Raw genomic sequence first — 72,089 nt, 5'->3', positions numbered from 1 at the left:
TTTTTGATCTAGTTTTCTAGCTATCTTTGCATCTTGGATTGGTTCTGTTGAATGATCAGCAGCTGGGAATTGTTTCTTTTATCTTTGGTTTTGATTCTGGTCTTGGGCTTGTTGACAAAGTTTCAGATTTGCTAGTTCTATTTGTGTGTGTGTATATATATATATATAGAACTCAGAGGCATGTTTGAGTTGTGGGTTTTGAATTTTTATTGGCATTATTAGGTGTGTGGTTACTTTGGGTTGGATGGGAGTTTGAGAAGTACCTAGTTTGGATTGAAAAATTGGAGTGGAGATATTATAGTTTTGAGGAGCTCTTTTGCATTATTATCTTCAGTTTTCAGTGATTGAACAGTTTGTGCATTCAAGATTTTCAATAATAAGACACTTGGAAATTGGCAAATCAATCAAAATGATTTTTGCAGGTTATATTATCCTGTTTGGTTGTTTCTTTGTGTGATGCTCTGATTTTGTTTGTTTGTTTGATTGTGCCCCCATCAATGACTTTGTTTGTTTGATGCTCTGATTTTCTCTCTGATTTATTTGTTGGTTCAGATATTCTTCTTAAAATGACAGGAATGATAAAGAAGTCTGGATGGTCAGCTGCTAAGCCAGTTGCATTCTACTGGCAACCACTGCATCATTATATTATTGCACATGTTTTGTTTGAACATCTTTTTTTGAACTGTATGTCATTAATTAAACCATGCCTTCATTTCAGATTTGGCTGATGCAGTCATTGAAGCACTTCCAACAGTTTGTATGATTACTCTGCTGGAGTTCATTGGCTATATATAAAAAGAGAAAGCAGAAGCTGATGCCGAAAAGAGAAAGCAGAAGCAACAAATATATCTGTTTTAATATAATTAGTGTAGAAAATGAATCAGAACGGTTTGTATGATTCAGTTAAGTATAAAAAGTACGTATTCAGAGAAATTTGTAATATTATTGTTAGAGTTGAAATTAAATTCTAGCTTGAATTTCTATTTCCATCTTATTCCATTGAAGTTCTACAGTTATATTTTGAACTGATAAAACTCAGGTGCTCTTTTGGTTTTGATCAATGTTGAGCAGGTTTTCCAATTGTTCGTATTTTGGTATGCCTTAGAGAATAATAAGCAACACACACATAACAAACATAAGCCATGATAACAAAATCAAACAACATATATCTTAATATCAAACAACACATATGCCCTGATAAGCCATGATAACAAACTTAAGCAACACAAAAACCTTATAACATAAGCCATGATACTCTGCAGCAGGGTCAAGAATAATAACATTACAAAATCAAACAACATGGACACTTTCCCTTACTATAAAATCAAACACAAAAATATCTCTCCATCAAACATAAGCAACACAAACAACTGAACATGAACACAAATTTTTTTGTTTTTCCTCCACGAACATGAATACAAATACGAACACAAACATTAAATCTTAATAACAAACATAAGCAACACAAACAACTAAACATGAACATGAACACAATTTTTTTTGTTTTTCCTCCACGAACATGAACACAAATACGAACACAAAAATTAATCCTTGAGTTATATAAGCAACTTGCATCACCATACGATTCCCTAAAAATTTAAAATGGATAATACATGAGAAATTCACAACACCAAAAATCTTAATCAGTAAGTATTGAGCAAAAATGTAAATTGTACCCCAGTGCAACTCACCTCAGAAATCATTGGGATGGCTTGTAAAACCTAGAGAAGAACTATGATGCTTGTCCAGATTGATCGATATAGAATTTGAATTCACCTAAGAAAAGAGATTATAGTTCAATTAAATCATCATTTGAAATTAAATGATTGAAAATCGTAATTTGGACATTAATGACAGTTAAAAGAGAATTACCACGCTCTCTTGTGTGCAATGATCATTGGGCGCAAATTGTTGAGATGATGCATCTCCCTTTGTTTGTGCCTTCTGCCAATAATAACACGGGTGTCATACACTAAAAAATAAGTTCATCGAAAACAAAAACTAAACAAGTAATGATTATGATACTACTTAAAAATACATTTTTTTTGTTTCTAATTATTATTTCTTCAACTTTCGACTTCTTCCTCTTTGATGGTGGACGACCCTTTCTCCGCACCTTCAAAGGAGTGAGAAATTGTTGGTGTGGCACAATAGTCGCCTCCGACAACGTAGGTGTAAAATTTTCCTTGCAAGTTGTGTTGTCATTCAACTTCTCAATTGCCTCATCCACATATTTCATCAACAAGTTGTATTTGTCATTTGACTCCGCTCCAAGGTCTGCGTCTTTAGAAAAATGAGAGCACAATTTATTGTACCGCAGTTTCTCCTCACTTGTTTGTGGGTCATCGTAACAGTTTTGTACATATATATGCATGCGTTTGATGTCTTTCCTCCATCGTGGTAAAATATACCTAGAAGGAATGTCTTTCATATTCTTTTCAATAAGCACCTTGCAAATGTGCCTACAAATAATCCCCTTGAACTCAAACAACTGACACGAGCATTTAATGTCAAATTCAGCCATTCATTTTTCTCAATTTTATAGTCCGCCATCATCTTCAAGTATGTGTCTTCAAACTCTTGAGAATCAACTGCTTCATACGTGATATGTTTCAAAATCTTCTTGATTGCTTTGTATTCATTTAAACCTCCAAGATTCTCGGGAACCTTCTTCATGATATGCCAAAGGCAAAGGCGATGATGTGAATTTGGAAAAACCAATCGAACTGCACCTTGAATAGCCATACACTGATCTGTAATAATTGCTTTAGGAGCCTTGCCTGACATACACTCTAGCCAAGTTTTGAAGAGCCAAACATATGTTTCTGTATCCTCTCTGGACAGTAAACCACACCCAAACAATACCGTCTGCCCATGATGATTTACACCGACAAACGGAGCAAATGGCATGTCATACTTATTCGTCAAGTATGTTGTATCAAAGGAAATTACATCACCAAAAGCTTCATAAGCCGCTATAGACCTCGCATCCGCCCAGAATACATTTTTCATACGACCTTCTTCATCCATGTCAATCAAATGGAAAAATTTTGTATTTCTTTGTTGCATGCGAGAAAAATATTTTCCAAGTGCCACGGCATCTCCAACGCCAAGCCTAAATTGCCTTGCTTTCGCAATATAATTCCTACAATCTTTTTCAATGCATGTTAAATTTTCATAACCCCCACTTTCAACTGCTAGGGAATGAAAATTTTTGCTCAAACTTATTCCTGCTTGGTAGTTTAATTCAAGCATTCTTTTGACATATGCATCAATTATTGCACTTTTGGAAACGAGCTTTTTGTGGGCTAAGTGCATGATTGTGCTCCAAATTAACACTAGAAATGGTAAATCGTCCATCATTGCCAACAATGACATTAATCTTTGCCGAACAATTTACTTTGGCGGATAGTCTTGGGTTGAAGGAATTTTTAGAAGTAGATATTCTTTTGCCACCTCTTGCACATGCTAGCGTGTAATATTTCAATTTTCCATCATCATCTAATCTCGTGCTTTTTTTGGTGATGCCAAACCCTTCACGCCGCGCATATTGAACATAGAAATTATAAACTTCTTCTTCAGAATCAAGGATCATACCGGCCCCCGGCAGAATATTTTCAACTAAATCCTTTTCTACCGGTTTTTCTTTGGCATGTATTTCATAACTTGAACATCCAACTTCTACATTATCTTTTTCTTGCTCACACCCAAGTACCACTTCTTCCATGTTCTTGCTTTAGGTATATGTCTAAAAACAAATTATACAAATATTTAGAAAGCATGAAGCAAAGCAATGGTTTCTAATCCTAAATAACTCCAAAACCAAAAAAATCAAGATGATGCCTAAATAACTCCAAAAATAATTCATATATATTGCCAACAAAGAAAAAAAATCCATTCATAACTATAGTGCAATGGAGTGGATTATTTAGCCATAAGAATCCGTCATAAGTAACACAAACAAAAATAATCCACAATTAATTAAATGTGTAAACTATTAATTTTGAAAATAAAGATAAATTCAATTTAATTTTATCCCAGTGCTAATAGAATTAAGTATGGATTATTTTTTTAAAATTTTTTTTTAATCTCAATTCTATGGCGGGATTTGAACAAATCAAGTAGGAAATTACGGCCAGGAGTTGAGGAGGAAGCCGTAGCCGGGACGGGGCCGGGAAACGGCGGCCGGGACGGGGGCCGGGAGCGGGGGAGGGAAGCGGCGGCCGGGACGGGGCCGGGGATCGGGGAGCAGGCAGGGGGCCGGGAACGGGGGAGACGAACTGGGGCCGGGAGCGGGGGAGACAAACGGCGGCCGGGAGCGGGAGACCGACGGCGGCCGGGAGCAAGGAGACAGACGGCGGCCGGGAGCAAGGAGACAGACGGCGGCCGGGAGCGGGGGAGACCAAGATCGGCCGGGAGTATACACCCAAACGAGAGAGAGAGAGAGAGAGAGAGAGAGAGAGAGAGAGAAACGAGACAGAGAAGAGAGATCACGTGTGGCTCTCTTCTCTTTTTAATTTTTTTTAAATTTAAAAAAAAATACACGTCACCAGCCACATCATTCGTGTGGCTGGTTTCGTGTGGGGTTTTCGTTCTATGTAGCATTACTCTAATTGGAAATATCATGTTGCCATATAGTCAATACTGACTGATTACTAATTATATAAAATTACGTAATCAAAGATTAAACCAATATTTATATAAAAAATCATTTAATCTAATTTTAATTTAAATACAAATTATATATATATATATATCTCAGAAGCAATTTATACATTAAACATATTCTCAAAAAATCTTGAAACTAACATATTGTGTAATACGTGGCTTCATTATCGAAAAGCTCGAGCTTGTCTTTTCTCTTCTTAGGTGATATAAGACTAGTTTTGATTTTGTAGTGAGCTTGAGATAGTACAAAGTGCAATTAATCTGATACTATATCAAACCCCTTACTCTTTAACTTTGTTATGTTACTCTTCTCCAAATTTCATGTACAAGGCCATCAAATTTTCTAAGCAATCTTTATGTTTTCTGCAGAAATATTATTGAGCACACCTATAGAGATATGATCATATCTCACAAGTTACATAGCTAAAAATTCTGAAATTTTGCAGAGTCAAAGATAAAATAGTCCTCTATAACTTTCTTATATAAATATAAATCTAAACTAACAACTATGAAATTGATCAAAACCGGCTCAAGGTCTGAACAGAGATCCTGTCCGTGCCACCTGCATCTAAAAATTTATAATTTACAGAATACTACTCCAAAAATTTTGAAATTTGTCAGCAAGCTAAACAAGACCTCAATCTACAATTTTTCTTTTCTGGTCCCTTCCATATTCTGTCTCCAGATCTTCCAAATAAATTAGGGATCTCTACTATGCTAACAGAAAATTTCAGAATTTTATCCTCAAATTAAAATCAAATCAATTCTCACCAAACCCTAACCCTAACTAGTAGCACGTCACAAACAAGCATAAGAAAGAGCAAAAACAAAAATAACTCAGAACCTTACTTAAAAAATAACAGTAAAATGAAATCCGTGACGACATGACCCTTCTCCCATCCTAGCCACCGACACCACCAGCAAATAGGGAGAGGAAGAGATGAGGCAAGTCTCTCTCTCACCCTTTTTTTTAACAATGATCTTAAACCGAAGAAGGTGAAGAGTCGGCTAGGGTTTCAAAACTAAAAAAAATGAGGTGAAGAGACGGCTAGGATTTTAAAACTAGAAAACAAAAACCAACGGCTAGGATTGAAAGTAAAACCAACGGCTAGGATTAAAAATAAAAGCAATGGCTAGGATTTGATTGAGGGGCGGGGCTCACATTTATATAAAACACTTTATATGAACACCTACTACTTAGTGCAATAGATTGTTATTTGAATGACGAATAAATAAATTCATAGCTGAATTCTTGTGTTAACAATACTATGCAAATACTGTAGAAATAATATAACATTAATATTCATTGGGTCTCATGTGGAAGAATATCATTTCTCTTTACTAAAATTGCATGGTAAGTAGTTTTATTAGCTCGGTTTAATTTTTAAAAATCTTTTGGGCATGCACGTAATAAGACTCTAATCGTTATATGTGACGTTTGGCAAAATTAATGAATTTTAAGAGGTCAATAAACTACAATATTTAGTACATTATTATATTTATTTATTTCCTAATAACCTTTTTGTGGGGTGACACTTGCCGTGTATGTCAAAAGAGAAAAAAAAAACCCTCTTTATATGCATAATATATCATAGTCTAGTGTGTACAGTATGTGTAATATATCATAGTCTAGTGTGTGTACAATATGTGTAGTGGTGTATTTAATTACTAATTCATTACACGGAATACTTATTTTTTTTAATATATTATTAACGCCTGAGTAATAAAATTATGGTTTAATTACCGTACAAGTCCCTATAATTGTGTACTTTCTGTCTTTTTAGTCCTTCTAATACTTTTAAGTACAATTAAGTCCTTATATTTAGTCAAGTTGGGTCGTTCTAGTCCATTGCCAATATTTTTAGGTATAATTAAGTCCTTGTAATTTACACTTGCCCATCTATACCGCTGACTAGAATGACCCAACTCGACTAAATATGAGGACTTAATTGTATCTAAAATAATTGCAAGGACTAAAAGGGTAGCAAGTACACAATTACAGGGACCTATATAGTAATTAAACCGAAAATTATTAATTCATCCCCATCCTTATTTAACGGAAAATAATAAAAGCCAAGAAAGAAACCAGCTAACAATGCCAATCTCATCGTTTTGACATGTAACTGACCTTTGGACCACCCAAACAAACTGCAAGTTGGCAACTGGCACATTCACTACATAACAAACGATTTAAAGAAGACACCAATCAGTGGTTTCCCTCGGGAGAAGCTAGCATCTGCTTGACCAATCTCTGAAAGTTAATGAAAGAAGATCCCCCATGACATGTTGCTTTCTCTGCAAGTGTCTTCCACTCCAAAACCTTCGTCTTCATCTCTTTCCCCTTCTCACCATCCACCAATTCTCTAATCAAAAGCTCAACTTCATCTCTCTTAACATTATTATCAATCTCCGTACCAATCCCCCATTCACCACACAAGTATTTGCAATTAGTCTGCTGTTCAGCAAAAAATGGCCAACAAATCACTGGCACACCTCCACACATTGTCTCCATAGTTGAGTTCCAACCACAGTGTGTTAGAAACCCTCCGACTGATGGATGCTTTAACACATCCTCTTGTGAACACCAACTTGCTAACATGCTCCTTTCTTTGGTTTTCATCAAAAACTCTTCTGGTAGCACTGCATTGTCACCTCTAACAAGATCAGGCCTTATGATCCACAAGAACTCTTTGTTACTGTTACACAAACCCCACGCAAACTCCACCAATTGCTGGCTTGTCATCACTGTAATACTGCCAAAGTTCACATACACAACTGACCCTTTCTCCTTCCCTTCCAACCACTCCAAGCATTTCTTCTCCTCTACCCACAAGTTTGAATCCATGGCAGCCAATGGACTATCTTGAGGAATCAAGAGTTTGGACATCAAACACAGTGGACCAATAGTATACACTGGAGGAACGTTGGCCATGCTTGACATTGCATCAAGTACTTCATGCTCTAGGTCTGAGAACGTGTTGAGAATTATCCCTTTTGCCATGCAAACTCTAGAAGTCTCATGCAGTGCAAAGTTTATCATTATGTCCTCTCTGTTAGTTGTTCTAATGAAGCTAGGGAAGTCCCTTAAACGCATGTTCTTCATCCCTGGAATCCACTCCACTGGTGTTTCCAGATATCCATTGCTGATATCCTCCATAGCTACAAACATCACACAGTACTAGCTAATATAAGAGTATATTTTTATTTTTACATTTTGAAAAGAAACCAAATTGGACAGACGGACAATAATGGTATAAAACAGAGGAATGAAATGCCTTGGAATAAATGAAAAAAAAGGATAAAAAGCAGAGTACATACATTTAAGAGGAGCCAAGGACTTGGCAATGAGAAGGTGATAGTGAAGATAACACATGAAGCCACAAGCACTTGTAGTCCAGAACAAGAACTCAGGGATGCCCAACTCCACAGCAGCATCAAGAGTGAAGCTCATGACGCCGTCGGCGATGATGCATGTAACCGGAGGGACGCCAGAATCGGTACGTGGATGCATGAGATCAATAAGAAGTTGGCGAAAGAATGGCAAGCAAGTGGTCATGGTGGAGTGGCACAAAGAAGGGATGTCTTGGGTGGCCTCAAAATGGGAAGGAGGGAGACCATCAGGGATGGTCTTGTATTGGAAGTCATGGAGACCATCAAGAGAAGACGGACCTCTGGAATTGAGGAGACGTTTGTGATTGTATTCAGAGTTGATGAAAGTAATGTGAAAGCCATTGGAGTGGAGGAGCTTGGCAAGCTTGAGCATGGGGGTTATGTGGCCTTGTGCTGGATAAGGGATGCACACGGCATGAGGTTTCTTCTCATGTTCATCTTGTCCTGCAATGGATCCCATCTTTCTTCTTCTCTTCTTCTTCTTCTTCTTCTTCTTTCTCTCTTAGATTTGGTGGTTAACGTAGGCATTTAATTAATGCATCATCTTGGGATTTGACATATACGTGTAGCATGATGGGGTGCTCAATAATTGATTATCTTTTTGTTTGGTCAAATTGCTGCTAGAATATTCGTGGCTACAGTGTTTTTTTATAAAATAAATAATTTATAATAATAAATTATAATAAAACTCTGGAGCATTGAAAAAAATGCCTAGGGCATGAAAAGAGAGGGATTAAAATATTGATTAAAATATTACAATTTTTTAATTATTTCTCAAATTACGTATTTAAGTAATTATTTACGGAAATGCGTTTTTTATATATTTTTTATTATTTTTTTAAATTAACGGTTCACTGTATTTTTTTTAATATTAAAATTTTTTTTTAAAAAAAAGGCCCTATTATTTTTTTAATATTAAATTTTTATTTTTTAAAAAACTGCGGATCCAGGTAGGTTTTTAAATTAAAAAAATTTTACATCCGACCCCTTATAATTTTTATTAATTTTTTTTATAACTTATTTTTTTCTCACTTCTATTAAGTTATTTCTACTTTCATTAATTGTAACCGACTGTTCATAATTTAAATAAATAATTTTAATATTTTTTTCATAATAAGAGGTTGTTGGGATGAATTATTGGTGACATGTGGCACCTATCCCATTTATGAGAGTCATTGGATAAAATCTATCTTAGCCATCCATTTGTTAGGTTAGGAAATAATTAAAAAAATTATAATATTTTAATCAATTAGCCGATAGAGAATTTAATGCTAGTGAGGCAAAAAAATAAAAAAAAACTTATCAAATAAATATAAACAAATTAGTAATTAAAGAATAAAAAAATTTCAAAAAAAAATTATATCTCGGAGCACAATGTTGGAAAAATTATACGCCCTCCGTACTTCTAACTTTTTATATTTTAAAAGTTTTTTATATTTATTTTACTTATTTATTTAAAAATTTATGAAGCATTAATTTTTTTTAAAAATTTATGTTTTATATTTAATTTATTTTACAGTTTTATTCAACTACATATTTTAAATAAAAATAATATTAAAAAATTAATATAAATTTTAGATTATTAATTAATTTTATCTAATTTTTATAATCTATATGATTTAGTTAAAATGGACAAGTCTATATGATTTAGTTAAAATGGATAAGCTAAAAGATTTGGATGGAGTAAATAAAAACGGATAAAATCCTTCTATTAATGGGCAGCTTGTTTTGGTTGATAGAGATTTTGGTTATGTCCTTTAGGTCAAATCCAATTAATTTTAATTAGTTTGTGAGTATATCAAAATTTAAGGAATATAATATGTGATAATATAATTTAAAGAAAGCATAAATGTTGGTGGATGATGTTAAAAGATTAGGGCTGCAGATACTGAAAAGTAATTAATACTCATTGGCTAGAATAATTTGTATGTATGTCTATATATATATATATGCATCACTTAGGTAGTGTTTGGATAGTGGGATATAATATTTCATGGATAAAATATCTATGGATGAGAATATCCATGTTTAAGTGTTTGGAAGGAGAGATTTAATAATAAGGATAAAGATTGTTTAGTGTTTGATTAGACGGATTTTAATAGATGCCCCTCTTCTTTGTTGAGTTGTTAGTTAAATATTAATAGTACATAACAAAGGGCTTTTAATATAAAAAAACAAAAGAAGGTACATGCATGGAGACATTATAATTGGATTCGACATATGAGACCTGACCAAAATCTCACGGTCTCTATTTTTAAAATTACTTTTAAAAATATTAGAAGCCGACAACGTTGAAAACAATAATAGTGTTGCTTTTAATTCTTTTAATATGTTTCAATTTTACAGTTGCGGTATATCAATTATCAACCTCCCTTTCGCTGCTGGCACCTATTTATTTGGTCATCTCAGCTCTTCGTTCAATTATCTGACCTCTTTAAATTCTCTCTTTCATTATGGCTCGCTACCCCCTTCATTTTCTCTTCTCCCCTACTTGCACAGTGAGTGGACGTGGAGCTCCAACAGTCAAAGATATGAGGCCTTCTGATTAGCTGGGATCTTTATTTGGTGTGACTTGCCAACTTGTGAAATCGGGGGCTCATGGAGTTGCCGGGGAATCAAATAGAGAGAGAGAGAGAGAGTCAACGTTCCAAATCGGATGCCAAATTGCAAATGAGGCTTTTATGAGACGGTGCAGCAGGAATTAAAAAAATAATTGCTTCAGCCCCAATATTTTTAAAACCTTATTTATAAATTTTTTGATTATAATTTTAAAAAATTTATAATTTAAATGTACCTTCAATAATTATTGTAATATAGAAATATTTTAATATAATATTTAATCAATGTTATATAAACTTAGCTAATTTTTAAAATTTAAAATAATATAATAAGATATTAAATATTTTTATTTTAATACTTAATCAGTCTTATATTTTCTCTAACAAACTTTTTAAAATTCTGTTATTATCCTCCGTCTTAATGTATTTGATTCTCCAAAATTAATATAATATTTATTTTTTTCATTACAAATGAGAGCTTTAATAGTTTTTATATTGTTATTATTTTTTTATATTTTTACTTCACAAATTTTAAATATATTCTTTCATCATAAGTTTAGTAGCATGTAAAAAGATAAACAACTCTGTCTCCTCTGTGTGAGCCGCACATTGACCGCATACTACTACAGTAACATTGCTGCAATAATTCTGTTATAGTAACCTCTGCGTAAATGATACTCCGATGTTCTGAAACAATAACAACAAATAAAAAGCGTAAATTGTATCAGAGTCATATAATAACAACAAATAAAAAGCGTAAATTGCATCAGAGTCATATATTTTATGCAGCATAAAATATATATAATAAAAGTGATGTATTTAGACACATATCAAATCCTCAAACTTTAGCAATTGTATAATCCAAGATTAATTAGATCCTCTGTAGTGCACACTTAGGGTTAAGCAAATTCCCAATAGCAAACATCAGCTATACCTATTATTCCTCTTCAATATCTTCACAATTTGTTACTATACATTGATCTGTTTACATATAATATAATTCATCAAGGCATATACAATGATTTCATTTATATCAAATAAATTCATCACAGTCATCGTGATCTTCCACAATTTCCATTTATCCAGAAAAGCATATATTCTAACAATTCCAAATTCTACCATCACAATTCAAAATTGTTTATATATAAAAAAATTAAATTTAATTAAATACATGTCCTAATTTAAATCAAAATCAAAACTATAAAATATTCAAATCCCTAGAACAACCGAGATCAATGATCTCGAGGTGATCTAAAAATATTCACATCTCTGGATCAGCTAAGAGTACCGATCTCGAGGCGATCTAAAAATATTCAAATCTCAAAATCAGAGAAGAGCACCGATCTCGGGGAGGTCTAAAATATTTTAAGTTCAAGATCAACTGAGAGCACAAATCTCGAGGTAATCTAAAATATCAAAAATCCCAAGATCAGCTGAGAGCACATATCTCGAGGCAATCTAAAATCCTAAAATCAACCAAGAGCACAGATCTCGAGGTGATCTAAAATATCAAAATCTCAAGATCAACCAAGAGCACATATCTCGAGGCGGTCTAAATTATTCAAATTTCAAAATCAGCCAAGAGCATAGATCTCGAGGCAGTCCAAATTATTCAAATTTCAATATCAGCCAAGAGCACAGATTCGAGGCGATCTACAATATTCAAAATTCTTAGGATCAGCTGAGATCGCATATCTCAAAGCATCACATCTATAATGACATTCATGATTTGATGAAAGTGCTTCAGGCATACAGCCTGATATTTTAGTTCTGTTAAACTCGCAAAGATTCATTGTGATGTAACCATTGCATTTATTTTGCTATTTGCTGCAACATTAGTCAAGCAGTTGAAAGAAATGAAAACCTTAAAATTATAAAGAAGGCAGCACTGGTTGTACCTATTTGTTATTCCACCATATCTCTCATTCAACTGTATCTTAAAGCAAAAGTCAGCCAAGCATCATAGGAGAAAGATTATATTATATTCTTCATTGCAAAACATAGGGATTCCATTGAAGTATGATCTACATGTATTGATATATTAAAAGAGCAGTTTATGTGAGTATCTACATGGCATGAACCTCATTAATGGCTCGTAATGAATGCACAACTTCAAGGGACCCACATCATGCTAAAAAATGAGATTTGATATAAAAAATAATAGTTTGCATGCATACTCACGTGCATATATATAAAAACAAAAGTGGGTTCCATCATGAAAAATATGCATGAATGACGAGCATGGATTGTGATGTTATTCCTCTAAAAATTAAATCATATCATTCTTTATGAATATATACAAATTCAAGGCAGCAATTAGATATATATCTCAAAACGGCAGCGGTAACAAGGCACAAGCAGCGGCAACAATGATATATGATATATATAAGTTATATGTTCATATATGAATAATGTAATAAATATATATATACATATATAATAAATAATAAAATTCATAATTCACAAATTTTCTTACCTTTACTTATACTCAAACCTTTAATCGGAGGTTCCCAAGATTTTAATCTGGGGTAATTAATAATATAGGCTTGCCTCTATTAGGAATGGAAGAGCCCACAAAACATAAAATAAATAACATTTGTGATTCGATATATTACCTGGTGTCTCTTCATCGACACGATGCCAGGGTAGATATTTTTGATCCCAATAAAAATCACAACAAGGTATTCCAAATAGCTTAAGACAACATGTCCCAAGTCATTCTCATCGCATCTATAGTTTAAAGTAACCAAATTACGCCATTTCAATTCAACCAAACTTTGATTTAAAATACGATAAAACCATGACAGTAGTTTCATCAAACATTCAAATATTCGATTAGAACTATGCATTCAACATAACCCACTCACAACTTAGAAGACTGGATTTTTTTCCCAAATGTGCTATTCCTCTATGATGAGTGTACAATGTTCATGTATTTCATATCAATTTGTACACTCAATTGGTATGTATTAAAACTATATTGTGGAATTTGATGCTAAATATAGTATGTTGTGCATTAATAGGCTTAGGGCAGTGCTTAAAGATGAGAAACAACCAAAAGAAGCATTTCAAACTTCAAACGATAAAGTTGAAGCTCTCTCGGTATCATTAAAACAAGGATAAGGTAAACTGGGTGGTTTATGGGCAACTTACGGTCGTCCTTAGGACCATAAGTCAATTCCAGAAGACCTTATGGGTATAGGGGTGTAAACGAGCTGAGCCGAGCCGAGTATCACCGGGCTCGAGCTCGGCTCGAGTATATTATTTGAAGGCTCGAGCTCGGCTCGAGCTCGTTCGAGTCATGGTTTTTGTGCTCGAGCTCGGCTCGCTGAAAAGCTCAATAGCTCGAGCTCGGCTCGTTTAAGCTCGACAAGGTAAAAGCTTTTGCAAAACTGGCAAAACAAACACATGCACAATAGATAATAAACTAGATACTAGAGTTATTACAATTGCAAGTGTTTGGTCTACTCATTATCTTTCGCAAAAATAAACATCAAAGCTCCCATACAAAAAACAGGTCTCATATAATTGAAAAACAAACGAATCAGCTACAACCACTAGAGTAATTGTCCTTACTTTATTGATCCACTCAAATTAGACAAGCTTCCTGAATGAACCTACAAAAAAGAATTAAGGCCACAGTAAACTAGAACAATAGAACCAAAATAAAATTCCATACAACACTAGCTTTAGATACAATAGAAATAGCCTTTGTTGTTCAGTTTTATACAAAACTCAGGGACAGTGGTGTTTGGAGTGAGTGAATACCAAACCATGCAGTTATTTCCCAGTAAATCCCATGCCAAGAAGAACAGATGGATTGAAAACAAAGGACTGAAGGAGACCATCATGTGCAGATTGCTCAAATATACCGCCAGCTCTCAAACTGAGTTTGTATAACAGAATTTCAGCATTGGTTGAATTTGCATAGATGTATTCTGCAAACCAGGAAAGAGGATGGGCTCAGACATTTGCTCTGAAAACAACTACCATAAACAAACCCTTCGCTACATGATCAATAGTTTTTTGAAGGTTGGAGATGTTATCCAACATAAAGACCGATTGCAACATGGTTAATCAAGGAACTCGACTCACTAAACTTGAATGCAGAACACCCACATCGACCTCATTAAAGATAATTGCGGGATAATTCTAGATATCTCTTACGTCAATCATCATCGGACCCTACAATCGGGTCCCTTAAGATCTTCAATTTTTGCAAACAACTCATCTCTGTTTTTCTGCAAATGCAACAAGCATAAATGATTTTAGTATACAAACCATAAAAGGATGAACAAGATCAAATATTGAGCACACTAGGTTTATCAAACCTTGAATATCAGATACCAATAGCTAAACCAGATTGTGAAGCCAAGTCCAACAATTTCCATGATTTTTTTGGGGAACCGGTTCGAGAAATTTACTAAAGAATCGGATATTCGGAAAAAAACAATAAGGATAATTTGTCCTAAAAAGCTTCATGGAGCTCAATAATAATAAAAGAACAAACCAAAGGCACAACATCCAGGGCCCTACCAATTCCTGATGAAATCCACAAAGCAGCTATAGCACCAACTCCATAAATGGCAATGCTGTATGTGTCTTCAGTGTCCAACTAAATCAAATATGCAAAAAACCAAATCAGCGATGGACTAAGGTGCATTATAAGCATCATCAAGGGAATACTAGAATTACAACCAACAATACATTGCACATAAATTTTACAGGACAGGCGTAAAAACAAATAATTAAAAAGACACCACGCAGAAGAACATGGCTGGCATGCTGTAAAATATGCTTGCACTTACATAACCATCTCTACAAGGCTCACTGTTGTTCCTCAAGAGATGGAACCGACCAGTCATGGAAAATGACGACCATCTACCACATCAATTATCTAAGTGAGAAGATGTGCAACACTTTCAGAATAATAAAGCTCTTACTGGTTTCAAGCAATCAGGCATATACATAATGGATAAGAATGGGAGAGAGAACCATTAGTTAACAAAGAGGCCAAACTACCAAAGCGAGCATGCCAACTCTAAACTAAGATAACTAGATAGTACAGGTTACCATCTTATTCATGTATCTACCGACTACCATGCAAAGAAAACTGACATATAACCAGGAAAACCAAAACAAACAAAAAACCAAAACAGATCTATCACATTCATTGATAAATTCATAGAAAAACTAAAGCCATCTCTAATCAATCAAAAGATCTATCAAATACCAAGCGAATAAATCAAACGAGAGGATAAAAAAGAACCAAAATTTACCTGAAAAAACTTGGAAAATCTCAGAGGCTGCCATTGCACTTCATGATGTTCACATTCCATATCCTCTACTTTAAGAACAATGTTTGATAGGATCATAGGAAGAGTAATACAACATTTCCAAATAAATTTCCAAGATCCAAATACAAATAACACAAATAACATATCCATAATTAAATAATCCAAATCAAACACAAGTTTCATCATAATTGAAAATACAACAAAAAGTTTCATAAATCAAAGATTGAACCACCACTCCAAGCATTTTCCAAAAAAGATCAAAGATTGATAGGAAGAGCAATTTCCTCTGCTTTCTTCTCTTTCTACAATAAGAAAGTAAGCATTATTAAAAGAAACTTGATATGTGTTAGTAGTGTTACTTATTATGTATGTATGTATTATATAAATCAAGTAAAAACAAAACACTTAATAAACATACCTTATTCTTTTTCTTCACACAATGAAGACAACGCAACCAATCACCTCCACAAATTAAACCTTGTACAATATCAGTAGACAATAAAGCACGATATTAATCAATAACCCGTTCGCCGGCACTAAAAGTGCTTTCAGAAGCTACAGTAGTTATAGGTATAGCAAGAACATCTCTAGCCATCTTAGACAAAACACGATACTTTAAGGTATTTGCCTTCCACCACTCCAAAGCGTCAAACTTGCGAGAATCTCCATCACAAATAAAGCACCCTTCTTCGAGATAAATATCCAAATCAGATTTTTGGGGAGTAATAGTTTCAACTGTCTTCACAAATGCTTGAAATTGAGACCATCCTGAAGAAGAACCACTTGCACTACTTGTACTACTTGTACAACCAATTGATGTAGTTTCAGCACTATTCTCAGAACCAATGGATTGATACTCAACAAGATATTCATTGTAAAGCTCATACAAACAATTTTTCACATCAAGAATATGAGTTTGTGCTTCCAAAGAATGATACATTCTAGGAAATGAAAACTCAATGGCTCTCATTTTGCACCTAGGATCCAAAATAGCACCAATTGGCATCAACAAATTGCATTCGCCCCAATATTTGTCAAACTTGATTTTCATTCTTGTAACCATGTCAAAAATGAATTTATCTCCATCTCCACTCTCTTGATATTTTCTATCTAACACTTCTTTCACACGAAAAACTTCATTTAGAAACAAGTTTGAAGTAGGATACTCACTTCCAGAAATAATATTGGTAGTGGAATTGAACACTTCAAGAATTTCACACACCTTTTCTGCCTTTTCCCAATCTTCATTGCTTGGACAACAATCATAGGTGATATCACGATCTTTGTATCTTGGGAAAACATCTTTAAACTTCAATGCAACTGATAGCATCTCATAAGTTGAATTCCACCTTGTTTTGCAATCAAGCACCAACTTCCTATAAGGTAATTGCAACTGTTGTACAATCTCAGAAAACATAATTAGCCTCCCTTCAGATTGCTTAATATGAACCACACTATCACGGATATTTTCAATGACACTTTCAATCTTTGAAAGACCAAATTGAACCATTATGTTCAAAATGTGAGCCGTACATCGAACATGAAACATTCGTCCACCACAAAGCAACTTCTTATGTCTTGCAAAAGTGTCTTTCAAATTTCTAATAGCAACATCATTCTTTGAAGCATTATCCACCGAGATTGTGAACACCTTACCTTCAATTCCCCATTCTTTACAACATTTATAAATAGCATCAGCAATGTCAATGCCACGAAGAGGAGGAGCAAGATGCACAAAATTAAGAACATGTTTTTGTAGTTTCCAATCAATATCAACAAAGTGTCCTGTCACAACCATGTACTCCATCTTTTGAGGTGATGACATCCACATATCCGTTGTCAAGCTGATTTTGTTGACATTCTTCAACAATGCAAACAATCTCTTCTTTTCATTCTCATACATAAGCATACAATCTTTCTTTGCTGTGACACGAGAAATCTTTTCCCATTGAGGCATGCCCCTTTGTTGCATCATATTAAAACCTTCCTCCTCAGCAATGGAAAATGGATGCTCATGCATTAGGATCCAATGAGCAACTGCCTCTCTCATCTTTACCATGTCTAATTTGCCATCCGAAAATGCCAGTGTTATTGCTATGCCACCACATTCCTTCTCTTTTTGTTCAAAACTAATCTTTGTTTGTTGACTTAAAATAGATTTTCTCAATGAACACGTCTTCAAATGCCTTGCAAAGTGTGTTGTGACACCACTTGCAAGTATGGAGAGCCTAGTCTTGCAATGGACACACTGTCCTTTCTTATCCCCATTTGGAAGAATAACTTCAACAAATTCAGACCAAACAGATGATGTCTTTTGCCTTTTTATCTTTTCAAATGTCTCATCTTCTTTTGTATTTGTTGTTGTTGTTGTTGTTGTTGTTGTTGTTGTTGTTGTTGTATTAATGTTGGTATTGGTGGTAGCATTTGGAGAACATTCATCACTAATGGTGGACTAGTCATTGAATTATTTTGACAAGATGACATCTACATAATAAACTAACAAAATTAGGTTGTTATACTTATAATGCGTTCATTGAAGGTAAATTGCAAGAAAAAAAGCATATACCATAAATAATTCTTTTCACAAAGGCTCTTTTGATGGTCCAAATAAATGGCAATTTTTCTTTTTTTCAATTTCACGCTTTTGTTCATCAAAAATCAACAAGGCAATGAGTTACAAAAATTTAACAAAAACATAATAAAAAAATATAGAACCAACAAATTGAACTTTTTCATACTAAACACAAATTCACATCCAAATTACCACAAAAACAAAGATAGCAAGATCGAGTAATCTAAAGTTCAATTGTAACACATTACAATCAATAAAAAAATACGATTTTTGGAAAAAAAGAGATCAACATGACTTAATAGTTCAATGAATTACATACATTAATAAAACTAGGGAATCGACATGGACAACATCCAAGCTATCTCGAAAAGGGAAAGCACATGATGGGAAAAAAATTCGATTCAAAGAAAACAAAGAGAAAGAGCTAGAGAGAGAGAGAGAGAGAAACTTACGGGAGTGGATTGCTTTGATTTGCTTTCAGGCGACAGTGGAAGATGAGAGCATAGCTTGAGGGATTTGTGGAAGAACTAGGGAACTAAATCGAAGAGAGAAGACTGCGGGAAGAGATTGAGACGGATCACGGATGGTGAGATGCAGAAGATGCTATATACTCACGGGCCGGCTAGGGGGACGAGGTCAAAGGCGGAAAAGACAAGGTCACAAGGTCAATGAAAACAGGAGAAGAGATCTGAGCTTGAGCCATGCAGCGACGCCCGACGAGGAGTGGCCGACTGGGTGGGAATCTGGGATTCGTGGCTTGGGACGGGCCGGACGGCGGGAGGAGACGACGGCTTTGAGCCTGTGAGTCATGACCCGTGGCCGTGAGAGTTAGGGTAGTGATGGATGGTAGTCTCTTTACTCTTAGTTAGATTTGATTACTGAATCTAAATTATCTAATTGATTATTGAATGGTTATTGGTTAATTTTGAATCTAGTTGAATAGTTTAGATAATTAGGTTAGGATAATAATCATAATATATATTAATATATATAATATAAGTAATCTAATATTAATATAGTTATATAATTATATATTTTTTAATTAATATATACATAATTTAATATTATATAATATATATATTATAATATTATATATATTAATATATATATATATATATATTTTATATATATATATATTATATATATATTATATAAGCTCGTTTAGGCTCGCGAGCCTCACGAGTTGAGTATATTTGGGCTCGAGCTCGGCTCGATAACATAAACGAGCAGCTCGAGCTCGGCTCGACTCGTGAAAAATCGAATCGAATTCGAGTACTGACCGAGCCGATCTCGAGTAGCTCACGAGTAGCTTGGCTCATTTACACCCCTATATGGGTATGCTTACACCCATAAGGGGGTTTCAAAACTAATTCAGAGAACTTTACGGGCAAGGCTTACGATCGTAAGGATGCCCATAAGGACCATCCAGAGGAGCTTATGATTATAGCATATACCCTAAACTGCGGTCGTAAGGTGCAAAACATTGAATCTTACAGTCGAGCGCTTACAGCTGTAAGTCATACCGTACGGCTCGTGACCATCTTCTCCAGCTCCCTTACAGCCTAGCCTTTACACCCTTAAGCAGTGGAGTATAAATAAAACTTATGAGGATTTTTAGGGCATTCTCTATTCTATCTTTCTATTTTTTGGGGGCGACTCTTGGAGGTGAGGTTGAGGAAGAAAATAGACGAATCTTTAGTACCTTAGGAGTAATTTGGAAAGGGATTTGGATCTACATTCAAGGGTATTATAGATCATAGCCGTCAAGTTCATCTTGGCGGTGTGCGTTGAAACTTCTCCGGTGATTCTTCATCTTAGAGATTGAAAAAGGAGTTTGAACGGCTTTTATGTTTTCCTCCATTATTTATATCTTGAATGCTCAGTCTCCATTAATGGAGGGCTAATTTGTAGATGTTTGGGCATAGTTAAACTCTAGAGTTTATTTTCTTGACTTTGGTTGTTGGATCTTTGTTTCTTAATTGATTTTTTATTTGCAATCATATCTATTTATGTCTAATTGTGTGATTGAATGCTTGATTGCTAACAAGGTGAAATCCCTAGCAACCATACTTGGTATTGTTACGTGACGAGAAGAAATTCCCACCTAGCATAGACTTACCGCAATTTGAGGGATAGTGAGTGCACCTCTGTTTAAGGTATCTAGGCGACTTTGTCTCCCACAATCCTTCCTAATGGATTGATGATAATTTCTGTGCTCTTTGCAATCATGTGGATCAGATTTTAGGAGAAATCACATTTTTGTTTTGTATTTAGATTAGGGGTAATCTTTCTCTTTCGGGAGAGATTATCTACTTGAGAGATTATCATTAGTTCACAATAAGGTTTCATAGAGTGTTAATGCGATTGTGTGCATGTCTATATCAGTTTTACACCTATTCAGTTACACTTTGCCTGAGAAATCTAGGTTTTGTATATTTCTGGAAACTTTTTGGTTCAAATAGGATTGCATGTTTAGACAACCATTATCCTGTGCCTTATAACCCTAGGATGATGCTATGCCTGGACATCGCTTTCTTCCTTGATTCTCTCCTATTATTTCCCGTATTTTCTTATGTTCATTTGCTTTTATTCACACATACATCGCTCGATCGTATAGGCTATTTTTTAGGTTTAGAGTTATTACTAGTATTCACCTCCTTTCCTGCAAACTGCCACTCTGTACTTACGCATACTTTATTACGTAATTAGCACATAAACTTGCATTCCTACAAAGCTTTTGGTGCTATTGCCAGGGGAAGGGTAGTGATATTAGGAATACTTAATTATCCATCACTTCAGCTATTTCTTTTCTTTCTTCTTCGTTTTTCTTTTGTTTTCTTTATTATTTTCTTCTCTTTTGTTTGATTTCAGTATATACCACCAAGGGGCAAATCAAAAAGACTGGGAGAAGCAAGAACATTGTAGAAAGAGTGATTGGAACCAAATTGAGAATAACTCTACTGAACGAAACAAGATCTTTGACAGTGAGTGTTGAGGGAGATTATGCTCATCCCACTTTTGACAGTTCTCAGTTAAGTATAGTGCACCCACCAATTATAGCAGACAACTTTGAGCTTAAGCCTGCGTTTGTACAAATGGTTCAGAATTCAGTACAGTTTCATGGATTACCGGATGAGGATCATAACAGTTATATTGGGGGTTTCCTTGAAGTATGCGACATGTTTAAGATTAAAAATGTTTCTGAAAATGCCATCAAACTTCTTTTACTCCCATTTTTATTGAAAGAAAAAGCTAAACAGTGGATTCAGGCTCTTCCTAGAGTATCTATCACGACTTGGGAACAACTTGTCGAAGAGTTCTTGGCCCGTTATTTCATTATAGGAAGAACAACTAAGCTACGTCAAGAGACTACAAGTTATGCATAGTTGGACACTAAATCATTATTTGAGGCGTGGGAGAGATTAAAAGACTTGTTAAGGAAATGCCCGCATCATAACCTCGATGAATGGATGGAAGTTCAGATTTTTCATCAAGGTTTCAATTAGAGTACCAGGCAGATTATTGATTCAGCAGCAAAAGGATCACTTGGCAATAAGATCCCGCAAGCCGCCAAGAAGTTGATTAAAGAAATAGGCATGAACAATTATCAATGGAATTTAAGAGGCAAATCTGTAGTAAAGACAATGGGCATGATTGAAGTTAGTGGCACATATAACCCAGGATGTCGAAATCACCCCAATTACTCTCGGCAAAATCAAGGACAACAGAAGAAGCCCCGCTAGTGTTTCCCCTCACCAACAGAATGATAAGAGACCTGAATTTGAGAAAGTGCTCACCCAGTTTATTCAGAGTATAGATATTAAGTTTTAGCTGTCAGACAACCGGAGCGTAGAAGTGTCGATGAGAAACTAGCAAGCTTATCTTCAGAATTTGGAGAACTAGGTGGGACAGATTGCCAAATTGTTTTCTGAAATACCTTAAGGAATTTTACCGAGTAATACTGAAGCCAATCCCTATGAGCATCTCAAGGCACTTACTCTTCAGAATGGTAAAGAGGTGGGTACGGGTAGTGAAAAGTTGATAGTGAAGAAAAGGGAGCCAGAAATTGAGGCTATTGAAAGTCTGACAAGGGAAAGGGAGCCTACTCCAAATATTGAGAAGAGAACATCACCACCGGTGAAGGAGTATGTTCCCCATCTGCCTCACCTATCAAGATTGAAGAATGATTGCACAGACGAACAATTTAAGAGACTTTTGGACTTTTTGAAGCAATTGCACGTCAATGTACCATTTGTTGAAGCCTTATCTCAAATGCCAAAGTACGGAAAGTTTCTCAAGAACCTACTAACAAATAAGCAAAAGTTTGAAGATTTATCAATGGTCACATTGAGTGAAGGGAGCTCGGTGTTACTTCAGAACTAACTACAGAGGAAATAGAAAGATCCATGTGGTTTTACTGTACCTTATAACATAGGTCAATTTGTTAATAAAAAAGCCCTAGCGAATCTAAGTGCTAGTACTGATGTGATGCCACCATGTTTAAGAGGCTTGGACTTTGTGACCTTAAACCAACCAGGATGACATTGCCACTAGCTGACCGCTCCACTAGGCATCCTAGGGGAATCATAGAAAATGTTTTGGTTAAGGTTGGCAAATATATTTTCTCCAGTAGATTTTATGATTCTTGATGTAGTTGAGGATGTTAAAGTGCCCCTCATTCTTAGTAGGTCATTCCTAGCCACCTCCCAAGCCCTCATTGATGTCAGTAATGCTAGAATAACACTTAGGGTTAGGGATGTGGAAGTCATGTTTGCTTTACCCGATGCAATGAAACATCCTCCTACTTTTAATGATACTTGTTATTTTCTTGATAAGATTGATTCGATTGTTGATAAATGTGTCAGGAAATCTTATACAAGGAGCCTTTTGAGGAGTCATTGGACAATCCTCCTATTGCAGAGACCGCCCCTTTACTTACACCAACCATGACTAAGGAAAACACAAGCAAAAAGAATTGGTAAGTTCCCTATTTTCTCCAACCTTGCACTTAGGCATTATTTCGAAGACAATGATTTTGGTGATGAGAAATGCTTTTACTTTGAGCCTCCACGACATGAGTGTTTCAGTTACGTCAAGCTTGTAAATTCTCATGTGTTGGTCGGATCCTTGTGACCTTGGACACTCATTTTGTATTTCTCAAGTCTTATATGTATTTATGTTTAATTGCAGGAAATAGGAAAAACTCTGCTCAATTTTCCATGACTCTTATGGGCAACTTACGCCCATAAACCCGGCCGTAAGCCTTAAACAGAGAGTTTTAATTGCATCTTACGCCCATAAGCCACCTCGCAAGGGAATTCATAGAGTCTTACGAGTGCATTTATGGCAGTCTTGGTAAGCATAATTCATAGGTTCCTTATGGGTGCCTTACGCCCAAAAAGTAAGGTCGAAAGGGTCGTACAGAGCACCTTACGGGTATACTTTAAAACCAGAACAAGACAAAGATCCTACAGACTACAGTGCTAAGTCTCATACAGTTGTAACCTAGGTAATCAAAGAGATGTACCCTTATCAGGCAGGCCTTACGGCCGTACGCACCCTGTAATTGTTCATTTAGAGAAACTTATAGTCGAGCCTTACGCCTGTAAGTCGGCCATAAGCAACTACGGTTTTAGTGCTGTTGGTGACCTTTAATCTTCATTTCTAATTTTTTTTCACCAGATTGAGGTCGCCGCTACTTCCTTCTCCACCTATTTTCTTTTCCTCGTCTTCCACTTTGGCTTTGAGTGTTTTTGAACAAGTTTGGACCACTTTGAAGCTCCTCACTGGCCATTTCTTTTATTTTCCTCTTAATTAGGAAGGTAATTGTTATTTTTCATAATTCTTGAGTCATTCATCTTAATTGTTGCACGAAAACAAATTTATGTTGCTTGGCAATGCTTAAATGATAGTTTATAGTAAAAATTTGTAAATTTTCAAGATTTATTATAAATGAGGGGTCCTTACGGCTTCAGCCCGTTCCTTACGACCGTAAGGTTGCCGTAAAGGTGACTTTCCCCAAGGCTTATGTCCATAAGCCTTCCCGTAAGCAGGTCATAAGCATGCTTATTTTATTTGAATTTCATGTTTTTGCATTCTAAACTTTGTATTTTTCTTATGCAGGATGGTTAGAGCAAAGAGGACAGCTGTTAGGCTGACCAAGCGGGGTCGGACTGAGGCTTCCACCTCAACTCCGGCCGCCATGAAGGAGACGTCTATTCTTATTATCAATTCAGCGCTGCATTTTCTGAGGCTCGCTTCTAATAGCAGTTTGCCCACTTGAAGACAAAACGGTTTGGCCCATCCCGTACAGTGGATTGGCACAGTTTTTGTGTAGTTAGGCCTAGAGAAGGAGGTTCGGGGGATGTTCCAGTTGGGTAGCTGGAGCCGGCTTTTCTCCTACAAGGAGCAGACATATAGAGATAGCACACTCGTGGTTTTGGCCACTTTTGAGGTGGATAAAGGCTTCGTAGTGTTTAATAGAACCGGCTCCATCAGATTTCAGCTGTTTAGGGAGCAACGACAGCTTTCTTTTATAGAGTTTACTCTACTATTAGGGCTATATGACACGGGTTTCACCAGCACCCCACAGAATGAGTAGTTGCTGATCGAATTTTCTCCTGGTGTCACCATTAAGGAAGTTTGGCAGCACCTGAGCAGTGAGCGAAGCTACGAGCCGGGCCTCACGAAGGCCTTCTTCCTCACTCGCTTAGCTCACAGGTACGCCCATGCTATCATGGTTCGCTCTTTTGCAGGTAATGCTAATAGCACTAGAGTGGTAGGGCTACATGAGCTCCTATTTCTCTTAAGCCTTGTAAAGCACAGTCCCATCTACCTTGGCTACGTGCTGGCAAACTTCATCACACACTAGGGTCAGTACATACGCCTTGGTGAGATCTTTACAGGCCCATACATTACATGACTCATCCGAGGTATGGACATGATCAATCGATTCCAGGGGCATGACGTGGTTAGCGTCACATCTTCTCTTGTAATTGATACTTTACAGCTGATGCGGATGGTGGTGTGTCGTGACGGTCATTTCATCCTTACCCCGACTACGGAGCAGCTACCGCCAGGGGGTGAGGATGAGGATGATGAGTCGGATAATGAGTCTGGTTGTGAGTCATCCCTGCCGTCAGCTACTAAGCCAACCAAGCCGACAACAGCAGTGACTCACACTCGACGATGATTAGAGATTCAGGAGCTGAGGGCTGCTGTGGTTCAGCTGTAGGAGGGCCAGCAGACCATTATTGCTACCCAGACACGGATCGAGGCCAACCTTGGTCGTGCACTGGATTTTCTTTCGCGACTGGTTCGTCCTCCAATTCCCGCTCCTCCTGCATCCACTCCTGCTCATTCCTCGCATCCATCGACAGATTTTGTACAACTGAAGGCCGCTGGGCATTAGCTTTATTTTATTTCATTTCATTTTGTATTCATTCTATGCTTATGTTGTTATCAAAGTATAAAGAAAAGTAAATAAGCTAAGATTATGCTTCCCTAATTGAGATTCAATGAGTTGTGGAAATATAAAAACAGAAGGTCCCAAATCTAACGTCAACCATGACTAGTCCCCTATGAGATCCCAGCGGATAGAAGACTCTCGACACCTTACACCATATATGACTGCATATAGCCATAGGGATTCTAAGTGATAAACCCTAATCCCAAATCTAGAAAAAACCCTTGAGTGTAGGTGAAAGATCCCTAATCATAACTAAGCCCCAGCGGAGAGGAAACTCTCGACGCTTCTGTGAGCCCCACTCCTTAATTAAATCCTAGCCATTTATATTATTTTTAATCCTAGCCATTGATATTATTTTTTTAATCCTAGCCGTTGATTGTGTTTTCAGTTTCAAAACCCTAAACACCTCTTCGCCTCCTTCTGATTTAGATCGCCATTAGGAAAAGAGAAAGACCTAGTCTTATCTTTCTCTGCCTGTTTGCGAGTGGAGTCGGCGGCGAGGATGGGAGAATTGTCTCGTCATCCATTATTGATTTAGTATTATTGTTGAGGTAAGCTTCCTCTTCCTCGGATCTTTGACCAAAATGTAGAATTGTTATTGTTGTTTTCTAGATCTTGATGACGGATGTAAGTGATTGATGGGTTAGGTTATCTTCTTGTTTGAGGAGTTTGGGATTAATTTGATAAGTTTCAGATTTTATTTTTGATAATGGTAGAAACTCCTTTTCAATTTTAGGGATCTTAAAGACAGAATTTGGAGGAGAGTAAAATAAGAAACTTGTAGAGTTCGACGTTGGCTAAGTACCTGCCAAATTTTAGAATTTTTGCGATTATATTCTGTAAGATATAGCCTTTGAATGTAGGTGCCTCGGGTAGAATTTCTGTGCAGACCGTTAAGGGTTTTTGAGTTATTTTATCTTTTCAGATTTTATTCATCTATAGTTTGTGAGATATAGCCCTATAAGTATAATTGTCTTATATGATATTTCTGTGTAGAACTTGAAGAGTTATGGCAATTTTTTATGATCTTGGAAATTGAATTGGATAAGGTGCAAAATAGGAAAGTTGTTCATTTTTTTGAGTTATCTAATCGTCACTAAAAATTTCATTACGTTTGAGTTGTAGTTTGAGAGATATGTATGGTTTGAAAGTATATGTCTAAATTATAAGTTTGCAAAAAAATAATTTGGAGAATCAAAGGAATGCTATAATTTAAGTAGTACTCCAAATAACATGAATTTCGGATATGTCATAGTCTTTGGTGTCTACTTTTCTTAGAATCTTGAAATAGTATATGTAAAGTTTGAGGGGTTTAGTGCTCATTGGTCGCAATGGAATTGTTCATTTGCCCTTTAAAGCGAGATAATTGTTGTTGTACTCTCGCAAGAATCAATATTTGGGAGTCTAGATTAATAGCTTGAATGCATCTGTACTCTTCTAAAAAAACCCTCATTTTGTAATTCTATTGCTTATTAGCCTCTTAAGCTTTGTAGCATCATCCGATATTGTTTTGAAACTAATAGAATTTCTTGCCAAATATAGGACATGCCAAAAAGCCGTGAATTCATGTAAGTTTTGGGAGTATTTTTGAAAGCGTTAATATGGTAAGTATCCCACATATAAATACTATTATATGTATAGACTCGAAAATTCTAGTTTTATGAACTTATGTAATTTTTTTATAAAAATACTGATTATTTTTGATTTATATTTTGAATTATTATTTATTATTATTTTTCGAATTATTTTTAAATTATTTGAAATTTGGAGTTAATGATATTTTATTTTGGATTAAAATTATCTTAAAGGTTTAAATATTTATTTAAATTCGGATTATTTAATTTCTAGAGTTTTAGATAGTTTATATAAATACGTATTATTTAAATTGAATTTTTGATATTTTTAAGTTAATATCCGATTAATTATTATTATTATTTTGTTAAAATTATCATGTCATGGTTGGATTCAAATAACTCATTTATTTTTGATATGATAAAAATGGGATCATGCGATCGCTAAAAAAATTTTTACCGGCAAATTATTCAGTATTTTTCCCAATCTGAATTTTGATAGTTTATTGTTTTTGTGTACATGAAGTATTTTGACATAGAAACTAATCCCCAATCAACTATGCGCTAACCCTGTCACTGGGGGTTAAACATTGACAATGTCGATATGTACTCTGAAGAGAAACTATAGTTTCCATTATTGATTTAGTATTATTGTTGAGGTAAGCTTCCTCTTCCTCGGATCTTTGACCAAAATGTAGAATTGTTATTGTTGTTTTCTAGATCTTGATGACGGATGTAAGTGATTGATGGGTTAGGTTATCTTCTTGTTTGAGGAGTTTGGGATTAATTTGATAAGTTTCAGATTTTATTTTTGATAATGGTAGAAACTCCTTTTCAATTTTAGGGATCTTAAAGGCAGAATTTGGAGGAGAGTAAAATAAGAAACTTGTAGAGTTCGACGTTGGCTAAGTACCTGCCAAATTTTAGAATTTTTGCGATTATATTCTGTAAGATATAGCCTTTGAATGTAGGTGCCTCGGGTAGAATTTCATCGTGCAGCACGTTAAGGGTTTTTGAGTTATTTTATCTTTTCAGATTTTATTCATCTATAGTTTGTGAGATATAGCCCTATAAGTATAATTGTTCTTATATGATATTTACGTCGTAGAACTTGAAGAGTTATGGCAATTTTTTTATGATCTTGGAAATTGAATTGGATAAGGTGCAAAAATAGGAAAGTTGTTCATTTTTGAGTTATCTAATCGTCACTAAAAATTTCATTACGTTTGGAGTTGTAGTTTGAGAGATATGTATGGTTTGAAAGTATATGTCTAAATTATAAGTTTTGCAAAAATAAATTTGGAGAATCAAAGGAATGTTATAATTTAAGTAGTACTCAAATAACATGAATTTCGGATATGTCATAGTCTTTGGTGTCTACTTTTCTTAGAATCTTGAAATAGTATATGTAAAGTTTGAGGGGTTTAGTGCTCATTGGTCGCAATGGAATTGTTCATTTGCCCTTTAAAGCAGATAATTGTTGTTGTACTCTCGCAAGAATCAATATTTGGGAGTCTAGATTAATAGCTTGAATTTTTTTTTTTTTTGCATCTGTACCCTTCTAAAAACCTCATTTTGTAATTCTATTGCTTATTAGCCTCTTAAGCTTTGTAGCATCATCTGATATTGTTTTGAAACTAATAGAATTTCTTGCCAAATATAGGACATGCCAAAAGCCGTGAATTCATGTAAGTTTTGGGAGTATTTTTGGGCGTTAATATGGTAAGTATCCCACATATAAATACTATTATATGTATAGACTCGAAAATTCTAGTTTTATGAACTTATGTAATTTTTTTATAAAAATACTGATTATTTTGATTTATATTTTGAATTATTATTTATTATTATTTTCGGAATTATTTTAAATTATTTGAAATTTGGAGTTAATGATATTTTATTTTGGATTAAAATTATCTTAAAGGTTTAAATATTTATTTAAATTCGGATTATTTAATTTCTAGAGTTTTAGATAGTTTATATAAATACGTATTATTTAAATTCGAATTTTCGGATATTTTTAAGTTAATATCTGATTAATTATTATTATTATTTTGTTAAAATTATCTGTTCATGGTTGGATTCAAATAACTCATTTATTTTGATATGATAAAATGGGATCATGCGACTGCTAAAAATTTTACCTGGCAAATTATTCGTATTTTCCCAATCTGAATTTTGATAGTTTATTGTTTTTGTGTACATGAAGTATTTTGACATAGAAACTAATCCCCAATCAACTATGCGCTAACCCTGTCACTGGGGGTTAAACATTGACAATGTCGATATGTACTCTGAAGAGAAACTATAGTTTCCATTATTGATTTAGTATTATTGTTGAGGTAAGCTTCCTCTTCCTCGGATCTTTGACCAAAATGTAGAATTGTTATTGTTGTTTTCTAGATCTTGATGACGGATGTAAGTGATTGATGGGTTAGGTTATCTTCTTGTTTGAGGAGTTTGGGATTAATTTGATAAGTTTCAGATTTTATTTTTGATAATGGTAGAAACTCCTTTTCAATTTTAGGGATCTTAAAGGCAGAATTTGGAGGAGAGTAAAATAAGAAACTTGTAGAGTTCGACGTTGGCTAAGTACCTGCCAAATTTTAGAATTTTTGCGATTATATTCTGTAAGATATAGCCTTTGAATGTAGGTGCCTCGGGTAGAATTTCTGTGCAGACCGTTAAGGGTTTTTGAGTTATTTTATCTTTTCAGATTTTATTCATCTATAGTTTGTGAGATATAGCCCTATAAGTATAATTGTCTTATATGATATTTCTGTGTAGAACTTGAAGAGTTATGGCAATTTTTTATGATCTTGGAAATTGAATTGGATAAGGTGCAAAATAGGAAAGTTGTTCATTTTTGAGTTATCTAATCGTCACTAAAATTTCATTACGTTTGGAGTTGTAGTTTGAGAGATATGTATGGTTTGAAAGTATATGTCTAAATTATAAGTTTGCAAAAATAGCTGGAGAATCAAAGGAATGCTATAATTTAAGTAGTACTCCAAATAACATGAATTTCGGATATGTCATAGTCTTTGGTGTCTACTTTTCTTAGAATCTTGAAATAGTATATGTAAAGTTTGAGGGGTTTAGTGCTCATTGGTCGCAATGGAATTGTTCATTTGCCCTTTAAAAGCGGATAATTGTTGTTGTACTCGCAAGAATCAATATTTGGGAGTCTAGATTAATAGCTTGAATTTTTTTTTTTTTTGCATCTGTACCCTTCTAAAAACCTCATTTTGTAATTCTATTGCTTATTAGCCTCTTAAGCTTTGTAGCATCATCTGATATTGTTTTGAAACTAATAGAATTTCTTGCCAAATATAGGACATGCCAAAAGCCGTGAATTCATGTAAGTTTTGGGAGTATTTTTGGGCGTTAATATGGTAAGTATCCCACATATAAATACTATTATATGTATAGACTCGAAAATTCTAGTTTTATGAACTTATGTAATTTTTTTATAAAAATACTGATTATTTTGATTTATATTTTGAATTATTATTTATTATTATTTTCGGAATTATTTTAAATTATTTGAAATTTGGAGTTAATGATATTTTATTTTGGATTAAAATTATCTTAAAGGTTTAAATATTTATTTAAATTCGGATTATTTAATTTCTAGAGTTTTAGATAGTTTATATAAATACGTATTATTTAAATTCGGAATTTCAGATATTTTTAAGTTAATATCTGATTAATTATTATTATTATTTTGTTAAAATTATCTGTTCATGGTTGGATTCAAATAACTCATTTATTTTGATATGATAAAATGGGATCATGCGACTGCTAAAAATTTTACCTGGCAAATTATTCGTATTTTCCCAATCTGAATTTTGATAGTTTATTGTTTTTGTGTACATGAAGTATTTTGACATAGAAACTAATCCCCAATCAACTATGCGCTAACCCTGTCACTGGGGGTTAAACATTGACAATGTCGATATGTACTCTGAAGAGAAACTATAGTTTCCATTATTGATTTAGTATTATTGTTGAGGTAAGCTTCCTCTTCCTCGGATCTTTGACCAAAATGTAGAATTGTTATTGTTGTTTTCTAGATCTTGATGACGGATGTAAGTGATTGATGGGTTAGGTTATCTTCTTGTTTGAGGAGTTTGGGATTAATTTGATAAGTTTCAGATTTTATTTTTGATAATGGTAGAAACTCCTTTTCAATTTTAGGGATCTTAAAGGCAGAATTTGGAGGAGAGTAAAATAAGAAACTTGTAGAGTTCGACGTTGGCTAAGTACCTGCCAAATTTTAGAATTTTTGCGATTATATTCTGTAAGATATAGCCTTTGAATGTAGGTGCCTCGGGTAGAATTTCTGTGCAGACCGTTAAGGGTTTTTGAGTTATTTTATCTTTTCAGATTTTATTCATCTATAGTTTGTGAGATATAGCCCTATAAGTATAATTGTCTTATATGATATTTCTGTGTAGAACTTGAAGAGTTATGGCAATTTTTTATGATCTTGGAAATTGAATTGGATAAGGTGCAAAATAGGAAAGTTGTTCATTTTTGAGTTATCTAATCGTCACTAAAATTTCATTACGTTTGGAGTTGTAGTTTGAGAGATATGTATGGTTTGAAAGTATATGTCTAAATTATAAGTTTGCAAAAATAGCTGGAGAATCAAAGGAATGCTATAATTTAAGTAGTACTCCAAATAACATGAATTTCGGATATGTCATAGTCTTTGGTGTCTACTTTTCTTAGAATCTTGAAATAGTATATGTAAAGTTTGAGGGGTTTAGTGCTCATTGGTCGCAATGGAATTGTTCATTTGCCCTTTAAAGCAGATAATTGTTGTTGTACTCTCGCAAGAATCAATATTTGGGAGTCTAGATTAATAGCTTGAATTGCATCTGTACCCTTCTAAAAACCTCATTTTGTAATTCTATTGCTTATTAGCCTCTTAAGCTTTGTAGCATCATCTGATATTGTTTTGAAACTAATAGAATTTCTTGCCAAATATAGGACATGCCAAAAGCCGTGAATTCATGTAAGTTTTGGGAGTATTTTTGGGCGTTAATATGGTAAGTATCCCACATATAAATACTATTATATGTATAGACTCGAAAATTCTAGTTTTATGAACTTATGTAATTTTTTTATAAAAATACTGATTATTTTGATTTATATTTTGAATTATTATTTATTATTATTTTCGGAATTATTTTAAATTATTTGAAATTTGGAGTTAATGATATTTTATTTTGGATTAAAATTATCTTAAAGGTTTAAATATTTATTTAAATTCGGATTATTTAATTTCTAGAGTTTTAGATAGTTTATATAAATACGTATTATTTAAATTCGGAATTTCAGATATTTTTAAGTTAATATCTGATTAATTATTATTATTATTTTGTTAAAATTATCTGTTCATGGTTGGATTCAAATAACTCATTTATTTTGATATGATAAAATGGGATCATGCGACTGCTAAAAATTTTACCTGGCAAATTATTCGTATTTTCCCAATCTGAATTTTGATAGTTTATTGTTTTTGTGTACATGAAGTATTTTGACATAGAAACTAATCCCCAATCAACTATGCGCTAACCCTGTCACTGGGGGTTAAACATTGACAATGTCGATATGTACTCTGAAGAGAAACTATAGTTTCCCACCGCTTTCCGTCGGTGAAGAATAACGGCCTCTGATAATTTTGACTCGGGTCACCGAGACTAAACAAATGAGCTCTGATATTCTGGCTCGGGTCACAGAGGGTAAATATATAAATTTTGTTATTTCGTTTTGTCAATAGTTGTTTGTGGGACATATATGCTTGACTTTTTGATCAGTTATGTTTTATTGGAAAAAAAAACTTTGACTTCTGAATTTGATTCTGATAAACTTGTATTTTATTACATTTTGTTTGACTTTTGAAATTTTGAAACTTTTATGATCCCGATATGTTTAGTGGGTACTTATTGGGCTGTGAAGCTCATAATCTGTTTTTTTTAGATCAGGGGTTCAATAGCTCACTGCTTTGAGAATCAGGTTTTGAGGCCTTACACGCCTACTGGGTCTCAGCCTTGTAGGTGCGTGGTCGTTTGTCGGCACACCGGATCTGGCGAGCGGGGATTGGGCCGCGACAGCTTCACTTTGAGGGGAAGGGGGACGTTCCGCTACCTCTCGACTCACCCTTCAACCTTGGTAAATCTAATCATAATGGTGATGGTCACTCATCAAAAGGATGATTAGAATAGGTTCTCAACCCTAGTATCCTCTAATTGAAAACCAAGCATCAAAGACACAAGATTGAAACTCAAATAAATACTCAATTAAAGGAAACACAATTAATCCTAATGGTGCCGATCGCGTAATAAAGTGTACGTAAGTGCAGAGTGTCGGTCTATATGGAAGAAAGTGAATACTAGCAATAACTCTAAACCTAAAAAATAGACTGAAAGATCGAGTGGTCTGTGTGTGAACAAAAGTAAATAAAAACAAGAAAATACGAGAAATAATAGGAGAGAAGTCAAGGAAGAAAGCGATGTCTAGGCATAGGATCCCTCTAAGGTAATGAGGTTTAGGACAATGGTTGTCTAAACATGCAATCATATTTGAACCAAAAGGTTTCCAGAATTATACAAAACTATGATTCCTCAGGCGAAGTGTAACTGAATAAATACAGAGTTGATATAGACATCCACACAATCGCATTAACACTCTATGATACCTTATTGTGGACTAATAAAAATCTCTTAAGTAGATACTCTCTCTCAAAAAGAGAGATTATCCTTAATCCGAATACAGAGTAGAAATGTGATTCCTTTTAAAATTCACTCCACATGATTGTAAAGAGCACGTAAATTATCACTAATCTACTTGAAAGGATGGTGGGAGACAAAGTCTCATAGATACCTAACGGACGCATTATGGGTGTGTCAATTATGCAATTATATAAGCATGTAAATATGCACTTAATACCACATATGGTATGTGATGCTACAAGTGCAGGGGTCATCAAGTAATACCTCGTGGGTGAACACGAGGGTCGTATTTCCTCAGGAGCTGCAAGAGGCTCCTATTACTTCATTTTCACTTAGCCTAATCGATTATGCTCTTTCTTTAGTTTACTTGTATAACTCAATTAAACAATACAATTGGAGACGTCGTTAACTACGCTTAGAAAGAGTTGGGAGTATGTACTATAGTTATCTTGATTATTAATTATGTTAGGTGTCAAGTGTCAATCAGGTTCTAGGATCGAACCGGGGGAATTTAAAGGCCTACTAGCACCAATAAGCCACGGCGACTAGGTCTAAATCACTAGGAACTTAAGATGGAATCTCTTCCACCCCAGCCTCCTATGTTTGCCTTAAGTGCGGGAATCCCACGAGAAGAGACCAATCAATCCCTAATCCTGAATCCTAGATATGCCTAACCTCTTACAACATGCATAGATCTATCATAGCATGGGCGTCATCAACATTGGGGCATATGCTACTCATCCACATCAATAATACTAAGCAATTAAGAACATGCAATGACTATGAAAACTAGAACAATTTATATTAATCAATCAAAATTCATAATTAATAACCGAGATACCTAGACATACAATTCCCCTCGAATTAGATTCTTATGGATCATAACAAGCAAAGCATCAAATCACAAGAGAACCACAAGACCAAATAAAGAATAAATAAGTTTTTTGATGTATTCCTAGACTAACTGCAGCCAATAGTTCTCTGAAGGTTGGGGATGAGAGTATCCTAAGATTGTCCGGATGACGTATGTTACTCACAACCCTTTGATGATGATCTTTGAAGATGCATATCACGCGCGATCTTCTCCGATGATGCTTGTTCACATACTCTTGAGAAATCCGCCGGAATCCATTGCAATATGGAAGAAGCACTATTTTTCGCCACTCAGATCTCCAGAATCCGGTCATCCTAGGTGTTCAGTAAAAAAGTCTCCCCGAATTTAGAGAATACATATTTATAGTAATTGGCTCCGCCATGGCCTTTCCACAGGCATTTGTGATGCCCGTTGTGAGTAAGTTGTTTCTTGGGCTTCAAGTCACATCCTAGCACAGTCTTTGGGCATTATGTATCTTGACAACGCCCGTTATATACTTCACCAACGCCCATTGTGAGGCCATTGTGGCTTCTTTGTTGCTTTCAGTGAGTTCATGTTGCCACGGCTTGATCACGACAGTGGTAAGTATAAACGAGCGTTATGAGTTTCCATAATGTCTGTTATAAGTCATGGTATAGCCTTGATTAAGCAACTTGCTTCATTTTGTTTTAAAACACCCTTGAATTTGCTTCTCTCTTCCTAAAATAGAGATATAGGTCATTGTGAACAAAAGAATGAAATTTCTTACTAATGAGGTGCTAAACAAGTAGAATTTCATGCTAAATGCAATGTAAATGATACAGAAAATATGGTTAGTTTAGCACTTATCAATACCCTAACCAGAGGTGTACCCACTATCCCCCCAAATTAGGGTATGCCTATGATAGGTGGAAATTTTTTCTCGTCGTGTAGTAATATCAAGTATGATAGTTAGGGCTTTCGCCTCATTAGCAATCAAGCATTCAATCACGCAATTAGACTCAAATAGATATGATTGTAAATGAGAAATGAATTAAAGCATTAAAGATCCAACAACCAAAGTCAAGAATATAAACCCTGGAGTTCAACTATGCCCAAATATTTACAAATTAGCCCTCCATTAATGGAGGGAAATAATTCAAGATAAAAATGATGGAAGAAAACATAAAAGCCATGAATCCCCCTTTTAAATCCCTAGGATGAAGAATCGCTAGAGAATTTGCTTGAGAAGTTTCCACGCATGTCGCCAAGATGAGCTTGACAGCTACGATATTCAATCTCATCTGGTTAAAAATAACAAAAGAAAAATCTCTAACCTATTTGTTCGGTTACAATTTAGTGGTTCTTCTAAACTAGTTTTTACCTATCCCACCTATATAGTTAATGTATTTTGTTCATATATCTCAATTTATTTTTCAATCATCTCATCCTAGATGCATAGATTTTAAGCCTAAAAAAAATTGTAAAAGTAGTAATTAGAACCATAATTTGGTAGTTGAAGATCTATTTTGAGTAGTATAATGAAGTTGTGACTCTTGTGAATACTTACGTACCAATGGAGCTTGGTGTTATGTCATGATGATTTTGATTCACTTGATTTACATACTCTCCATAGCTTAATTAACTAGGTTTGAATGTGAAGGTGCAGATCATTGTTAGCCACAAGGTTTGCTTGTTTTCTATTTCTTTGATCTGTTTGGTTTAGTTTTATAGTGGATAATTTTTAAATTTACTTTATGAAATTCTTAATTTCCATCAAAGTATGCAAAATAAGCATGGCGATTTGTAAAATAACACCAATGGCAAAAAACTTTTGCTACTATTTTCAATCATTTTTATGTCAACAAAATTTTAATAATAAAATTAACTATTGCGATGACAATATTCATTACTATTTCAATTTTTTTCTGATAAAATTGTCACAAACAAATAAAGTAATTGTGATCATATAGTTTTATCATAGATACCAAGTTTGAAATGACACTTTTATCCTTTTGAATATTTAATTAAATAACACTTAATTATAAAATTAAATAATTAACTATAATAATTAAATAAAAACTTATCATATATATAATTATAATAATAAAAAAAAATGATATTTTTTTGGCCACAAAGAGATTTAATTAAATTAAAGTTATTAAAATTATACTTTTGTATCGGTGTATATTTAGTTAAATAAAAATTACTAATTATAATAATTAAGGTGTATAAAATTTTCTCTTATTGAAATTTAATTATATAAAAATCAATTATGTAAATAGTTAATTAAAATAATTAAAACTAATAATAATTAAAATGAGATATTTAATTTGAATATTTAATTATACTAATTTTTTAAATAAAAAATTTATTTATCATAAATTATATGTAATTAGATTTATGTGTATCAAGGGTACAAAAGTAATTTTGTCACATTCATTACCATTTTCTTTCCTATTCCCCATTACATTCTCATCCAGTGAACCAAGCACATCCTTAGTATTAGGAATTTCGTCACAAAAGTATTAAGCAATTGTGACCATTTATCTAAATTATCGTTATTTTATTAATTTTGGAGGTATTTATGACCTGTGGAGTGATGACTTAAAAAATGAATCATTTTTAATAATAATGGCTAAAATTATGGCTTTTAGGGACAACTGTTCCCATTTGTTTGTATCTTCGTTTCGAGTCTGTCTCTGCAAGAAAAGATTGGAGCATTTAGATTCAATTAATAAAGGTATAATACCCTAATTGGTCCCCCTATATTTCTCTCTCTTTTCTTTCGGTCCCTCTACTCAGAAATGCTCCCAACTAATCCCTCTACTTTTGAAAATTTACCCATTTAGGAAGAAATGCTCCCAACTAGTCCCTCTACATTTGAAAATAGGGGCATTTGTGAGTATATGGACTAAATGAGAAGAGCGAGAAAAGTAGAAAGACCAATTGGGGTATTATACCATTAATAAAAGATCACAAGATTAGTATTGTCTAGAGCTTTATTAATTGAAATTAATAAAAGATCACAATTTAATTTCCCAAGCAGTCCCTCCTTTTTCAATTTACTTATTTTTCAGTCCCTACAACTCATGCCATCAAATTATTTTAAAAAATGTACTTCCCGTTTATTAAATATATTTTTTATTTACGATTATGTGTTTATATGTAACTATATAAGTTTTCATTTAATATGTAACATTTTTTTATTTAATATTCGTTCCTAATGTTTAATAGCTTTATTTCTTGTTTATTATTTTGTGTTTCCGTTTAAAAACGTTGAGGAGCATTTCAGTCAAAAGTACTGGAAAGTAAGCTGTCAGAAGGCTAGGTGTCAGAAAAAGAAAGGACTTTTTTGAGATATGAAATTGTTTAATGATTTGTTGACCAAGTGAGAAAATTGAAGGGATGTTATGAACAATTTCTCTTTTTAAAATTACTTCATGATCTTAATTAAATTCCATCAAATATGCAAAACAAGCATGGCAATTAGTTAAATAACATCAATGGCAAAAAAAATTTGGTTACTATTTTCAATCATTTTTTGTAACTGCCAAAAAAAACCCCCAAAGTTTGCAATATTTCCAAAAACACCCCCTTAATTTGGGAATCCCTAAAAACCCATTCCTTTTAATTGCATTCTCTTCCAAACCCCCAAAGCATGAAACGGTGGTTAACGGAGTGATTTTTAAATTTTATGGACCAAATTTCCCGCGCATGGGAAGTCGTGGCATTGCCATCATTTCAGCGGTTAGAGAAGAAGTGGGGTTAGGGTAATCCCAAGAGATAACTTTACTGGAGCCGTATACTTGATTTTTATCAACTCGCCTCTTCAACTTTTTCTCTTTCATCTCTGCCGGAATATCCTCTGTAATTTCAGCTTTTTCCTTTCCACTGGTGTCTCGAAGGAGAAGTCCCACACAAGTATTCGGTATTTCATCAGTTCGCAATCTAAGGTATTGAAGAAGTTTTGATTATGGTTTTATGTTAACTATTCTGTTACAAAGAAAGATTTTTCAATTTTGTTTTGTGGTTCTGTTTTTATTGGAAGACATTGAAGCCTGCAGGGGCATTTATCGGCTGGGGTTTTGTTAGTCTGCACGGAGATTTCTCGGCTAGGGTTTTGTTTTGTTTTAATTTACATTTTCGTCTGCCTACACGATTGAATTAGTTTTTCGATTGTTATGATTTGTGTAATATTTATAATTTACGTTTCTCCTTTCATTTGATATGGTTGCAGTTTTACAAATGAGGTCTCCGTTTAAGATATGAGTTGTGGTTTTAAAAAATATGTCACCACTTAACTATTGTTGTCTCTGTTTAACAAACTACGTCTCCATTTAACAAATGATATCTCTGTTTAAAAATTGACATGTTACCGTTTAAAAATTTTCATTTCCCGCTTAAAAAATTGTGAATACTGCTGAATGTGTTGTCATTGTCACAAGCTAGTGATTATGGCGGTCAACCTAGTTAATGGGCGATGCTACTTGACACCGGTAGTGGAGACCTTGCCTGAATTGAAAGTTCACATGATTCCTCGACACTGGGAGATCATCCGAAGGACACCGTTTGCAACATTTACTGAGTTGGAAGCTGTATTCCAAGAGCAGGCAAGATAGATGCGTGGGGTTAAAGACCAACACAGGGTATATTAAGGGTTGCTCGGTCGCGCTTAACATCTGGTTTTACGAGCTGAACGGAACCGGAAAGAAAGTCTGTTTCGGCAAGATCCCAAGGATGTTGTGCTACGGTGAAAGTACTTACCAGAAGCAAGTAACGATAGAAACCAGCTTGTCATCGCTCAAAGGAAAAGAGGTAATAAATCATGAACATATTATTTAATGTTTAAACATATTATTTAGCGTTTAACTGTATTATTTACAGTTTAAAACTTATTCATAAAAGTTTAAAAATTTTGTTCTCCGTTTAAATATATTCTATAATGTTTAAATATATAAATACTCTGTTTAAATATAGTTTTTATTGCTTAAACTGAATGATTTTGTTGAAATTGTTTGGTTTACATATGTTAGTTTCCTGAGCTGGTTCCGGCGAATGCTGAAGAAGATATATTTGTTCGGGCCAACCGACGGATGAATGCTATTGGTCCGGAACCACTTGCTCGAAGACAGGATGAGAGGGTAGCCTCTTCCATGCGCGCTTGACGCCGTTCTCCTACTTCTAGCCCACCACGGGCACGCATTTCTCGACGCCGGAGAAGCCCTCTCCTACCCCGCCTGATTGCAATAACCCCCTTGACCACGACAATGACAGTCCCCCGGATTGTGGTAGCCCCCCCGACCATGGCAGCCCCTCCGACCGTGGCAGCCCCATCGACGGCACTAGGTGAAGATGTCACTGCAACTCTTCTGCAGGCGTCCTAGATATTGATGACCGAGTTTCCTCGGCTTGTCGCTCGGGTTGAGGCACTGGAAGGACGGTCACAATCGATTGTGCCGTCTCTCCAAAGAAATGAAGCACCCGGGACGGACAAGGCGTCAAAATTTGATGACGGCGACATCATCGGGGTGGTCATTCCAAGACGGCCACATTCAAAGAGACTTGCGAAAAAGAAGAGAACAATAATGCCTCTGTCTCCATCGTCGGCTGATGATGAAACAATAGCAACACCATCGGCGGCTGATGTTGTTACTAAGTCTGTCGCCGTTGATGACATGGCCATGACGGTGGAGGAGATCATAGATGATGTTGCCATTGCCATGGTTGAGAAGATCGTTTACTCTGTTGTTAACAAAATCCCTGACCCGGTGGAACCGGCTGCCGAGAGTGCTGCATCAAAGATGGACACAATCTCTGAAGAACAAGAATAAGCTAAGGGTGTGTCTCCCATTGATGATGTTGCCGTGGCCACGGTTGAGAAGATCGTTGACTCTGTTATCAACGAAAGCATAGGGACGGTGGAACCAACGGCCGACAGTACCGCATCGAAGCCAGACACAATCCCATAACAACAAGAAACATGTAAGGATATGTCTGCGGTTGATGTTGTCGTCGTCCCCGCATCTAAGGAAGATGCTGCTGGTGCTGAACACCATCAAGGCTCAACAACAGTGCCGCATGATGACCCCGACCAAGCAACGAGAGATATGATCGAGGTCAATCAAAAATAAGACGAGAATGCTCAGAAAGTCTTTGTTCCGAAGAAGAAAAAATGGGTTGGCCAATCGCGTCTTAACAAATACGAGCAGGAGTTGATAAGGATCTTCCTCAACTGCCCTATAGACAGATAAGTTTGAAGTTTTTGTGATAGTGTTTAAATGTTTATATATTATCACTTAATTTATCTATGTAACGTTTAAGTATTATAAAAAATGGGTTGGCCAATCGCGTCTTAACTATACACTCTTATAAGGAGATGGTCACAGACGATGTGATGGACGCTTTCATATGCATAATACAAAAGTTGCTGAGCAAAGTGCCATATCCTTATAAGAAGGACGCCTCCATCACACGACCACTGGCGCTGTTTATGTCAAAGCAGGACGACGCACATGAAACCACTATGGCTATGATCGGAGATGCTGCACGCAACTTGTATGATGTTAAAATTGTCATCCTCCCGATAATCATGAATGGCCACTTCCATGTCATCGTCCTTGACAATGACAAACAAGAATACAGGCATTATTCTTCATGTCAAAGCGCGGGGTACGATAAAGACGCGCTGGACATGGTAAGTTCTTTAATAAATTGTGTCTGATTAATAGTGTTTGGTAAATAATCAGTATTCTAATCTCAACTTGTATACCTCGACAGCAGAATCTATTCGACATTTGTGTCGATATGGAGTTCGGCGAGTCGGCGACCTCAAAGTACCCACTAGTTCACGACATGGAAACCCCACAATAAAAACAAGGAAGTGTCGACTGCGCCATCTATGTCATGCGGTTTATCGAGCAATTACTCGCTGATGAGAAGCTACGGCTACCGCAAACAGACGTCCCTTATCTGAGATTAAAGTATGTTTCCCGCATACTTAAGGAGGGGAGGGCAGCCGGCGTCCATGAAAAACGGGGGTCGTCGCAAGCGGGTTGATAAAATTCCTTGTTTTTTGTTTGTTTTCAAATGTTAACTAGTTCAAATCCAATTCATTGTTTTTGTTTTCGAAGAACATGACAAATTTTCTCAATGTAAATTTTGTTTGTTTTCAATTGTAAAGCAGGTTAATTTCAATTTGGTTTCATTGTTTAACTTACAGTGTCATTGTTTACCTTTCAGTTTCATTGTTTAAATTTAACAATCAACGTTTAAATATCAGTGTTAACTGTTTAAAATTACAATTTATCTGTTTAAAATTACACTGTATCTATTTAAATAAATGTGTTCACTGTTAAGAATAAGAGTTTCTCTGTTTAAATATGAAAAGTTGGCACTCAATTAAGTTTGTTTCTCTTTAGAAATCAGCTTATTTACAATTTATCTTTATGTATTTGCTTAAACACCGTTGTCACTGTTTAAAGAGTAAATCGATTTTGTTTAACATTTTGTTTTGTTTACAATGCCGTTTTTTGTTTCTCAAAATGTTTTCACTATGTCTCTTTTTAAATATCACAAGTTGACACTCAAATAAATTTGTTTCATTTAAAATATTTAAACATTTATAATGACCTCTGATTAAATATCATAAGTTCACACTCAGATAAGTTTGTTTCATTTAAAATAACCATTTACAACATTTACAACGTCTTCTCGGACCTCGGACACTTGCGAGTCGACCCTCATTCGTCTATTAAGATTTCGGTTTTCCTCACCAAGTATCTATACCTTCGAATGCTCACGGCGGTTGCATAATATGCGCATCAACTTGGACCTGCACAACGTAGAACACAAACAGTTAAAAAAGGTTAAGCAAACACATTGATAAAAACGTCTATTAATCGATGTGTCATGGTCTGACTTAAGCGAAGATCCTGAGAGTTAAACACAAAAAATAATATTTGCACACTGAGGAAAAGTTTTTAAAGGGTGAGAACAATTCTCAAGTGATAAATATCAACTCCGTCTTAAAGGATGTTTCATGATCTTACTCTTTTGGAGAATCCTCCACAATCAAGCAATAAGTGAAAACTTTCTTTTCTTGCCCAAGTCGAAATGCCCGCTTAATTGCTTGCCCGTCATCCACTGCTACAGAATCCTCCGCATTCAGGCAATTACGCGGGAATTTCGACTTGGCCAAGAAAAGATAGTTTAACTTGTTGCGTGATTACGGCTGATTGATTCTCAAGATGAGGAGGATCATGAGACATCCTTTAAGATAGAGTTGATCTTAAAATTTTGGTCTGACTCCAGCGAATATCCTGGACAAGAAGCAGAGGAGGAGGAGGAGGACGACGAGGAGGGGTTGTCCAGGGGAAGGGTTCTTCCTTCTCATGTATGGTGTGAAGTCAACAAGCCGGTTGACGCTTCAGATCCGAGAAAAAAAAAGGGAAACGCACGGTGGACCGAGCTTGACTGATCACGACGAACGGGTCTTCAGATATTTATGTTAAAATTTAGAAAATTTAATGCCGTTATTAATTCTTCTGCACAGGATACCATAAACTTGTCATCTGCCACATGCCAACACTTCAGTTCAAACGAAAAAGATCAATATTTTACGCAGAGACTTAAAGAGTTTACACGTTAGGTCAATATTTAAACGTTAATATGAATAGTTAAACAGATAAAGACAAATTTAAAGGGAGACGACAATTCTTAAACAAAGATGTTATATATTTAAACATAGACTAGCAAAGTTAAACAATATTTAACATATACAACTAGATAAACATAAACGAGAAGAACTTTATAATGAAATGAACTCATTTTCAGTAGGATTCGACAATGGCACATCGTCTGTCTCGACAACAAGATCGACTATAGCGCATTTGAAGATGGAGTGCACTTGACCAATCCGCTGGAAGTCAACTTCATTTTCTGTTGGATAAACCGATTTATATCTATCGAGTATGATAAACTTCACCCTGACTCATTTTCTGAAACAGATTTACATCTATCAATACCACAAAAACTCTCCATAATAAACCTGTATTGTTTATAAATTATGTTACTCTCTCCCTCCCGCAGAATGGTCAAAGTAATAGCAACGAAGAAATTCTCACCTAATTACGAAACCGGCAGAACTGAAATCGAACAAACCAAATGAGGAGAAGAACAAGAAGATGTAATGCAACTTCTAAATATTGTCTAACCGAAACCAAGTAGAAAGCCCCACATAAAGGTTGGACATGATGTGATTGGGCGCTTTTTTCCCCACCATTTTCAAGGGCAAAAATGGGATTTTACAACATGGACCCATTTGAAGTGAACGGTAGGGGGTAAAAGGGAAGTTAAACAATAACGGAAGGGCTGTCCGGGGTTTACCAAACTTGGAGGGGCTGTTTGAGAATATTTGAAATTCACGAAGGGTAAACCAATGTTTTAATAACCGGACCGGTTGTCGAACCGGTTAGACAACCGGTTCCGGTCCAACCGGTTGAACCGGTTGAACCGGCCGGTTCAACCGGAATTAATTTTTTCAAATAAATAAATACTTAAAAATTAACAAAAATTAAAAAATAAGTAAAGAATAACTTCAAAAATAATGAAAAAATAATAATAAAATACAAAATTAGATATGACAAAGTTAAATTACCTTTATAAGGTCACAAAGTCTCAACTTTATATAAAATTAAAATGTTTAATGTACAAACATACAAAGATATAACTATACAACAAATATTAAAAAATAAATAATTAAATAAAATATAAGTATACAAGTATCCTAATACAACAACAATAATGATTAAAAAATAAAAACCAAACCATTGAAATGTTTAGTTTAATACTTTAATACTTTAACTTTAATGATTTAATTATTGATTAGCATAAAATTATAAGTTAATTATAATAAATTAATGATAATAAATCATAATATATTAATATCTTGTGGCATTTTGTTTTTTATTTTTATTTTTTACTTTTTTGCCTTTTTGAAATTTGGACCAATTTAATAAGTTTATTAACTTTATTTAAGTTTTAATTATAAAATAAATAAACCAATTAAATAATTTAAATTAATAAATTAGCCGGTCCGGCTCAACCGGTTCACCGGTTCACCGGTTGAACTGGTTGAACCGGCCGGCCCGGTTCATTACTATTTTATGTGAGTAATCGGACCGGTTTACCGGCCGGTTCCCGGTTCAACAGGTTCAACCGGCCGGTCTGGTCCGGTTCATTACTATTTTATGTGAGTAATCGGACCGGTTTATCGGTCGGTTCCCGGTTCAACAGGTTCAACCGGCCGGTCCGGTCCAGTTTTTAAATCACTGGGGTAAACAGTAATTTTCCCTTATCTTAATAATATTTTCATTAAAAAAAAATTATTGTAATGATTTTATTCATCACTATTTCATTATTTTTAATCAAAGTTTGAAATGACATTTTTACCCTTTTAAATATTTAATTAAATAAAACTTATAAATTAAAAAATTAACTATAATAATTAAATTAAATAAAAATTATTTTATATATAATTATAATAATAAAAGTAAAATGTCATTTTGGCCATAAAGAGATTTAATTAATTTAAAATTATTAAAATTGCACTTTTTGCATCTATGTATATTTAGTTAAATAAAAATTACTAATTATAATAATTAAAGTGGCGCAACACTTTCTCTTATTGAAATTTAATTATATAAAAATCAATTATTTAAATAGTTAATTAAAATAATTAAAACTAATAATAAATAAAATGAGATATTTAATCTAAATATTTAATTATAATAATTATTTTAATAATAATATTCTAAATATATTCTAAGTAAAAATTTTATTTATCATTAATTATATGTAATTGGATTTATGTGTATCAATGGTACAAAAGTCATTTTGTCGCATTCCCCTTTTACTTTTTTTCTATCTCCAATAAAATATTTTTTTAAATCAAGCACAGTTTTCATTCACATTCATATTCATATAGTTTCATTACCATTATTTTTTTTATTTCCATTCCATTCTTATCTCATGAACCAAACACACCCTTAGTATTAGGAATTTTGTCACAAAAATATTAAGCAATTGTGACCATTTATCTAAACTATCATTAATTGTGGAGGTATTTATGACTTGGGGTGATGACTTCAAAAATGAATCATTTTTAATAATAATAGCTAAGATTATGGCTTTTAGTGACGACTGGTACCATCTATTAGTATCTTCGTTTCGAGTCCGTCTCAACAAGAAATGATTGGAGCATTGGGATTCGATTAATAAAAGCTCACAAGTTTAGTATTGTCTATAGCTTTATTAATCGAAATTAGCAAAAGATGACATTTGCTATATATATATACACACATATTGCTTACATGAAATTGTTAAATAAATATTACATTATGATAAGAACATATTTGAACCATTATTTGATAATTCAAATTTATGTAATACACGGTTAAGTTTTTAATTAGATTATTTTATTAATAAGCTAAATAATGGTAGAAAAATTAGTATGGGTACTTAATCAATATTAAAAATATCTGGATATATTTATGCATGATGTACAAATAAGCTAATTATTATTAATTGTTTTTATATGAAAAAAAGAAATGCTTTCTGTCACCATGTGACGAATAGACAAGTTGAGTAGCAGGCCGTGCAGAGATTCATTTTGAACTAGTGTCTGGTTCAGTGGGACGCAATTACTGAAACCATGTGAATTCAGGACTTGGCAGGGCTCCACCTCTCACACTAGTTATGCACAGAATAGAAGGAGCTATCAGGCCTGAAATATTTTCAAGTTCCATGCGTAATTTACTTTTCCTCTTTCCACATGGGAGGTCAAGTTTCTCCCATAATATTACTGGGTGATCTGTCATAAAAAAAAAATATTTATTTCAAATATTTATTTTAAAAATATTTATAAAGTGTTTTTTTCTGCTCTAAATGATTGATGAAAATTTTGATAAATAGCCAAAGAGTTTTTAGGCTAGTAATATTGGTTTCACTGTAGAAAACTTGATGTGAAATTTTCAAATATCTTAAATTCAAGCCCTGATGGATATATGTTGTAATGTGAATATGGGCTTGAAACCCATAATTCCATAGCAACTTATTGCACTTGTTGTATGTTACGAAAAAAATAGAGGATCCACAGGGGAAATCAAGAGAACAATGAGACAATAAAAAAAACACACACACACAAGATTTACGAGGTTCGGCAATATGCCTACATCCTCAGGAGTGGAGCAGCCGTAATCCTCTTATTCACTTGTCTCTCCTCACGGTTAAAAAAAAAAAGACTAGAGTTACAAATATTTATAGGTAAAAACCTAAATTTATCCAAATACAAACCTATTTGGATCCTAACCCTATCTGGATCCTAAACCTATCCGGATACAAATCTTATCCGGATACAAATCCTATCCGGATACAAATTACAAGATTATCAAATCATAATCCTAACAAGATACAAATTACCCTTGTACCCTACCGCGGGGCGTTTCCCCCGCACCCCAACCTATCAAACTGATGCTCCTACAATATGACAGGTGTTGTCAAGCCACTCCACTATGTTCCCACATCTATCGTTTACTTGTGTATATGAGCCTTACACAACAATCTCCTCCTTAGCGAATATACCCCATGAAGATATAAACCAGGGAGCTTCTTATCTTCCAAATAGGTTGAGTGTCATGTCTCTTTAGCATTAGAGACATTGATCAAGTCCAAGCAATGCTTGAACTTCCCTATAGTGATTGCCTTGATCTGATTTTGTAACTGCAACAACAACTCCACCTACAACTGTATTTCCCATCAGTGTGTAGATATTCCTTGCACTCCTTTCTCCTTTCATCACTATCAAACCATCCTTACTCACCGCAATGCAATCCTTTTCGGTTTTATAGCCAAAACCGTTTCCATGCAAAGTACCCAAAGAAATCAGATTCTTCTTTAAATCTTGAACATATCGACATCACACAAAGTCCGAACAACACCATTATGCATCCGAATCTTGATCTACCCTTTTCCAACAATAGCACAAGCTTTATCATTGCCCATGTAGACAAAACCAAAATCCCCTGATTTGTATAAACCAAACCAGTCCTTGTTCCATGTCATGTGAAACGAACATCCCTTATCCAAAATCTATGAATCTGAGATTTTACATGATGAAACTGAAAGCAGATCCCCATTACTACAATCTGAATTACGACTCTGGACAATATTAGCAAACTTTGATGAATCACCAATCCTTTCATCAATCCTTTCCAATTTCCTCCAGACTTCCACCGGAGACGAGAGATCCATGACGTGATACATAACATCATCTGTCAAACACAACCGAATAAGTGCCGCCACTCTTGTTTGTAAATCCAACCAAACTTGGTCTTCCAAACCTTGAGCTTTTGTCTCTTCCAATGCTTTCAACATTCCCTACTGCAGTAGTAAATCCTTTACCCTCTGCTGCCACAATCCGAAATTCCCAGTTCCATTGAACCTTTCCACATCGAATTTTGTAACAGAGTTCATCCTGCCAGTGAAAAACCTCGCTCTGATACCACTTGTTACCCAAAATATAGAGGATCCGCAGGGGAAATCAAGAGAGCAATGAGACAATAAAAAAAAAACACACACACACACACACACACACACAAGATTTACGAGGTTCGGCAATGTGCCTACATCCTCGGGAGTGGAGCAGCCGTAATCCTCTTATTCACTTGTCTCTCCTCATGGTTTTACAAAAGACTAGGGTTACAAATATTTATAGGTAAAAACCTAAATTTATCCAAATACAAACCTATTTGGATCCTAACCCTATCTGGATCCTAAACATATTCAGATTCTAAACCTATCCAGATACAAATCCTATCCGGATTCAAATTACAAGATTATCAAATCATAATCCTAACAAGATACAAATTACCCTTGTATCCTATCGCGGGGCGTTTCTCCCGCACCACAACCTATCAAACTGATGCTTCTACAATATGACAGATGTTGTCATGCCACTCCATTCCGTTCCCACATCTGCTCGTTTACTTGTGTATATGAGCCATACACAACATTGTATTTGTAAAAAAAATATCATTAGGATATGGTTAGAGGAGGGTTCTTTGTTAATTTCAAGGTTTTCCATTGTAACAACAGCAAAATAATGGTATGATTTAATTTTGTTACAATATTTAGTATATTATAGTATATTAAGGGTATTGATTAATCTCAAGTGATTGCAGAATGAACTATTTTTAGTGTTGAGTCTATAATTTATTACAAGAAGACAAGTTGGAACATAATGGTTTTAGTTTTTGATAACTTTAGATGGAAGAAATCAATTCTCAAAAATTAAACATTTTTTAAGAGTTTAGGATTTTGTTATGGAACACTTATTATATAAATTATATAAATAAGATAGAATCGGATTTGTGTGCATGTGCAGGTAATTTTGAAAATTTATTGATGAATTTTTTAATAACACAAAAATCAGACAAAAACAAAAACAAAACAAAAAAAGGATTCACACAATTTAGCGGTACTAACTTCATTGTGAAAAGCAAATGTGAGATATTTAAAAAAATTGAGTTCGAGTTTTACTAAATATAGTAGTGATAATGGGTATATGGCGATTATAGGTTGGAGTTTTACTAAACTTCATATCTATTATATAAATTATATAAATTAGATAGAATTAGATTTGTGTGTATGTTTAGGTAATTTTGGAAATTTATTGATGAATTTTTCAATAACATAAAATTTGTAAAATAACAAAAAGATTCATAGCTTAGCGGTATTAACATCATTGTGAAAAGCGAATGTGAGATTTAAAAAATTTCAAGTTTGAGCTTTACTAAATACAGTGGTGATAATGGGTGTCCACCGGTTATAGGTGTAAGTTTGTTGTTTAAATTCTGTGTTCCCAGATAAAGGTGAACAGGCTGAATGATCAATTTATGTTTGTGAGCACACTTTCATATAGGACTTGTCACTTTCATCAATAACATAAAATCCGTAAAATATCTTTTTGTATGTGGGTGTTTCATCAATATTCTATGAGCAAATTTTTATTGGAACCTCATGGATTGTGAACGTGTTTTTTCAAAATATATATATATATATATATATATATATATATAAGGATCCTTTGTAATCTTATATTTTTAATTATGAAGGTGGTTAAGTATAAGCACAGAAGTTATACCACACATTCAATGATTTCGTTGTCAACTTTGTATTTATCTATTGTAGTCTCCAAAGATGATAAGTATTCGATCCATCATCGCCGATGTGCTTGGAGCCTTCAATAGGGGCATATACTTGTAAAAGAATTTTTAGGATGTAGGGTGATTAATCAGTGTTAATATTATACCTCCATTGTCCTTTTTCTGTTTTTTTTACTCATCCTATTAGTTTTTGTACTTATACTTATGATTTATTTATGTTAATTTACAAAAAAGATTAAATATGACTTTATATATATATATATATATATACATATAAATTAATCAAAATAAAAGAAAAAATTAAAATCTATAAATAAATCTTGATGGGACCCAATAGACATTAAGTTTTGTTACATAATTTGGTAGGATTACACCCTCACGTTTTTTCTACAAACACCACTGAGACCGTTTCTCAATCACTTTTTTGATGTCCTAGACCATAGATAAGGCTCTAATATTGCTTAGATCGCTCAAGGAAAGCTTGGAACTTCTTCTAGTGTATTCCTTAACACTACAACAAATTTGATGATTAGTGGCGATTTTCTATATGACGTATTTTTCATATGTCACTAAAAGAGCGTATAATGTGACAAAAATCAAATATCGTACTCAATTCCACAAACTGAATATTGTACATGACAATGCTTGATAATGTCACATAGAAGCGTCACACAATGTGTGGCGCCAAATTTTCCCTTCAACTGGAGATGGAGGGAAATATTTTTAGTGACACTAATAATATTTGGTGACGCTCTCTTTTTGTCATCAATGTTTTGCATTTTTTGTGACGATTATATAACATCATTTTATTAAATTTTGACATTCGGTTTCGTCATGTATGTTTTAATTATTTCGTGACATATATGTATGTCACTAAAATATAAGTATTTGTGATAGTCTCATTGTGTCACCTTTATATATATATAGCATTAATGGAAGGAATTATAAAATGTCACATTTGTTTAATTGGTGCATGACATAAGGTTTTCCTCTCAAATGAGATGTCATTTTTATTCAAATATGGGCATTTATTGTTGAGATACTTTGAATTATTCCTTCGTACTTTGCTTTGAATTATGACCTAAATCAAAATTTTAGGAGAATGATAAAGAAAAAAATTAAAGGGTGGGTACAAATTAACCCATTTTTTTATTTATAATTTAAAGCAATCCAAACCAGATTTCTTCGGGGGTTGTATTATTTATTTTGGCTTTAAGGGCTCTTGTACTTATTGCATCAGTTTTTCTCAAGAAAGAATAAAGTAAATTTGTTCCTCTACATGTGGATGCAGGTCACATTGACCGGAGCACGTGAATTTTTGTATGGTTTTGGCAAAGGTGGAAAGAGGGGGTCAAGAGTGTGTTCGAGCATCCCGTTATCTTACAGGGTGGGTGTTCCACTTTCCCCATCCCCTTTCCCTCTTTTTTTTTTCTTTTTTTTTTAAAAAAGTCAAGGTTCACTGAGGCGACAACACCCTCAATTTATTTTTTTCGGAAATGTTAAATGTTTTTATAAATTAATGCATATAATTTAAAATTTTATATTTTTAACAAATATATTTTGGAAAATATATTATTACATCCTTTTATTTTTTTTTTTTACAAATTTACTTTTGTAGTATAAAAAAATTTATTTTTTTTAAAAAAATATTTACAAACATATATTATCTCAAAAAAATTTATATTTTGCAAATTAGTATATAAAACATTAAAAATTATATTTTTAGGAAAATATTTGTTGATATTTGAGTCTCCCTAAAAAATTCAACCAAATTACTGGTTCACCAGCCCAACTGTTTAGGTCAACGATTCGCTCTAGGGTTATTCCAAATCAGGTTTTCTAGTCGAACAAGATCGGTCTTAAAATCAATTACGAGTTAACAAGGTTAGACTAACAAGTTTGGTCCGGGTTTGAAAATCTCGGGAAATAATACTTAAAATTTTTCTCATTATATTTATTTTTATTTTGTTTTATATTTGTATGTTTAGTGGAATATGATTAAATTATAATAATGTTATAAAATTTAATTTGAGATGTATATTAAAATTTATAGTTAATTTAAAACAATCAAATGTTATAAATAATCCAAATCATTTAATATGAAATTTATAAAAATATAATAATTTATCTTACAAATTATAAATATAATAGGATGCTAATGAAAAACAATTCGGATAAATTAATTAATTAATTAACTCACTAACTTATGTAAATCATTTAACCCATTATCTTGTCTAAATTACTTAGTTAGATATAACTTATTTATTAGAATATATAAATTAAGATAAATAATGTTAAACTAATAACCAACATTGTAGATCCAAGAACAAGTAATATATAAACTATGAATTTAAAATTTTAGAAAAGTATAAATTTGTTAACCCCAATGTTCAAAAGATTAATTAAAATGCATATTTTCTCCCTTCTTGCCAAAAATGGTAGCTAAAATTAAGTACAATTAAGATCCAAAAAAATTGTATCAATTAAAATTTACCTTTTTGGCTCCTCCAACTTTCACCAAAACTCTTCAAATATTTACTTAATTTTACTATTTTCTTCACTCCCCGCCAAAAAATAGTCTTTAAAAATTTGTACCAATTAGGAGCAATCACTCTCTCTTCCAAATTTCACCAAATCTTCTCACAACTCATAAAAGAAAACCTTTCTCTCCATTGTTCATCTTCTTGATTTCCTATCCGAATGAGGAATAATATATAAATTTCTCCTAAGACAACCATTAGGCTTCTTCACACAAAGAAGACAAGGTATGTATAAAATATATCATTTTGATTTAGAAAAAATATTTATTGCGTGTTTTAGGTGAATTCAATTTTCGTTTTTTAATCATGATTGCTTTATTTTATTATTGAATCAATTGACTAAAAGCTTCTCTGTTTGGATATATATGATTTTATTTTATTATTTTATTAAATTAGTTATTTGAATGTAAATAATGACCCAAGCTATGGTTGATTATGAAATACACATGCCTATGCCATAATTTTTGGGTAATAGTATGTTTTAGTTTTATTTTACCATGCAATGTCATTTTTTTTAAATTTACTTATCACGACATTTCTTTTACTTTTTATCAATTATTTATTTGTTTTTATTGAATATTTATTACAGTTTCAAGTGAGCCGGGTTCTTCATCAACTGAATCTTTGTCATAAGAAGAATCAAATTGAAAGCTAGCGAATAAGTTGCAACACATGTCAACTAGCTTGTTTTTGAAAAAAATTTAAATTTATCAAGATGTAAGGATATTTTATACTTTTCAGGATCACTTTTCCATTTAGATACTTTATGTTTGAAATTCTAAGTGTAGAAATTGTATTGAATTCATTTTATTATGTGTTCTTTTATATTATGATATAAAATATTATATATTTTAACAAATGACATGATGAAAAAATGATATTAAAATATTCATGACGAACGGTAAATGGGTCACAAAATAATTATGTCATATTTTCATTTAGCAAACATCACGAAATGTTAAATATTAATAAATATTTGCCGAGTATAAATGCCACCTATTTGAGTGACTAATATACTAATGTTACGATCAATTTCACATTTAGAATATTTTATGAAAATATTTTCTGAAAATCAGTGGCAAAAAATTACGCCACCTTTTCATGTGACGTTCATGTTTTCGTCATAAATAGATGAACATTTACCTCATATTTTTTAACGATATAAGTTATCTAGTCACATTTTTAAATAATCGGTAACAAAAAAAATCATGTCACCAATTTGGGTGACAGTCATCTTTCTGTCATGAATTGTTGAATATTTTCTCATATTGTGTGACAATTCATGACAACTTGTGACATTATTTATTCAATAATAGGTGACGAAATATACGTCATCTATTAGTGTGACAAGATGAATTTTGTCATTAATAGTTGAATATTTAACTCATATTTTATGACGATCGATGATTTTTTGTGACACCTTATAATATGTTTTATGACAAACATAAATGTCACAAAAACATAGCTATAATGTGACATTTGTATATGTCGTCACGTAAATTTTAGCATTTGGTGACGACAATGTGCATATCGTCATAGTATATCTTTAGCTACGGTGCAACGGTGACGATTGTTGTGACGGGGTGTTTAATGTCATCAAATATTATACATGACGAGAATTTCACATTTTGTGACACATGCGCCATTAATCATCAAATTTGTTGTAAGCTTGGCTACCAAAAGATTCTTCAAAAACTCTCAACAAATCCCTTTATACCAAGCCCCTTAAACGCTATACACGGGAGTGAGAACGAGGTTGTAAGAAGCTGAAAATGTGAAATTGCGTGCCTGACGGACATCTTATGATTGTATACTCGGCCTATAAAGTCTTCTGCTTGGGTGTTACGGTCCAGCTTAAGCCCATAAGCTTTGGATCGTTAGTTTCTCTGATTGGTGCTTGTGACTTTAGTTATGGGCGTATGACTTGTCTGTATGCTCCTCTACCTGATCTTTATGTCTTTGCTTACAAGGGTAAATCTTGCCGGTAAACCCTTCTGTCTAGCCATTATGTTCCTGCTCAAGGTCTTCTATCCAAGGCTTACGGCCGTAAACATTTGCCCGTAAGTGGGCTTTAAGCTGTCCTACTTAGCATGTTCTCTTATTTTAATGACGAGGGAGCTCTTTTTTCCTCTCGTCTTGCTCTGAAATTGCTTCATTTAACTCCCTCATGCATATTATACTCTATGCGTGACCTAGAATCAATTTCTTAATATACTAGATACCATTTTCCAAATAAATGATAAAATACATGCCAATCGGGTAAAAAAAAATTGTATGAAAATATTTCATTTGTGCACTTACCAGAGTACCTGTATCCAGTTTTTGTATCAATTATTGGAAAATTTTGGGTCAAAAATTTGAATACCAATTATTGATCATTGGATCCAGTTTTTATTTTTTCCAACCCTATTAGCAAAGAGCTTAGTGTTGGTGATCACCTTGTAGGTGGTACCCTTGGTGTACATTGTGTTAGACTGTATCTTTGTTTTGTCCATGTTATGGACTTTGAGACCCTGTAATTTGAAACTTTTGAACTATTTGTTGTTTATTTTCTAGATTTTGTTAGTCTGTGTTTCCAGTATATTCCGCTCTAAAACAAGTAGTGAGATTTTGTATATGCCTACTAGGTTTTCGCTCCATAGGTATATGCTTGGCTGATTGTCGGTGCTCTAGGTCCGTTGAATAGGGTTTAGGGCGTGACAGTGCAATAGTTAAAAATGAGTTGTTATGGACATAACATCTGATCTTGTTAAAGGTGGTGCTTTCACAAGTGTCTTTGGTGAAAATGAAAGAGAGGAGAGTGTTTTGGCAAGTTGATGTCCACAGGAGGACGTGTTAAAGCATCCATTGATCAGTGGGAGGTTTTTTTTACACACTGTGGATGGAACTCAACTACGTTGACAATGTGTTCAGGTGTGCCATTCATTTGTTGGCCATTCTTTGTTGAACAGCAGACTAATTAATTTCAAGTGCATGTGTAATAACCAGGGGATTGGAATAGAGAATGATAATAATGCACAAGAGAGTTGAGGTTGACGTTTTGATTAGAGAGCTGATGGATGTAGAGAAGTGAAATCAAAGGATCGAGATGCAAAAGATGGCTTTGGAGTGGAAGACACTTGCAGAGAAGACAAACAACTTGTGGAGGATATCTTCTTTCATTAACTTGAGAGATTGGTCAATGGCATGCTCCTCCATAAGTGGAGTCCTATTTATTTTATATATTTAATGTTATATTCGGTTGTGATTCTTGTGAATGTGCTAGTTGTCATCTACTGGTTTGCTTGGATGTTTGTGCGTGGCCAAAGTAGTGTTACACGTCAAAAGACAATATTGGCACGGTAAGGGTTGTGCTAGTCAAAGCTTGCTCATCTCTTTTGTCATCTTTTATTGTCTTCGGTTACATTCATGCATGATGTACAAATAAGTTAATCAAGTTTAATTGTTTTTATATGAAAAAAAAAAAAGAAAGAAATGACTTTCTTAAGTGGATCAGATCTTCAAGAGATCCATCTTGTATTGTAGTCTGGTTTGTGGGGCCCAGATTCTGAAGCGAAGTGAACCCATGACTGGACTTGGCCCCACCTATTGAATAACGACAAACCCAGTGACTCTTGCTCACGCTTTTAGGCATATAAATATATTGCTCATCAAACTCACATAATTATACTATAGTTTTAGCTAAAATTTATTTTTTATTTTAAATATCTATAATTTTTTTTACCCTCTTCTTACTGGGTGAATTGGTAATTAATTAAAAGTTTTTTATTATTTTTAGAATGAAGAAGTTAATTCTCAAAAGCCTAAACAAACAAACACAGTAAAACCATTGCTTACAGAAACGGAGATCCTTGGAAGATTAGTATGCATCTTTCATTTCATTGACTGTTTTACATGTGATACTCATAAGGATAAGTGACTATCTTTCATTTTCAATCAGAGAAGACAGTTCAGGATAAATACAAAGTTTTCCAAGATATGTAATTAGATTCGATATGAACTTTATACTTATCAATCCTAGTCTCCCAAGATGATGAGGATGAGACCTATCTTTGTGCATCCGCTTAGAGTTAGAGCATTCCATGTTAGCATGCACAGACAAAAAAATTTTGGTAAGTGACCTTCCTCATATCTAGCCATAACCATTGGATATTCTCAAAGAAGTGGAGAGATGATAAAAAATAAAAAGAAGAATATAAGAACATGAATATCTTTAAACAAACCTTGATGTGACCCACAGATGAAAAAGTTTGTTATTTGGTTCAGCGAGAAACGTTCCCGCAAGGAAAGATGGCAATAGTTTCAGTAAGGAGGTGGCTGACAAAGACTAGGGGCTGAAAAGTAAGTCACTAAAATAACCATATGATGATAATTATAAAAACTATAAGAACTAATTTATCATAATGACTCAGAAACTACATATATAGCATCTATCATAATGAGTCTGGAAATTACTTGAGCATGTCCTATATTTACATTCACCCCCGTGATTTTTTGAGACTTGGGTATCTTGGATTTCTGCCTTAGATGGCAGACAACTGATTTTATAGATCTAATTTTCAGAGTAATTAGTTGAAATATTTAGCTTGAAAGAAATAATTAATCGAATTTTGCAATTCCATTTTTCAGCCTTTATTCACTATTATTGCTAAAATCGTTCATACGATTCTCGCTTGGTTTTCTACAGTTAGGGATCCGCAGTTTCATCACTTTTCATTGGATTCTTCCCAGAAACTCAAATGTGCTTTCGTCTTCCTTGGTACTCGATCGACTGAGCACATCAACACCGTGGATTTGTTGACTCGGGAGTAGTTCACCCCCTGATCTTTTATCAGTATAGTTGAAGACCTTTGCTTTCTCTTGGGGGTTTTGTCTTATCCGCTGTTTGCTTGTTCCTTATGTCTTGTTTCCTTTATATTTTCTTAGTTTTGTTGTACTGTTAGAAGCCTATTACTTCTAGTGATAGCCTTCTAACCTGATTGTTATTGTCTTTTTTTCTTTCAGTTGCTGTCTGTTCTTTCTGTTTCCACTCATTTTTTTTTTCACAATAAAGTTTATGGTTTATACATTTTAAAAAAAAATTATCATAATGGAAATATATACCTGTGGACTATTATGCAAGTTACCTTATAAAAACCATAATAAAAAGTAGTTTTTTACAAATATAGGATTAAATTAATAATAGCAAATATAAATATATAATATGTAAACTAGAATAAACGTCTCATAACTTTATTAATCATATATTAATATAATATTAAATATATAATAACAAATGTACAAATAAATAATATATAAACTATAAATAAATATTAATGTAATGATAAAAACACAAGCATTCACTAAGACAAACATCCCACACCGCATGCGCTGGTGAACACATAATCACATACACTCATACTAGACACATAAAAATTATATAAATCAAGTTTTATGAAAAATTTAAATTAATCAATATTACTCGAACTCGTAAGAGATAATTAAATATATTAATATAATTCTATTTTAACTCATATAAATTTTAAAAAATAAATGATTATAAACTTGTATTCACTATAAACCCCAACAATATAAATGAGAATATTTACCTAGACTAAAGTCATACAATTATAAACGATATAATTTGTCCTTGTTCTTGTTCTTCCTCACCATATGAGAGAATCCAAAGCTGTGCTTGATAAAGTTACGGTCCCATTCTTGCCAGCTAGCACTTGTTCAGTGGGGGCACAGCATGAAAGCTGAGAATGATGTGAATAAAACCACTGTGGTGATAGAAAAGGAAAAAAATGAAAAAGAGAAAAGAAAAGAAAAAGAAAAAGGTACGCATAAAAGATAAAGCACATCTTTCAGAACATTATCCTGGAAATGCTTGTGGCTCATGCATATGCTTGAAATGATAGATATACCCTCCAATCATATGGACATCTTTCAGATAATGTGTGTGTTTATATATATATTTATATATATAACTTTAAATATTTAAAATAACTTCTTCTTTGTCTATTATTTACAGAGATGCTGAGGAGTTCTCCTACAACCTTGAAACCTCATGCAGTATGCATGCCATGCATTGGACTTGGCCATGTAAACCCCATGCTCAAGCTTGCCAAGCTTCTTCACTCATATCACGGCTTCCACATAACCTTTGTTCTCACTGAGCTTGTTAACAAGAATGGCTGCAACACTGCATCATCTCTTCATAGCTTGCCAGACTTCCAGTTTGTAACCATTCAAGATGGCTTGAATCCTACTACTGGTCATGATCATCATGTTCCTGATGTCTCTTCTGTCATATTTTCTATTCAGCATAAGCTCTTAGATCCTCTCCGAGTTCTCTTGGCTAAGCTCAATCACTTCTCTTCTAATGTGCCTCCAGTGACATGCATTGTCTCTGATGCATGCATGAGTTTCACTCTTGATGTAGCTGCGGAGATTGGAGTCCCTGACGTCTTCTTCTGTTGTTCTGGTGCTTGTGCCTACATGAGTAATCTTCACTTGGATCAGCTCATTGATAGTGGCCTTGTGCCACTCAAGAGTATGTGGATCTCAATCCTAATCTGTGGATTTTTTTTTTCTTATCTATATTCTCATAATTAATTGTATTTATTAGGATTAAAAAAATATTAGAATAGGGTTAAAGCTAATATTGTATTTTTTTATTCACTGTTTATTTTGGTCTTTCTATTTATTTATTTATTTATCTATTTATTTTTGGGAAGTTGTTCAATATAGTCTTTTATGTATTGTTTTGAGTATTTTCAATTTTTCAGTACTCTAAACTTTCAAAATGCTCAATATGAACATCACTGGCCATATGATCTAAACTATACTATTATTTTTATCTAGTTTTTCCAATCGACATAAATTTATTATAAACAAAGATAATAACATACTCTGGTAAGTTGATAGGATTTTATTACGTTGACATCTAATTAAGTTGTTTTAACAAAATATATATTTATGACTAAGGACAATAAATTAAATAATTATTTATTTCCGATTGTAAATGAAGTGATGATGACTATATTGAACAACCGACAACGTATATGGATGAAGATATTGTATTACATATATATTTTTAAAAATTTATATACGTACCATAGCAAAGTACAAAAATAAAAAATGGTTATTTTTGGTAAAAAAAAATTATATATAAAAAAAAAGATATGAACTTGTTGGATGCCCGAGATGGCAAGTTTATATATGCAAATAGATGCCCAACACACTATGTACAAGAGAGGATATGCATATTAATGCTATGTATTACAGGTGGGAATGATCTTAGCAATGGATATTTGGAGACCGAAGTAGATTGCATACCAGGAATGAAGAGATTGCGCTTAAAAGACTTTTCAACATGCATTCGAACAACTGATATCGGCGATATCGTGCTAAACTTCTGCATGAGCGAAGCTCGAAGAGCTCGTGAATCATCGGCGATCATTTTAAATACTTTTGATAGTTTAGAGCAAAGCACATTGGATGCCATGAGGGAACTAAAGCTCCCACCTATCTACACCATTGGTCCTCTCACTCTGCTCAATGATCAAAGGTTGAGTTTGAGGGAGTGGGAAGAGGATGAGGATTGTGTTGAGTGGTTGAATGGTAGGGTTTCTAGATCAGTCATGTATGTGAACTTTGGTAGTGGTGTGGTTTTGTCTAAAGATCAACTTGTGGAGTTTGCATGGGGTCTTGCTAATAGTGAGCATGAGTTCTTATGGGTGATTAGGCCTAATCTTGTGCATGGTTATGGTTATCATGATTCAGCTGCTGCACTTCCACAGGAGTTCATGGATGAGATCAAGGAAAGAGGAAGAGTATCAAGTTGGTGTGCTCAAGAGAAGGTACTGAAGCATTCATCAATAAGAGTGTTCTTGACTCATTGTGGATGGAATTCAATAATGGAGAGTATAAGCAATGGAGTACCCATGTTATGTTGGCCTTGCTTTGCAGATCAACAGATGAACTGTAAATATGTGTGTCATGAATGGGGTGTTGGCATGGAGATTGAGAATGACGTGAAGAGAGAGAAGGTGGAGAGGTTGATAAGAGAGGTGATGGATGGAGATATTGGGAAGGAGATGAAGAAGAAGGTTGTGGAGTTTAAGGAACTTGCAGAGAGAGCAGTAAAGCCAGGTGGTTCATCATTTGAGAACTTCAACAAAGTAGTCATGGATGTGCTTCTCCAAAGTTGATATATGAATATGCTCTTGTTTCAGTATATTCACATAAATGCAGTTGACTGACAAACTTTTGAGTCAAACTTCCCAATGATTAGGGAAGCCCTAATTGGTATCATTTCAACAGGAGGGCGTTATATATACAAGTTGGTACGATTTGGCTTTAAATTTTTTATTTGTAATTTTGAGGTTCTTTTATCTTGTGTGTGTACATAATATATATGCTGTGAAATCCTGAAGTAACTAATAAAGATAAAGTCTTTTATAATTTGAGTCATTTAACTTGTTTGAGTAGAATAAGGCTGTTGAAATTAATTTTCTTTAGAAGGAAAGCAAAAGCATAAAATAAATCCTATTATTTTTATTTTATGGTTCATCAATTTTTTTTTCTTGGGCAGAGTCATGTCCTATCTTGTTATTTAATGCAAACTTTAAAATATCAGCCCAATTGAAATGCGCTCAATCTCTCTTTAGTTTTCATCACCTACTCCATTATCATGCTAGTGGACTTACCTAAATAAAAAAATTGATAGGTCTTCTAGAAATAATTTATTTATTTATATAAAATACAAATATTTTATTGATTAAAGCGATTTAAATGGAATCAAAGGATGCGGTAGTTTTGTCGCTTCCCTTATTTTGACCTCCCAGCCAGCTCAACCACCGAAATAAATAAATAAATATATATATATATATATAAACAAAACAAAATTAATGGAGCAAAATAGACCAACCATAGCCTCTGGTCCACACACACAACCAGCTCAATCACCGAAATAAATATATATATATATATATATATATATATATATATATATATATCTATATATATAAACAAAACAAAATTAATGGAACAAAATAGACCAACCTTAGCTTCTGTTCCACACACACACACACACACACAAAGTAGTCTGGAACTCACATTTTTAGCCACTTCGACCTCCACTTCGGCGAACCAAACATCCTTAAAATTAGCTTGCGAGCGCACACATACAAAACTTGGTTACCATTCCTGGCAATACAAAGAAATCATCATGGAGTCCAAACCTCATGTCATGTGTATACCTTTCCCTGTCCAAGGCCACATAAACTCCATGCTCAAGCTTGCCAAGCTCCTTCACTCCAATGGCTTCACCATCACTTTTGTCTACGATGAATCCACTTAGACCATCTCCAATCCACAATCCCAAATTTCTATCCCAAATCCTAAATTTGGTCTTACTACAGAAAATTTTACTCCAACCACAAATCTCAAATTTTTATCCCAAAAAGAATATTCTTATAATATTCTTTTTCATATATTATTTTCTTTATAACAACCACCTTCTTCATCATCAGATCCAGTTTTGAGTTTATTTCGATAATATAGGGCAGGTCTTCAGTGATTTACTGGAATATTAGTTTTAATTTAATTAGTTTTTACATTGTATTAGCTTTTATTAAGGTTATTTTCAATAAAATTTCAACTATTCCTGTTTTATAAATTTATTATATATTAATAATTATCAATTTTAGTTATTAATTAAATATAATTATTATTGATTATTAATTAATTATACACAAATTAATATTATAAATAACTACTTATAATTATATTAATGGAATAATAATATTATATTTTTTATTACAATAATAAAAACAATAAAAAAAATAAACATATAATTAAAAAATAAAAAATAATATGGGACCCCAAATTTGGGGTTGCAATAGTGTGACCCCAAATTTGGGGTTGCACTATTGCAAAACCCAAATTTGGGGTGGGATTTGGGTGTGGGTTGGAGTACTCTACACCCAAATCCCACCCCAAATTTAGGATTTGGGTGTAAGGTTGGAGATGGTCTTACTCTACCATGCTTGAAACTTCTGGAGATCACTCTTCCCTCCATGGCTCTCATGACTTCTATATCCAAACCATTGAAGAAGATAAAGAAATGAAAAGGCCCTTCTCCCTTGCTTCATATGATAATAAGAACTTGATTGCTTTCCGATCACTCATGTTGAAGCTTAATGATCCATCCTCCGGCGTCCCCCCGGTCACTTGCATCATCTCCGATATCGTCTTTGCCTTCACCTATGAAGCTGCAGCTGAGTTTCACCTTCCTCATGTGACTTTCAGCTCTCTTGGTGCTTTTAGTTTCATGGGATTTCTCCATTTCAAACAACTCATTGAACAAGAACTTGCCCCTCTCAAAAGTAACCAAAGTTAGATGTTTAATTTTTCCTTCTTATATAAATATATATGCAAAACATGCATGATATATTTATATGAATATTTTGCAGGTGAAAGTGATGCTAGCAATGGATACCTAGACATTCCTATTGAGTGGATACCAGGAATGAAGAATATAAATCTAAGGGATCTACCAAGTATGATCAGAACAACTGATCCAAATGACATTCCTCTGAACTTCATGAACCATGCATTCCAGAAGGTTTTTCAGACCTCAGCCATCATCATCAACACATTCGACGAACTAGAAGGCAATGTTTTGAAAGCCATGGCGAAGATGCTTCCACCCATCTACACAGTAGGGCCATTATCCTTGATCTCTGACCATTGCTCAAGCTTCTGGAAAGAGGACATGAATTGTTTAGAATGGTTGGATGGGAAGCAACCAAACTCTGTCATTTATGTGAGCTTTGGAAGCTTTGCAGAGCTAACAAATGATCAACTGATAGAGTTTGCATGGGGATTGGTATACAGTGAGCATGACTTCTTGTGGATCATCAGACAAGGCCTTATTAAGGGTGATCAAGAGAGTGATGTTGTTCTCCCTGAAGAGATCTTGAGAGAGATCATGAATGAGAGAGGATTGATAACCAGTTGGTGTCGACAAGAGAAGGTGTTATCCCACCCATCAATAGCAGGGTTCTTAACACACAGTGGATGGAATTCAACAATGGAGAGCATAAGTGTAGGCCTGCCCATGTTATGCTGGCCTCATTATGGGGATCAAACAACGAATTGTCACTATGTTTGCAAAGAATGGGGGATTGGATTGGAGATTGAACATGATGTGAATAGAGAGAAGGTTGCATCTTTGATCAAGGAGTTGATGAGTGGAAAGAAGGGGAAGGAGATGAAAGAGAAGGCATTGGAGTGGAAGGAGTGCGCATTTAGAGCAGTTAGAGAAGGTGGTTCATCTTTCTTGAATGTGGATAAACTGGTTGAGGAGGTCCTACGAAAATAAGATGTTTTGTGAGATGGCGTGGTACTTAATATAATTAGGTGGATCGTTTGCTGCGGCGAGGAGTAATCAATTAACATGGCTTTTTTCTCGACATGAGCATGACCCAAATGAGATCCTAATGTTGTTGGCCCGCTAATTTTTAGTGGTTCTTGACTATTATGTGCTATTGTAAATTATTGATTTTATACTTTTAATCTTGTTGTGCTGTGTTTTTTAATGAATTTATAATTTATTCAATTTATCAAAAATAAATATTTTAACTAATATAAATTATTATGTGTTTTTTTTATTTCATTGACATTAAACTAACAAATAATTTATTTCAAAATTTTATTAGCTTGATTAATGATCAATATTAACTAAGAAATAAAATATTAATTAATAATTATATAATTTAATTAATAAAGTTTTTTCAAAAAAAAAATTATATACATTGTTATTCCATTTTGGAGGATAATTGTGGATATATAAGATATTACATACATATTGCTTGGAGTTACTTTTTGATAAATCCTTAGCTTATTGTGTATATTTCACCAACAATTAATTAATAAAAAAAAGTTAAAGAATATTTATTCCAAATATCTAAAATAAAGTTGATGAGTGTGCAATTGTTCATTATTTTATATCATTTTGTACACTCATTAGGTATGTATTAGAGTTATATTTTGAAATTCGATGTTAAACGTGGTGTGTTTTGCATTCTCAGAGTAATGCTTAAAGACGAGCTCGAGAGAGCCAAAAAAATATTCTAGAGTCAAAATGATGAAGAGGGAGCTCTCTCGGCATCAATCAAAGAAGGACAAGTCAAACAGATCTACTTACGGGCACCTTAAAGCTGTGCTTACGGCTGTAAGTATCTTCCAGAGAACCTTGCCGGTATGCTTATGCCCGTAAGGAGGAGCATAAAATTATTCAAAGGGACTTACGAGCAAGATTTATGCCCGTAAGCCTGACCATAATGAACATCAATAAGAGCGTACAAGCAGAGCTTACGCCTATAAGGGCAGTCACAAGAGGCGTGCAAAGAAGTTTACAGTCCAGTGTTTATGGTGGTAATCTGGATCGTAACACAAGACAAAATACCTTAAGGACGGGACTTACGGCCATAAGTAATCCTATAAGGCTTGCGACCCATCATCCCTAGCTCCTTACGGCCACATGCGTATGTCCGTAAGCAGCTGGTAAGCGTCACAGAGGCATCTTTTGTTCTATTTGAAGGAGAGGCTAAGAGGAAGAAAAGGGGCGAAACTCGAGGGCTTTGGAGGCAATTTTAGAGAGAGATTCAACTCATCTATCTTGGAGAAGAAGGATTGTAGCCATCAAGATTAGATTGGCTTCGATCATGGAAGGTCCTTGGGCATTCTCCGACAATCAATTTCCGGCATGATTGAGAAGGGGGTTTTCATGTCTACATTTATTCTTTTATGTCTTGTTGTTTAGATGCTTGTCCTCCATTAATGGAGGGTTAATTTTGTAGATGTTCGGGCATAGTTGAACTCTAGGGTTTTATTATATTTGACATTAGTTGTGGATCTTATTGATTTAATTGTTTCTTAATTACACACCATGTTTTTTTAATCCAATTGCGTGGTTTGTATGGCTTAATTGCTGATGAGTGTACAATATTCATATATTTTATATCACTTTGTATACTCATTTGGGATGAATTAGAGTCATATTGTGGAATTCGATGCTATGTATAGTGTGTTTTACATTCTCAGGCTTAGGACAACAGTTTAAGATGAGAGATAGCCAAAAGAAGCATTTCATACCTCAAACAATAAAGTTAGAGCTCTCTCGGCATCATTTGAATAAGGACAAGACATAACTGGGTATTTTATGGGTAACTTACGACCGTAAGTAGATTCCAGAGAACCTTGGTGGCATGCTTATACCCGTAAGGGGGGACTCAGAGTCAAATTAGAGAACCTTATGAGTAAGGCTTACGCCCGTAAGGACAATCCAGAGGGGTTTATGACCACAACATACGCTCGTAAGGGCAGTCGCAAGAATCAATACAGTGAAGTTTACGGTTCAGTGCTTAAGGCCGTAAGTTGGACAGTAACACAAACAGAAGACCTTACGGACTTGATTTACAGCCGTAAGTGGTCCCGTAAGGCTCGCGAGTATCTTCTCAAGCTCCCTTATAGCTACGTCCTTACACTCGTAAGCAACTCGTAAGCAGTCGGGTATAAACAGAACTGATGAGGATTTTTAGGGCATTCTTGATTTTTCTTTATAGCAATTCTTAGAGGCAGAGTTAGGGAAGCAAGGAGATGATTTCCAGCACTTAAAGGGTGATTTGATGGGAGATTTAGATCCGCATTCAAGGGGATTGGAGGTCGTAGCCGTCAAACTTACCTTGGCAGCGTGCGTTGAAGCTTCCTTAGGGCTTCCCCGGCAATTCTTCATTAGTACGATTGAGAAGAAGGTTTTCATGAATTTCATGTTTCCTCCTATTATTTGTATCTTGGATGCTTGCCCTCCAGTAATGAAGGGCTAATTTGTAGAAGTTTGGGTATAGTTAAACTCTAGGGTTTATACTTTTAACATTAGTTGTTAGATCTTTGATGCTTTAATTGTTTTCCTAATTGCAATCATTTCTATTTGAGTCTAATTGTATGATTAAATGCTTGGTTGTTAAAGAGACGAAAGCCCTAGCTATCATATTTGGTATTGCTACGTAATGAGAAGAAACTCCCACCTGGCATTAACTTGCAGCAATTTGAGAGTACACCTCTGGTTAGGATACTTTGGAGACTTTGTCTCCAGCAATCCTTCATAGTAGGTTAGTGATAATCTCTGTACTCTTTGCAATCATGTGAAGTGGATTTTAGGAGAAATCGCATTTTCGCTCTATATTTGGATTATAGGTAATCTCTCTCTTTGGGGGAGATTATCTATTTAAGAGATTGCCATTAGCCCACAACAAGGTTTCATAGAGTGTTAATGCGATTGTGTGGATGTATGTATCAACTCTACACCTATTCAGTTACTCTTCTCCTGAGAAATCAGGGTTTAGTATAATTCTCGAAACCTTTTGGTTCAAATACGATTACATGTTTAAACAACCTTTATCCTGTAGTTTATAACCCTAGAGGGATGTAATGCTTGGACATTTCTTTCTTCCTTGACTTCTCTCCTATTATTTTTCGTATTTTCTTATATTTGCTTGCTTTTGTTTACACACACAACATTTGATCATTTAGGCTATTTTTCAAGTTTAGAATTATTACTAGTATTCAATTTCTTCACTATAGACCGACACTTTGCACTTAGTACACTTTATTACGCGATCGGCACGTATACTTGTATCCCTATCAATTGCTAACAAGGCAAAAGCCCTAGTTCTCATGTATGATGTGATTTGCGACAAGTAGAAATACCTACCTAGCATAGACATGCCGTGATTGGAGGAGATTGTGCGTAAGCCTAGCAATGGGGTACTTTGGAGTCAAGAGTTCTCCTCCCTCAATCCTCCCGAGTGGGTTAACAAGTGATTTCCATGCTCTTTGCAATCGTACGGAATAGATTTTAGGAGAAATTGCATTTATATTCTATGTGAGATTAAGGATAATCTCTTTATAAGAATGATTATCTATTTCAGAAATTCTTATTAATCCACATTGAGATTTCATAGAGTACAATGCGACTGTGGGGTGTCTTTATCAACATTGTACTAAATCAGTTATTAATCACCCTTGAAAGAAGAGTTTAGTATATTTTAAAATTTCTCTCGGTTTAAATAGGATTACCTACTTATACAACCTTTGTCCTGAACTTAACAAACCCTAGAGAGATAATATACCAGGGCATCTCTTCTCCCCTTGATCTCTTCACTTCTTTTCTTTTGCTTTTTAGTATTGTTCACACAGATCATTACTTTCATTTAGGCTAATTTTCAGGATTGGAATTAGTACTATTATTCTCAATCTTCCCCGTGGATTGATATCCTGTCTTTGTGCACACTTTACTACTTGATTGGCACAGACGCTTGCGTCCCTGTCAAAAGTAAATTGCATGGTATATATAAGAAATATATGCAAAATTATGCATTAGAATCAATAAAACTAACATGATTAGAAAGGTCATATATGAAACTGGTAACTCACTACAAAGTCCACAAAGAGGCAAGGTTAAAAATCTTGCTTCAGAAGTCTGTTCACTAGTAATATTCATGCTTTATTTGTTATTGGCCTAGTACCTTAAAATACTATTTATTTGTTGTATACACATGAATGGAGGGGATTTATGAGTAAGCCTAGAGATAGGATAGCTTAGAGTCAAGAGTTCTCCCACAAATCCTCCTGAGTAAATTGGCAAGAAATTCCGTACTCTTTGCAATCATTGGGAATAGATTTAGAGAGAGATCTCATTTTTACTTGGTATGGGATTATGGAGGATCACTTCGAGAGAAGGGTTGTCTACACTTTAAATTCTTGTTAATTCTTGTTAAGATTTCATAGAATATAATACGAACATGGGGTTGTCTGTATCAACACCGTACCAGATCAGTTACTATTTACCTTTAGAAAAAGGATAGTGTAGTTTAGGGTTTTTCTTGGTTCAAATAGGATTGCTAACTTACAACCTTTGTTCTGGACTTACAAATCCTTAGAGAGAGTCTATGTCCAAGCACCCCGTCCTCCTTGTTTTCACATCACGCAAGTGTATATGCCGATCGTGTAATAAAGTGTGCGTAAAGCAAAGTGTCGGTCCACTGGGAAAGAAATAAATAATTATAATGACTCTATACTCAAAAAATAGTCTAAAAGATTATGTGATGTGTGTGAGAATAAAAGCAAGTGAAAGCAAGAAAATACGGGGGGAAATAAGCTAAGGGATAAATCAAGGAAAAAAGTGATGTCTGGATGTATCATACCTCTAGGGTTATGAAATACAGGGTAATGGTTGTCTAAACATGCAATTCTATTTGATCTGCAAGGTTTCTAGAAATATACAAAACCCCGATTTCTAGGTAAAGTGTAACTGAATAGGTGTAGAGCTGATACAAACATCCACACAATCGCATTAACACTCTATGAAACTTTGTTGTGGACTAATGACAATCGCATTAACTGAATAGGTGTAATCTTTCTCTTTGGGGTAATCTCCCCAAAGAGAAAGATTACCCCTAATCCGAATATGGAGTTGAAATACGATTTCTCCTAAAATCAGCTTCACATGATTTCAAAGAGCACGGAAATCAACATCAATCCACTTGGAAGGATTATGGGAGACAAAGTCTCCTAGATACCCGAACCAGAAGTGTACCCACTATCCTCTTGAATTGCGGTAAGTCTATGCTAGGTGGGAATTTCTTCTTGGAACATAGCAATAACCAGTATATTTGCAAGAGCTTTCGCCTTGTTAGCAACCAAGCATTCATTCATACAATTAGACTCAAATAGAAATGATTGCAACTAAAAAATCAATTAAGCATCAAAGATCCACCAACCAAAGTCAAAGAAATAAACCCTAGAGTTCAACTATCCCAACATCTACAAATTAGCAATCCATTAATAGAGGGCAAGCATTCAAGATACAAATAATGGAGGAAAATATAAGAGTTATGAAAACCACCTTCTCAATCGTGCTGATGAAGAATCACCAGTGAAGCCCTTAGGTAAACTTGCATACACAATGCCAAGATGAGCTTGACGGCTACGATCTTCAATTAATCCCCTTGAATAGAGTCGAATTCCCCTTGAAATTGCTCCCTAGGTGCTAGAGATTCATCCTTTATCTTCCTCAACCTTATCTCCAAGAATCATCCCCAAAAAATAGAAGAATAGAAGAATAGAATAGAAGATGCCCTAAAGATACTCATAAGTTCTATTTATACCCGACTGTTTACGGGCTGCTTAGTTCTAACAACAACTATGTCCATGGGACACCATAGTTGTGGCCTTTTTACTTCATCACCTTTTGATTCTTCTTGGTTTCCATCAATGAAGAGATCACTGTAAAACATTATCTAAAGACTTTTGATTCCTCTTTTAAACCCTATAATATTCATGGGCTTAAAGTGAACCTATAAGATTTTCCATCTTTATCTTTTTCATGCGTCTCCACTCTTCAATGATTATTATAGATAATTAAACTTGCAATGTAAAGATCATAACACTTTCTCCATATCTAAATATTATTAAGTGTAATATTGCCATTTCTTCTTGATTGATACATAATGTTTGACACACTCTTGGAATAACTTGATATAATTTTGGATTCTTTTATTTCAAAGCTTCAAACATACCTTTAAGATTTGAAGGGGAACCTTATTTATTTCTTCATTTCCTATATATGCATTATATGATGTCTATCCCATGCTTCCTTAAAGTTAGTGGCATACACAATCTTCTTAGAAGTGGCCTCTTCTGAACCTTAGTAAAAGAAAAAAGTGTTTTTTTTCTTTGTTTTTGAACTCCGTAAGCATCATTCTTTGGTATATAACAAGGATTCAATTACCCTAAGACTAGTTTCTCACGACCTTTACTAATAACTTCCCAAACTTATTGGCATGCAAGAAATGTTTTTATTTGCATAATATAATTTTTCATATATAATTGAGAATATAATAACAAATGAGAAGCATACAAGTGGTCAACTCTAAAATATCTTTCTAAACACTGATACCACTTTATTATAATTAAAATATGAACACAAACACATAAATATTGGACAACAGTAAAATATTATATGAATAGTACTTGATATCCTATCATTGACATTGTACTATTCAATTTAGAACAACATCATTAAGCTCAACAAAAATATTACTTCTTATGTGTGTCAAGTGATCTAATATCTCCAATCTAGCTAGTCATCAAGTTCATTCCATTCAAAGAGTTAGATATCCCTAACATTAACTAACTATGTAGAATATACTAACTTAAGTGAAAGAGACACTTTGAGGAGATGTGTCTCTTTGAAGCATCTACTAATATATAAGTGTCACGTCCCGACCCGCGGGCCCGCCACGTGACAACCGCCGCAACGATCCCGAGGAGGGACACACACCACTCAACCCTCGAGTCATCGCAAGGCTCACAAACTCCTACTAAACAACACCACAATAATAAAGGTACCAAAAGCAAAACTTTCACTCGAAGAATCAACAGTAAAGTGAAAGATATACAAATCACAGTTACAGAGTTAAGAACACCAGTGGATCCACTGCAATCATACAATGCAATCTGATTAACAGTAAATAAACAACCTGACTTGGAATGCAAACTGCTAACACTTCGCCTCGCTATGACGACCCAAACCACTAAAACCTGGAAGGGATGAGGGGGTGAGTAACCATAGTCACTCAGTGAATGGGTTAGCACAAATCTAACAGAATATCAAAACAAATCGATGAAATTCCAATAAACACATTCTACAATAACATAAATGAACTGGAACGTTCACATTTGCAACTATAATGAAAATACGGGGATATGAAACCTTGGTATTTAGAAACCAAAACATAAATTCTCACGAGTATAGACAAAAACATCAACATGTATAAAAACAAATGCTTGGATATAATTTCCCAAAATGAGTAGAAAAAACCAACTTAAATAAATAAAAATCCTCGATAATCACAAATCCTCAATTACGCATGATACATGTTCGAAAAAGCATTAAGATATCAAACATGCTATGTGAAAGATCACACTTGAATATACTAATTGCAAGAAAAATAGAATTTTTTTCCTCAAATATTGAAATTTCATCTCGATCAAATAAACAATGGCCTAAAAACACTCTCTCTAACTTTAGCCGTCGCGACTAAGTTGAGAGCCGTCAAAGGTCTTCGCACCCTTGACGTTGGCCCACCTGTCCCGTGTGGTGACCCTGGGAT

General features: G+C 34.2%; 4 protein-coding genes, 1 long non-coding RNA gene and 1 other non-coding gene across 7 annotated transcripts in view; 2 read left to right on the top strand and 4 right to left on the bottom strand.

The window, feature by feature from the left end:
• Positions 1 to 6,685: 6,685 nt before the first annotated feature.
• LOC120283920 (7-deoxyloganetin glucosyltransferase-like) lies at positions 6,686 to 8,617 on the bottom strand. Its single transcript, XM_039290721.1, has 2 exons — positions 7,987 to 8,617; positions 6,686 to 7,827 (listed from the first exon to the last, which is right to left on the bottom strand). The coding sequence occupies exons 1-2, from the start codon at positions 8,516 to 8,518 to the stop codon at positions 6,875 to 6,877; spliced, it is 1,485 nt and encodes a 494-aa protein (XP_039146655.1). The 5' UTR covers positions 8,519 to 8,617; the 3' UTR covers positions 6,686 to 6,874.
• Positions 8,618 to 16,170: 7,553 nt separating this feature from the next.
• On the bottom strand, positions 16,171 to 17,972 carry LOC120283332 (zinc finger BED domain-containing protein RICESLEEPER 2-like). The gene is made up of 4 exons (XM_039289983.1): positions 16,954 to 17,972; positions 16,437 to 16,890; positions 16,332 to 16,343; positions 16,171 to 16,215 (listed from the first exon to the last, which is right to left on the bottom strand). The coding sequence occupies exons 1-4, from the start codon at positions 17,970 to 17,972 to the stop codon at positions 16,171 to 16,173; spliced, it is 1,530 nt and encodes a 509-aa protein (XP_039145917.1).
• Positions 17,973 to 21,838: 3,866 nt separating this feature from the next.
• LOC120250919 lies at positions 21,839 to 21,945 on the bottom strand. The gene has a single exon (XR_005533249.1). It is a non-coding gene; the product is annotated as a small nucleolar RNA R71 (small nucleolar RNA).
• A 36,790-nt stretch (positions 21,946 to 58,735) lies between these two features.
• LOC120283921 (UDP-glycosyltransferase 85A8-like) lies at positions 58,736 to 61,320 on the top strand. 2 transcript variants are annotated; one of them, XM_039290723.1, is made up of 3 exons: positions 58,736 to 58,800; positions 58,877 to 59,398; positions 60,133 to 61,320. In XM_039290723.1, the coding sequence occupies exons 2-3, from the start codon at positions 58,879 to 58,881 to the stop codon at positions 61,056 to 61,058; spliced, it is 1,446 nt and encodes a 481-aa protein (XP_039146657.1). In that variant the 5' UTR covers positions 58,736 to 58,800; positions 58,877 to 58,878; the 3' UTR covers positions 61,059 to 61,320. The 2 variants fall into 2 exon arrangements, with proteins under 2 accessions (XP_039146657.1, XP_039146656.1); XM_039290722.1 differs by lacking the exon at positions 58,736 to 58,800 and having other exon boundaries at positions 58,828 to 59,398.
• Positions 61,321 to 63,337: 2,017 nt separating this feature from the next.
• On the top strand, positions 63,338 to 64,234 carry LOC120283323 (7-deoxyloganetin glucosyltransferase-like). Its single transcript, XM_039289973.1, has one exon. The coding sequence runs from the start codon at positions 63,380 to 63,382 to the stop codon at positions 64,232 to 64,234; it is 855 nt and encodes a 284-aa protein (XP_039145907.1). The 5' UTR covers positions 63,338 to 63,379.
• Positions 64,235 to 71,321: 7,087 nt separating this feature from the next.
• LOC120250611 overlaps positions 71,322 to 72,089 on the bottom strand; it is a 3,248-nt gene continuing 2,480 nt past the window's right edge. Inside the window, exon 3 of the long non-coding RNA XR_005533047.1 lies at positions 71,322 to 71,517. This is a non-coding gene — a long non-coding RNA (uncharacterized LOC120250611). The remainder of the gene's footprint in view (positions 71,518 to 72,089) is intronic.

This window comes from Dioscorea cayenensis, chromosome 19 (genome assembly GCF_009730915.1).
Source record: "Dioscorea cayenensis subsp. rotundata cultivar TDr96_F1 chromosome 19, TDr96_F1_v2_PseudoChromosome.rev07_lg8_w22 25.fasta, whole genome shotgun sequence".
Classification (NCBI taxonomy): domain Eukaryota; kingdom Viridiplantae; phylum Streptophyta; class Magnoliopsida; order Dioscoreales; family Dioscoreaceae; genus Dioscorea; species Dioscorea cayenensis.
The sequence above is the reverse complement of the archived record's forward strand: the minus strand, read 5'-3'. Positions and strand labels throughout refer to the sequence as shown.

Coding starts and splice junctions, on each gene's coding strand:
- LOC120283920 (XM_039290721.1), bottom strand. CDS start 8,518: ATGGGATCCATTGCAGGACAAGATGAACATGAGAAGAAACCTCATGCC. Junction 7,828..7,986: donor GTCCTTGGCTCCTCTTAAAT/GTATGTACTCTG, acceptor TGATGTTTGTAG/CTATGGAGGATATCAGCAAT.
- LOC120283921 (XM_039290723.1), top strand. CDS start 58,879: ATGCTGAGGAGTTCTCCTACAACCTTGAAACCTCATGCAGTATGCATG. Junction 59,399..60,132: donor TGGCCTTGTGCCACTCAAGA/GTATGTGGATCT, acceptor TATGTATTACAG/GTGGGAATGATCTTAGCAAT.
- LOC120283323 (XM_039289973.1), top strand. CDS start 63,380: ATGAAGAATATAAATCTAAGGGATCTACCAAGTATGATCAGAACAACT.
- LOC120283332 (XM_039289983.1), bottom strand. CDS start 17,972: ATGGTAAAGATGAGAGAGGCAGTTGCTCATTGGATCCTAATGCATGAG. Junction 16,891..16,953: donor GTTACAAGAATGAAAATCAA/GTTTGACAAATA, acceptor TTTGGATCCTAG/GTGCAAAATGAGAGCCATTG.